This window comes from Lepisma saccharinum, chromosome 11 (genome assembly GCF_977018435.1).
Source record: "Lepisma saccharinum chromosome 11, izLepSacc3.1, whole genome shotgun sequence".
NCBI classification, from domain to species: Eukaryota; Metazoa; Arthropoda; class Insecta; order Zygentoma; family Lepismatidae; genus Lepisma; species Lepisma saccharinum.
Genome location: NC_139239.1, coordinates 4,292,061 through 4,364,149, shown reverse-complemented (window position 1 = coordinate 4,364,149; position 72,089 = coordinate 4,292,061). Strand labels below are relative to the sequence as shown.

At 39.4% G+C, this 72,089-nt stretch overlaps 1 protein-coding gene across 1 annotated transcript; it reads left to right on the top strand.

Annotated features, from left to right (window-relative positions):
* The first annotated feature begins 17,572 nt into the window (after positions 1 to 17,572).
* LOC145995124 (cilia- and flagella-associated protein 53-like) lies at positions 17,573 to 39,790 on the top strand. The gene is made up of 8 exons (XM_083131661.1): positions 17,573 to 17,802; positions 19,189 to 19,365; positions 27,884 to 28,046; positions 30,130 to 30,310; positions 32,729 to 32,907; positions 34,065 to 34,241; positions 36,918 to 37,130; positions 39,457 to 39,790. The coding sequence occupies exons 1-8, from the start codon at positions 17,630 to 17,632 to the stop codon at positions 39,610 to 39,612; spliced, it is 1,419 nt and encodes a 472-aa protein (XP_082987787.1). The 5' UTR covers positions 17,573 to 17,629; the 3' UTR covers positions 39,613 to 39,790.
* Positions 39,791 to 72,089: the final 32,299 nt, after the last annotated feature.

The following is a 72,089-nucleotide window of genomic DNA, read 5'->3' as shown; positions in this document are numbered from 1 at the left end:
TATTTAGCATTGATAAAATAACTTAAAATATAGAATTACAATTTTTTAGACAAAATACTAATTAAGAATAACTTGTTTAATGACAGATAAATATTTCTTGTAGGACATAGCAAAATCAATATTAACATTATTTTGTATTAGTACATTATGAGCTTTACATATTTGAACCATTACTGAATTCTGATGCACAATATTTTTAGAATTAACCAAAGAAAATGGCAAATAAGAACGCAACGTTCTAGGTTTAATTGTGAATCCTATCAACTGAAGACAATCTTGAGCATCAATTAAGTTATTTATAAATTTATAAATTAAAATATGTTTGGCTAGTTCTCTTCTTGATTGTAATGAAGAGAACCCAAATTCAGATAAAATAGTATTATAGGATATTCTTTCTAAATATGAAGATCTTTTAAATTTTTTGTAATATAAATATCTTACGAACTTATTCTGAACATTTTCAATTAAATCACGGTAGCATTGAAAATAAGGATCCCAGATGACACTAACATACTCTAACTTACTTCTTAATATCGAATTGTATATTGAAGCAATAGCTTGAATATTATTAATTTCTCTGGTAGTTCTAAATATAAAGCCTAAAATTCTAAATGCATCCGATACTAATGTTTGTACGTGCTCTCTGTAAGTAAGCCTTGAGTCGAGTAAAAGTCCCAAATCCTTTATAAGTTTAACTCTATTTAAAACTATTCCATTCATAGTATAGTTATGAGTATAAGATAAGTTATGTCTGCTAAACGTAATAGTTCTGCATTTACTTATATTAAAATCTAACTTATTGGTGACACTCCACTGAAAGCAATTGTTTATATCTTTCTGTAATTGCGCTAAATCACTTATATTTGTAATGGATTTAAATATTTTTAGGTCATCAGCATAAAGCAGATAATTAGAATTTTTTATAACAGAGGATAAATCATTAATAAATATTATAAAAAGTAAGGGACCCAAGTTTGAGCCTTGCGGAACACCAGATGTAACATTATATAAAGGGGATGATTCAAAATTGTAGGTGACATAGAATTTCCTATTTTTTAAATACGATGCTATTAATTTTAACAGTGGAAACGAAAAACCGAAATTTGCTAACTTATATATTAATATATCATGATCTAACTTATCAAAAGCTTTAGCAAAATCTGTATAAATAGTATCAACAGAGTAACCATTGTTAAATGAGTCTGCCAAAAATTGGGTAAATGAGATAAGATTAGTTAAGGTTGATCTTTTGGATATAAAACCATGCTGATGGTGAGTTATATACGGTTTAACATGATAACAAATTCTATTATATAAAATGTGTTCAAAAATTTTTGCTGGTGTTGAAATTAAAGATATAGGCCTATAATTGATGATTTCCTTGGCATTACCAGATTTTGGTATAGGAGTTACTTTACTTATTTTCCACCTATCGGGGAAAATTTGGGTGGTTATAATCAAATTAAATATGGTGCATAGAGGAAACAATAAGCAATCAGTACATCCTTTAAATATGTAAACGGGTATACTATCTGGACCACTAGCTTTCTTCGATTTCAGTTTTCTAATAGAAGTTTTACATTCAGATTCAGTAATACTATCTAATACCAACGGTTGATTTACTATCATAGGTACTTCACTAGGAATTGAGTAAGTTGGAATAGAATCATTAAAAACGCTCTTAAAGAATTGCGCAAAACCATTAGCTATATCTTTGTTATTGTCAAGTGATACTCCATTATAGGTTAAACTACACTGATTATTAGTTGATTTCTTTTTACCTTTAATATAACTCCAAAAAGACCTAGGATTATTTTTTATGGATTCTTCAGAATTCTTTATGTAAATCTTGTAAGCTTTGGTTATCATAGATTTTGATTTTCTGCGTAATTCAACAAATTTCTTCTGGTTATATTCTGACAATTTACGTCTATGTCTATAATACTCTTTATATTTAAGTAATCTTATAATATCCAGTGTAAACCAAGGCGGGTACGATTTTCTCTTATTACGCTTCCTTATGGGTACATTATTACCAATAATTTTATCTAAAATTTCATAAAAGTAGTCCAATGCTACGTTGGGATTCTTAAATAATGTTAAAGGATGCCAATCAGTTTGATTAAGATTTCTATATATATTGAAAAAATCGGCATTACGGTAATCATATGTATAAATAGAACGTGACTTAACATTATGAATAGTCTTGTCATAAAAGCGGTGGACTTGAAGTAATAAGGGAGGATGATGAGCATCAGGGCTTAGAAGAGGGAAGGAGTTACGATTAACCACGACATTGTTAGACAAGTTGGTCAGTACCAAATCCAACGTTTTTCCGTTGTTATTTTTTACATTATTTATACTTTGTAATTCCAGTAAACTTAAAAATCTAAATAATGTTAAGGAAAGAGGACAACCATTTTCTAAGTCGTAATTAGAATCTACAATTTCTGGAATATTAAAATCTCCTACAATAATCAAACCACAAGAATGTATATTACATAGCTCTTCCATTCTGGTAAAAAACATATTGTAAATTTGTAATTTAGTATTAGGTGGGAAATAAACTGTAACCACTATAATGGAAGAAACACTAGTTATTATCTTAACACAAACAATCTGAATATTTTCTATAGTTATTTCAATGTTCTTGGTCCTCAGAGTACTCTTTACTGCAATTAATGCGCCACCACCTCTTCTATGTAACCGATCTTGCCTAAATACAGCATAGCGAGTATCAATAAATTCACAGTTGTTAATAACATTGGAAAGCCAAGTTTCTGTAAAAACAATTACATCATAGTTTTCATTTAGAATACTTAGATATACATCATTAAGCTTAGTATTAATACCTCTTACATTTTGATAGTATAAATTCAATTCATTATGTGATTCATTATAATCCATGACTCAACTCACCATGATTACATAATATTTTGTATATCTGTTTCAGTTTTTATTACAAAAACTTGCCTGTCATTTGGGGTCTTTCTTAAACGAATAGAACCAGAATTATCAATCCAAAGATAGGCATAGTTTTTTTCTCTTTGTAATTTCCTAGCTTGGCCGAAGATAGTTTTTCTATATGGAGTAAGGCTATGATTAATATATATTGGCTGATTATTCGTAAACCCCAGATGATTTGTATTTAAATTTCTTTTTACCTTGCGTTTTTCAATCATATTATCCTTATCCACTCTTCTTACAAACTTTACAATTATACCCGGAGAATTATGATTGCTAGAACTCTTAAGCCTATGACATACGTCTATCATTTCCTCTTTAATTTCCAAATCAAGAGCCCTACCAACATCCATAACAGTTTGATAAACATTTTCGTTAGATTTTCCTGGAATACCAATAATTTCCAATGCATTCCTTCTGCTATATTGTTCCAATTCATCAAGTTGAACTTTAGTGTTTTTTAATTCTTGTTTCAACTCGGTATTCTCCTTTTTCAGTTCTTCGATGTGGGCGAGGCAGGCGTTGATTTTGTCCGACTGGGATTTTATTAGACTAGAATTATCATCCATTTTTACATGTAACATTTCTAATGATTTTCCAAGTTCAATTTCCGCACATATTGACAGGTGTTTTTTTAAATTTTCTTTTTGGAATTGAAATAACTTTGAGGGAGTGTTTCGAAACGAAATATAACATTTTGCCTTTACATATTATAAATTAGATTCTTTGAACAACAGCACCTTGCTTCTGTCAGTTTATTTGACGGGGTACAAGGTGTGCAACTTGAATCTGCCAATTCTGAGGGTATTGTAACCCCTGCAAAAATTTTGGGGGTACATTGCACCCTTGGATAGGGCATAGAACATAAACCCCACAGAAGATTACGCTGGTTGTGGGTCCAGACAATAAAGCTCATTTACCATAATCAAACGAGTTTCCAAGGTGTACCACGTGGAAATGAGGTTGATCCACCCCTATTATCATCCCAAAATCCCGCCTGTAGCCGCTAGGCCTGTAGCAATTTCATATCAATAAGTGAGAATTATGCATCGTTAGAAATTACCACAAAATTCACAATATTCTACTGCTATAATCTTCTATTTTACAAAAATGGAACGCAATCGTTTTTTATTTAAATTTGAATATTTTTACCATGCATAAAGATACATAACGATTATGCTTTACAGTTGCATGCCCCATAAATATATTTTTTAAACGGTATCATTAAAATTACATTAATTAGGGTGTATAATGGTCATAATTTTAAAACGGTAGTCAATTTTTTACAGTACATGCTGTCTCATGCAGTTTGTCTGATAACATTCTAGATCCCAATAATTACGGTACATTTTCATATTTTACAGACAATTTTGACACGAATCACGATGCTGTTTATTGGAGAGCAGAAGGTAAGTAGATATAACTAATATGTAGTAGCTTGTAAATATTTAGAATAAGATGACGTTAAAAGAAATTTCCCTAAAATACTTAATTAGATCGCTATTTATTTTATCTACCCGGAATGTTATTACCAGGAAAAATTGAAAATTATAGGACTTCTTTAAATACATTAAGGGTTTATCTAGCATTTCTACTGCCGTGATGAAAAGCTATATTTCATTATTAACATAACTATTATATCTCTTTAGATTAGTCTTGAGCAACTACCATGTAGTTGTCAAGGTTAGCGGACGTTCCGTGCTATGGGAACTTCCCGCCTGTACACTGCATCCAAAGGACAGTAATCAGCAGCGCAGAAAGGGGGGGGGGAGTGGCTTGCTTTGAGGAAAATATAATACAGTTGGGGAAGGCGCACTTCATTTCAGTTAACCATTTGCTGTTTCTTCTGACATGATTACGTCACACTGCGCTGTTACTCGCGAATTAGGTGACAAAAAGTTTTTCCACTGCACGAACGCGACAGATGAAGCCTCCTACTCTATGTCCCGGGAATATTTGCAGCAAGCGTAAGAAAACAAGTCTCTACGGAAGTAGTAACTCGTTAGAGTGAAAGTGAGTACACGGAGGGGAAAACGCGACTGCAACAACCAGCCGTTTAAGCAAAACGCACTACTTTTCTCCGAACGCTAACTTTAACCGCTTCCCTACCACTTGCTCCACGGATTACTGAGACAGAGTGTACATCACTCACTCCTTCCTTTTCGCCCCTCCTACAACGCTACAGCAGCGCTGCTCGCTCTGTAGTCTTCATGTGCATACGAGACCGCTCTTGCGCAAATACCACCGGTCTCCCCTATGGCGCAGTGATAAGCTAACGTCGTCGGCTTGTAATCAATAGGTTTCGGAATCGATACCCGCTGGAGGGCCATAGTGATTCGGATCGCAATGCTACGACGCGTCTCAGGTTCGAATCCCGGCGTGGCCTGTGCATGGGTGTTCTTTGTGAGTGTCCCCTCGTCAATTTCATCCCATCATCACTCATCCTCATCTTCGTGATTAGCCAAAAGTGGCAGAAAGGCGGAGTAAAATAAACCAAGTCAATAAAATTAACTAAAATCTCAAACACACCTTTTTCATGATGCATAGGTAAGTAAGCTCATTCCCAATAACAAACGCTGTCGCTATGTAATGATGAGGTTCCACATTTCATGGAGACACATTGGTTCATATTCCACTGTAAGGTCCGTCACAGTTAGCATAATTAAGCATAAAGTGGGCTAAAAACAAACTTTGGCGTGAGACTCAAGTAAGGAAAAAATCCAACAAACGTTGCTGCTGTAGTTTCCGCCAACTCCACCAGTCCTTCCTGCCATGGGTGCATCAAGGTCAAGTTTAACGGCTGGGGAAAGCAACCTAACAATCCACAGAATCTTAGAAGTAAAGTAGGCCGTGTTACTACGTGCTTACCCGAAGCTGAAAAATGAGTATGTTCCCTTCAAGGAAGAACAAGTGAAAGTATATGCAGAGAGGGTAAAAATGCTACAGTTTTAAAAAGGGAAAATTTTTAATTTTCGTAAAGGTAGGTTCGATTGTCACAACTTTCAAAAGGAAACACATCTTTATGTATGCCAGCTGAGGAAAAAAATCAACCTTGAATAAGTTCATGACGAATGAAATTTTTCTCGCGGGAAGATAAATGCAGCCGTTACAAATTATACCGGATGGCTGTGGTAAAGGTTCCCACACATTTTATTTCTTCTTCCAAAAAATGGGGTGAACAATAATGTTATATACATGTACTAATAATCAAAGTATCATTCATGGTCGCAGCTTCGATACCCGGTGAAGGCACATAGTGGTTCGGATATCACTTTAAACTGTAGGTGCGATTAGCCTTTCTGTGCATAAAGTGGACTTGAAACAAACATTCAAACTCAATCACAGTTATTCATTTTACAAATTTTAGATTTAAATACTAATGTTACTTCCCTTATTTATTAGCAAACATATAAAATATATCAAATTATTTACTCTTTGCTAATGATGATCTTAATGCAGTATATAATTAAATATGTTCTTGTTGATTTAGTGTTTTAAGTCCACTTTATGCACAGTAAAGCTAATCGGGACTGGACCTACAGATTAAAGTGGGATCTGAGCCACTACGTGGCTCCACCAGGTATCGAACCCGGGTCCCTTGATTATAAGGCGACGACGCTATCACTGCGCCACGGGGGAGGCCCCATATAATTAAACATGTTTCATTGTTTGATTAAATATATACCTCTAGTTTCGTTTAAACCACTTTTAACTTTAACCATTTTGAAAGTAATTTTAAAAGGATTAACAAATTTTAGAATTATATATTAGCCTGGCTCGGAAAAATTCTTCATGATTAGTTTCTTAACTTTCTTCTTGCATCCCAAGTGATTTTTATGACTGGATTTTACGTATGCAGAGGATGTCAGCAGCTTCTTTAGCGTTTTCTTTTAATTCACGAAGCTCTCATTGTGTAAGACAAAGAACATAAACCTTGCAATGGAAGAATATACTTTGAATCTAACGTTAATACATTACATATTCAATGATTACCATTGATGTAATTACTTTCAGTAGAGTTTCGACTAAAATGTTCACCTATCAAACCTACTTATGTACAATTTTGATTAAAATTTGTTCGTTCTAAGTATTCCGACGAAAGTTTGAAAAATCGCATTATTTATGACGTCAATGATATATGAAAAATGACGCTTTAGTACTAGCCAATGGGTATACTTCTACAGTCTGTGCATAAGCATGGCTACATGACTCTTGATTATTTTCAACGACGAGAGAGCAAATGGCCAGTTCTAATAATTTTGAAGATACGTTTGCACTTTGTAGATCTTATATTTTGGTGTCTTGAGTGATTCTGATTGATAATTTCAGTTTTTTTGCTGTAACGATTTCTACTGGAAAGTGTTGACGAACCAGTGCATGCGATTTTCTGTATGTGTGTGTCAGATAATTCCGTAAGTAACACTTATTTTATAAAACAGAGAATTTGTTTACATATAATAGCATTCTGTTCCCTTTTAATAATCCTGTTTAGGTAATTATGACTGGAGTTCGGTGTTTTCGGTGATTTAAAATATCCTAAAGCGTAAAGTACATGTAGCTGTGATTCTCTATTTCTTAAATAAACTTTAGACAAATCTTGTGAAAAAACAATATTTCGTTTCTCGTTTCAAGAAAATGCCGAGATGGTATAAGTTCAGAAATAGCTGTGTTTGTACTGAAATAAGAGAGATGGAATTCAGAACCTTGTTATCATATTTTAGAAGTTTGATTTGATTGGTTTGATTTGGTGTTTTAAGTCCACTTTATGCACTGCAAGGCTAATCGGGACTGGACCTACAGTTTAAAGTGGGATCCGAACCACTATGTGCCTCAACCGGGTATCGAACCCGGGACCCCTTGATTACAAGGCGATGACGCAATCACTGCGCCATCGGGGAGGCCCTAATATTTTAGAAATCGATTAAAATTATATCGTTTTATTAACGATAGCAACAAACAAGCAATTCTGCAGACATATAAGCACCAAAATGTTGGCCCCTTCCTAATTTGTGAGCCTCCATGATGGTGTAGTGGTAACGCTGTTTCCTCGAAATCAAGAGATCCTGCGTTCGTTACCGGTGGAGGCACATAATATGCTCTTTCTTACTCTGTGTCCCCGAACTGATTGATTTTGAAATGGAAATGATTACGTTGATAGTTGCTTATTTGAGTCTTAGATAAGCTTGGCGAAACTTATATAATTGATATGGATAGGAAAATTTTCGTACAAACTCCCCCACCCTCCAACTTCGAGCCGCTTGTAAAAAAAAAAAAAAAATTAAATTAACTAATCCTTCTGGAAATAATTAATAAATAACGAACTAATGTTTCTTCCTTTGCTACTACAACCGTTACCTGTTTCGTGATAGCGCCTTTGCTATTCAAGAGTGAAACCCAATAATAATAAAATAGAGAACATAATATATAAAGCGTTTTATTGTTTCCTTGAATGCTGGGAATCTGGTCATTAAGTACGTTTTCAATCAGAGTCAGAGCATGCGATTAGGATGAATCTTTCGTGTTTTAGCTGCTGTGCCAGCCATTGTCTGATAAGACGTTGCTTCCTCGAGCGTTATTCATTTGTTGTTGGTCAGTGCCATCTGCATGCTTGGTACACCGCTTCCTTGTTTGTACGTACTTCGGATGATACGCGTACAGATAGGCACGTGGTTGCCATATTTGATAAAGGTGTCCTTTTGTTTTGAGTCCTCTTTTGTTTCCTTTGACAAGAGAGGATGAGTTTTGTCTTTTTTGGTGAGTATGAGTAAGTTGTTTCATCGACAGTCAAACAAAAGACATTCGTTTAAAGGGTGAATGGACGAGAAAAGGGTAGGGATGGGCGCTTGCCCCTTCCGGTCGTTCCGCTAGCTAGCTACCTTTACCACCCATCTAACAAGCAAGAAAATATATACAACCTTTAACTCAAATATGCATTTTTGTATGGTATTTTGTAGTAGTGAATCTTCCCCAAAATATGCCCTCTCTCCTTCTGCCTTCCCAATCAATTTTGCATTGCGGTGGCTCAGTCGGTAACGCGTCTGACTACCATGCTCAAGGTCCCGGGTTCGATCCCCGGCCGGTTCAAATCCGGGAACTTTTCTAACGGTGGAAGCGGCCCCGGCGCCTACCCAGCGTCGAATAACATGGGTACCTGGGGGAAACCCTGGGGGGTAAAGGCGGTCAGGGGCGTGATGCTGATCACATCACCCCTACTCACGACCGGATCAAGAAAGTGTGGGGCGTTACCCCCACACCCCCTATACTCCTCATGGCGTGGTGCACAGGGGAACACTTTACTTTTTTTTTACTTTTACACTTTTTTTTTTTTCTTTTTTTTTGCGTCGCCTTTCCGCTATTTTCGGCTACTCGCAACGTTAAGGATGGGTTGATGATATTATTGAAGCGGCTCTGACAAAAACACATGCCCAGGCCGATTTTCGAACACAGGCGTCGTCACTATGCGTGTACTGTCAACACACGATTCAGGGATTGTACAGTAGTGAGCGTATCTAGCAAAGGGGTCACTGGCTCTTCTTACCTTCCTGGAGAAAAAGTGGCGACAAATTTTATTTGGTTCATTGCGCTTTTTATATTCGAAAGTAAAATAAATATTATTATTTTTTCAAATATTTTAAAATAAGGCATTGCTAAAGTTTCAAAGTATATATTCCACGCATTCTCTGTTTCCCTGTTAGGAAAGAAGTGCGCTTACTCTACCCCTGGAAAAAACTTTGCCCTCCCTTCCCCCCTCCCCTTGGAAAAAAACCTGGGTACTCCCGTGGGCGATATCAAGATATTCATCGGCCTCGTCTCGAAATTCGAGGAAAAAACGATGAAACCTGGATTGTGCAAAAGAAAAGTCCTACTTTTTTAAGTATAAAACGCAGAAGGTCATTTTTTAGGGGGAAACTTTTATTGTTGAAACGATTAATTAACAATCGAAAGGTGAGTAATTCATTTTTGTTTAGAGTACGTACTTGATGCCATAAATGGTTGCGTCGTCGCCTTGTAATCAATGGGTCCCGGGTTCGATACCCGGTGGAGGTACATAGTAGTTCGGATTCCACTTTAAACTGTAGGTCCAGTCCCGATTAGCCATTCTGTGCATAAAGTAGGTGCAGATTGTTTGAATTTCAATTTGTCGTGTAATTCAAGTTAGATGCTACTCCATCTAAAAATATTTACACACCGAATTGCGTGGAAAGTGAAATTCAATTTACCAGTTGAAGAGAAAAAAAATCATTCGACCTAAAGAAACTTATGACAAACAGATGGGATCACACCTATTACACAGGCAGTGAAAGTGTAACCTGTCGCATTGTTTAACCATTAAAAAAGTCAGTGGGTGTAAATTCCCGTTGAAAAGAAACAGGGTGTAACATCTCTCACTTGTATAATTTTTCGCTCTCTCGCCCTTGCATGAAAAAGAAATAACTCGCAAAGTACATTTTCCTAAGCGCGATGGAGAGCAGTGTCTTCGTAAACAACAACACTTCAACTGCATTTGCTACGAAGGGTAACGAAGGACAGAAAGGGGATTTGTTTTCGGATTGGAAGTTGAAGGTTAGGTTGCCGCTTTTGTGTTCCCGCACGCTCATGCATGGATACACGCATGAGAACATGCATGGTCGTTTATAAAAATAAGCAACTCTTGGAGGGTGGTGTGGGGCGCTTCCCACATAACGGAGATGTTTACTGCCAAATTTTTCAGTGATGGCGCCACCCATAGTTGTGTCCTTAGCAAATTTCGTTTGTTATTTTGTCGCCCTAAGTTTTACATTGGAGAACGATACAGTGGCTATTCGAACGTTATTTTCACAGAAGCAGAGAGTTTCTCGTCTATATTAATAATAAGAAGTCCTTGTTGGTATGCATATCAACATATTCATGTAGTAGAAACTTCAAGGTACAAGGTAGTTTTCATTTTAGTAGGAAGATGTTGAAGTTTATCCATGGACACGAACAAGCTGGATGAGACTAAACTCGTTGCAAGAATGCATGCAATTTAACAACAGATTAATTGTTAATAATAATAATAATCCAATAGCGCAACAGCGCAATATCGGGCCAAGACTTACCTACCGACTGCTGGCCTCCCTCCCACCCGAGCCACCAAGGGGGCGTGGAGATCTGCAGCCAGACTAGGGGGACGGGTGGTCAGCCCAACCGACCCCCAGCCGTTGTAGGACTTCGCGACGTGCATAGGAGAAAAGGAGGTAGAGAGTCACTCTTTCGTAGTGGAAGTGATGTTATCAATACCATGCTCCAGTCGTCTTACATCACAGGGCTGCCTCCATGTATTCGCTGAGTAGAGGCTAGGTGAGCCACAGAGACGCTATACGCATAGATATTGCCGGAAAAATTACTCTCTGGGATCATCCCTCCTGGATTCGAACACGAATCTCCCGCGTGACTATGACATGTTCTACCGACTGGACCCCGCGGCTCTATTATTACTAACAAAAATAAAAGTATGAGTGCAGAAGAGGAGTGCCTGAGAATTCTGCCTTTATTTGTTAATGGCTCCGACTAACAGTTGAGTTTTGCATAGCTAGTGAAGAGGAAGTTTTCCCTATGTTTGGTCTCTACGATATTGCAGTGCTGAAGGGTGTATGTTTCAAATGCCACTTTAAGCTGCAGGCCCACTCTCAATTAGATAGCCTCTCTGAGCATAAAAAGCGAAACATACCAAACCCTATTGCACGACAGCTCTTTGAGCCTGCCAAGCACTGGCGTACGCAGGATTTGTTTTCGGAAGGGGCTGGAATTGTAGATAGCTCCTTACTAGGGAAACACTATACACAATAATACTATATTTCGTATATAGTAAACATTCTACTCTGAAAAACGGCAATAGGGGTCAATTTTAACAGGCTTTTTTATTTACCACTATGGTTTTGCTGAGTTCTTTACTGTTGTTATTTGAAAATGTGGATTTTTCTCAAAATTTCTAAGCTTCCTCTCTGAGTACTCCAGTACTGCCAAACGGCCTTTTCCTTGGGTGAAAAATGGTCAGCACATTGATAACGGAGCCCGCCGATTTTTTTCGTAACTCCCAAATGGTCCTGGGTGATTTCCGAAAATTTGGTGGCTCACGCTAACCAGTTGGCTATGCGAGAGGCCTATCTGAGCGTAAAGTGGATTTGAAAAAAAACATTGAATTGTCGCGCAAATATTACAAATTACACTCACACACACACACAACACAATGCAGTTTTTATGGGGGAGTGCGCACCCAGGGAACAAAGAGTTGAGGGGCTGTGCTCCCCTGGCTATTACCTGGAACACTGTCCCCACTGACGTTCACACAGCAGCGATTGTCTCGAGTCAAGTCAGCAGGCACATCTGAAAGCTTTAGTAACCTTTTCAGGTTAGATAAATAACGCTATAATGTGGTACCACTCGGTAACATGCCAGGAAACCCTTGATAAGTCTACAACATCAGCATTTTTCAGAATAGGAAAGCACAGCAACAAAGGGCAATGATTGCCAACCGTTCTGCTGATAACGACAGATGAGCCAATAATGAACTTGCATAACGGAGTATTGGGTCCTTGCTGATGTCTGCAAGAACACTTTGCATTCAACCCAATTCACATTGTATTGCGACAAGGAGTCTAGTAATTGGGTTACTAAAGCAATTTCAGAGGATTCGGAAGTACATATTGCAATGGATGGAAGTGGTGGTAGTTTGTAACACGTTTTCACTCTTAATGCGAAGTAGTGGATTTCCTGCGTGGCGGTCAGACTGCGGCTCTAGTCACTAACTATTCGCGAATAAAATTACCACCTGAGCGCTAGTGTCGCTTCCAATATGGCCGCACTACGTAGGATAGATCTTTGTTTACATTCAGTAGTAGTACGTAATAGCAGCGTGTTGTCATTGCTGGTATGAAAGAAACGTTTAAATTACGCGTTATATTTAAATATTGCGAATGCGATGTGAATTCCAGGAACTATAACGAAGGTGAAGCTATGCTAAGAGCGAAGCATTTAATTATGATTATAAAAATTACACGGAAAACGCACACGAAACTAATGTATACGCACTTTTTTTTCAAAGCGGTGCTGCTTCATCTGCACTGCACCTCGGTTGTAACTGCCTAACTGAGGCTCTCAGAAATGATTTGAAAATAAAGCAATTCACCTGTATTGCAAAGCTTGGGAGGAAATAAATGAAAACATGCTGTTGAAGTTTGGCAGGCTGGTTTAATAACAACACCGGATAATGATAATAATAATAACAATAACAACAATTTCATTAAGACTATTTTCAGTCTTCACTGAAAATTAACATACTGAATGAAACAGCAACATTAGCATGTCAATTATGTTTTTCTGACTTACCTTTATGATTACGGACATTAATTAATTCTCAAACTATTTTCATCTTTGCACTTAATCGACTTGCACATGTTCCAAATTACATACATATACATTGTTTTCGAAAAAAATGTTATATTCATAAAGAACAATTTAAAACTTACTTTCATGGCAATAAAATCATCTTTCCGAAAGATACTTTCGGAAAATAGAGTGAACAGACTCGTACATTCGTCGTAATTTCATTGCCGCATTTCAGTTATGCCAATCTTGTCAATCAGTTGTTTCTCTGATTTATTTAAACGTTTCATTTTGTTGATTCCACTGGGTGGAAAACACAAGCTTTTCACTTGTCCTGAACCAAAAAACGATTTAGAGCAAAAAACTGAACAGCAAAAGCTACTTTTTCACATGATCACCATGATTTGAACGGCTTCAACACGGCGAAGTGCAGCGAGGTGTCCTACGTGGAGTGATTCCTGAAAATCTCACCAGATGGCATACTGGATAATTTTAATCCTCAGAAGGTTTACCTTAGTGGCAGGGACGGCGCCAGGGGTGAGCACGGGTGGGCAAGCGCCTTCCCAAAAATTCCTGTGCCCACCCGATTGCCCACCCAATCAAATTCAATAAGTACATATACTTGGAGATATATGAATAATTCGATAAATAACTGTATTCTGGTGTTCATAACATGTATATTTTACTTGTGAATATTATCTATGCTAGAAATAGTCACATATTATCAACCCATAAAAAGCCAATTTTGTCATTAGAAAGTGAAAGTAAATACTAGAGCTATTGAAACAAAAACTGTGATCAAATTAATACTTTCATGATTAAAAGCAGTTAGTAGGCTTAGGAGGCTCAAAATTATGCAGGGTATGATCAAGATTAGATCAGAATTTAGGTTGAACTTGAGGACTGCAGCTCCGGGCCTCCACATACGTGTATAAATCCCTGCCTGGGTATGGTTAAAATAATCTCTAAATAAACAAATAAAATCATCATCTTAGCGTTACTTCCTCCGGCAACACAATACATTATTTTGACTTTTTAATTATTATTATTAGAATAATTTAATAAAGAAGACTTAGATGGACAGGCCATGTGACACGAATGGCAGAGGAAAAAATGGTTTACAGGATTCTTGTTGGGAAACCTGATGGTAAGAGACCAGTAGAAAGGCCAAGACGAGGATGGAGGGATGACATTGAGATGGACCTAAAAGAAATCGGCAAGGATCGAAAAGATTGGACTGATCTTGCCCCGAATAGGGACAGATGGAAGGCTTCTGTTGCTGAAGCCATAAACCTTCGGGTTTAAGTATGCTAGAGAGTATAATATAGTTTTAATTAGCTCGGCATTAAAATTCCAGAAGTGTCCCTTTTTTATTTCATTACAATTTTTATATACTTGTTATCTTCAAATATCAATATGGTATGCGAAATATCAACTTTATATTTATTCTACTAATAAGAAGGAATCACAATAATCACTACAATACTGCAGTGAATAAATTTTAATAAACCAGTTATGTATGGAAAAAGCTACAGAATTGTTCATTTGCTAATGAGTTGCTTATCCTATTTAGAAATCCTCGTCCCACACATATATTTTGCCATATGAATCAGCCGAAAATGTCAACAGAATCTGTAGATGCAGCTGAAGTAAATAAAAAAAAGTTATGTCACGAAGTATCCAGAAGACGATTTTCTTAGTTTGTTTTTAAATCCACTTTTATGCTCAGATAGGCTAATCGGGACTAAACCTACAGTTTAACGTGGAACCAAAGTGCATTGTGCTTCCACCAGAGGAGGGCGGGAGTCGAACATAATGCGACAGCGTTATGCCTTTGGGGAAAAATATACAGAAAGAACTCGCACCAAACGTGGCATTTTATCACCACAGAAGATGCGTCCATTTTAGGAGGGTGGTTGCCTGAGACAAATATTTGAGACTTTCGGAAAACAACATCATGGTTCACGGAATTAGCTGCCTTGATCCACTAATGAAACGCTGTGCAATTGAATCTACCATCTCAACTTTCTAAGAGGTATGAACTAATGAAACTCCATTTTTGGAAGAGTAAGTTGTGGTTGATTTGTTATATTTAAAGTCATTTTTCTGCTAATTTTGATAATGACGACGATAAGGTTCAATGGTAATTAGATTTAAAGTTACGAAGGGGCGAAAACAAACACAAGCTGACACTCAAAATACAAACCCACATAAATTATTACTTTGACAGTGGTTCCAAGCGCCAGGGACTCGTTGCCTGAAAGAATCAAGTTTCCAGGGTGTGCTGCACAGGATGGACTTTGACATTCTAGTGTGTTCGAAATGGTCACGCCATGCAACCCAAATCATTATGAAAAATAGATGAATTATTACTGGCACGGTGCTCAACTTCGATGAATTCCATGTGTTCTAAATCATTTTGTTACTTCAAAAAATATGTTCATGTAACCAACCATACGTGTATTGCTTCTCCCGCATTAGTAACATGACAGTTCAGAAAATGAATAGCAACTTAGCTAATAATCTCTTCAATTCTGAACAGATTTTTCGGTCTTACATGTTTGTGAGTGATATTCTGTCAAAATAGCCTTTCATTAGCCTAGGAATACTTCATGGACAATGAACAAAGAATTTGATTTCCGTGTGTGTTTTAAATCATTCCTAATAAGACGTTCATTTTAATCCAAACATTCAGTGGCGGCGATTAGGAGGAGCGGGAAGTGGGGGATGCAGTTCTCCCGCCACATTTTGCCACTTTTTGCCCCCGCACTATGGCCTCTTTATGCTAACCCTTTTCTACCAAGAAAAAGTATATTGTCTTTGCCCCTGAAATGTTGGCACCCAATCGCCGCTACTACAAACATTCAGATAGATTTCTCAGTTGTACAAACCTTGTAACTAAGGAAAGTGACCCCCAAGGAGTAAGAAAACTCTTTCAGTTAAAAACTCATAGGATGAAATTACTATGCTCAGGAACATGCATTTAAATTACGAGAAACTTTACGATTGTCTACCATCGCACTTTCTATCATTGTCGCCGAATACATAAAATCAAGTATATGTTTTGTATTTGCAACACAAGCTTAAACCTAATTCACATTTATTTCACTGTATTAACATGCATGAAAGAATGTGATTAGAATGTATGGCTGGGGTATGGCTGCGCATGGGTAAACTCTTCCTTGTAATAATTGTGTCCATCAGAGACAAAGCGAAAGGAAATGGAACAACATGCGAGAATAGATTAGAAATTATAAACAGGAAAACAAGAAAAGGAAAGGGAAAAGAAGTAAGAGGAAAATCGGGAGTGTAAGAGAGAGGGCGATACATACGCCTTACATACACATATATACTATATATGGTCTTACATTTATACTGCCCACCCTAATCCATCAATAAGGAGCTTCTGCCCACCCGATCGAAAATTTCTGGCGCCGCCCCTGCTTAGTGGTCTCGTCTAGTTCGCTGACTCGCTGTACTTGTTGACGCTAGGTGCAGTGCAGGCGTATCCCGGTGTCAGGTTGGTGCAAGGAAATTACATTCAACCAAGTAGAGGAATAGCGGTGTTCAAGTTCAGAAGATTCAACAAATGCCTGTCTGCTGCTTTAAACGTTCATTTGATTAGTTAGCACTCGCCACGTGATCATACACCACTCGAAAATGTAGTGCAAACTATGAAGACACAAAATACATTACTTGGCACCAAATGAACGAAGTAGACGAGTCGGTGTTGCATCGTGTAACCAACTAGACGCGCGAGTGCAGAGAGAGTCAAGAAGTGCAGCGAACTAGACGGAGCTACTACGGCTCCTACCACTCTGTGGTCTGGCGTGTGCCGGAAGACCTTGGCAGTCATCACGTGTGTGTTTCCACCCACTAAGAGGAGCGCTGGAGACAGCACGTGCTCTGTTCTCTGCCAGTCAGAGCTCGCCGTTCTCTTTGGGAGGGAAATTTGAATACTTGGTTGCCACATTCACGGTGGAGGGAACGGGAAGGCAACCGACACTCATGGAGCAGATGTTTTAGATGGCGAAGGGGAAACATTTCTACGAGGGTTTGATATTATTTGCTTTCCCTTTCGAAGAACTCGTGCAACAGCCATGTTTGCACCAGACTACATATAATTTCTGGGCGGGAACTGTACCACGATAAACATTCTGGGCTATACATATAAATCGATTTACACTTATCATTAAGAAACACGTGACTAACATACGCATCAGAACCTCTTTTCTAGATGTAGTGACATGTAAACTCTTTTCAGATTGCGAGAAACGTAACGTCCCATCGGACAAGAGAGAGGCAGGAAGAGGAAAGAAAAATGGACCAAAAACTGCAGGAAATGGAGAAAGAGAGGAAATCCTTGCAGAAGGAATGTGTAAGACACAAGTTCGATGCCTCGAGCGATAAAAAACGTCTGCGCACGGTTATCCGTAGCCAAGTTGCAGCTGGTGTCGAGGGTTACGAAAGAAACCTTCAAAAGCGGCGACAAAGGTACGTGGCAAGCTTCTTCAAATTACTATAGCGGAACCACAAGCAAAAGAACCTGCACAGTACCGCATGTCCTGGGCATCGTACCGCATGTCCTGTGCATCGTACTCGCGCGTGGAGGGCAAGGGTAGAGTGGAGCAGGGTTTTCCTATTGACCGAGCTGAAGGGATGAAGAAGAAGATGCGCGAAGGCTTCTGGCCGTAAGTTCTTTTGTTTGTGGTCGCTCAATGATATAGTATCAGTGATGTGCCATAGACTATAAGGTTACGTCTACATGCGTTGTCTACACGTAATCTACGCGTAGATTATATTGGATTGTAGTTTACATAGACTACGTAGACAATCTAAGTGCATTAAAATTAATTTTCAAGAGTTTCATGAAAGGAAAGTGACATTTTCAACTATATTAGTTCCTAACGAAATGAAAAGAATCCTATTTACAACAAAATTTCTCTTCTCTTCTATTATCAACTATGGAAGAAGATAAATAGTATGCAAAAACAACAATAGATGGCAGTCGTGAGGCAAGAGTGGTCTTTTTCCCATAAAACACTAGACTATTTCCTATATTAGGTTTCTTCCTAGGTAAGAAATTGTTCTAATTTGGAAGAAAGAGTTTGGAAAGTTTTCCTTACACATCAGCAATTAATACGTAGTATAACTTTGTTTTACTTCCACGGCGTCCTTTGCTAAGTTATCTCCTTTCTCCATGTTGTTTACATAGATTACGTCATCTACGTGTATAAAATAGTCTACGTGTAGAATGTAGACTATCGTTGTTTACGCGTAGAGCGTAGACGCACATCACTGTATAGTACGCAAGATACAACTTTGCTGAGCCCCTGTGATTCGTTCTTTCCTTAGCGTAACTGCTAGTTGATTTTGGCGGGAGTAAGGAAGAATCACATATCTCTGATCTGATATCTGTAAGCTCTAATATCTACTGAATAGCTTACACACAGGTTACCGGAAAAATTAAAAACGTAAGTGTATCTACAATGTTATGCTTGTATGCTTCCATAACCGTTATTCTTTTTTAGAAGGTTGAATCAGATTTCTAGCAATTTGTATATCCACAAAAAGCAATTTTCAAATAAAACTACATTGCGAATAATTATTGACTCACCCTCGTATGATCCAAGCTGTGACTGCAGGTGTTTGAGCATCTTTAGCCTTCAGTTATGCATTTTCCGGGTTCGAACACTGGGACCCTTGCTACAAGGCGACAGATTACCACGGCATGACCGGATAGACCTGGTATTTCTGCAACGCACAGAGGTAAATACTTGCGTTAGTATCTTCTAAATTAGAAAAAAAACACGTGTGTGTGTCAAGTTCTTTAAATGGAGAAGTAATCTTTGTATATTTGCATGTGATATTTCCATGAAGGCTGAAGCTTCTCCTAGAATGTGACGACCAAGCTTACACGAGAGAAATAACGGAGACAGCGCAGAGAGCCGAGGAAGGCTTGAATGAGGAGATGAGGCGAAGAGCGGAGGAAATGAGAGCACAGAGAGAGGCTCAAAGGAAAGCCGTTGTTGAAGAGAAGCGGTTGCAGCAATATAGGTAAGCATACTAATAGCACATGTAATGCTACCTTAAATTGTAACCTACCTTCGGATCGACTTCTGTTACTTCCTATGATAGCCTGCATTCATTGCAATAATTAAATCTAAGTATTGATTCTATGTAATTAAAAGAAGTTAAATGGTTAATACGTAGAATTTAAATAATTATTTATATATCCGTGACTACCATGGATATTGAAAACAACAACTTATTTGCTAGAATTAGCCCAGAGCTCCAGGTTTTACTGATTAAAAATATACTGCATTCAAATAAAGATTATAATAATCCCTAGCGTAAAAAAACAACAACACATGATCCAATTTGATTAATCCAATTTGATTAATTCCATGATATGCTCTGTCTGAAATATTCATTCGAACGCTGGCCTAAACCAGCAATACTAGGAGGCAAGTGGGAACTGTATTTATTTACCTTATGGAACCCGAAGTTCATATTCCTTCCCCCCTATATTTATGCTGCTGCACAAATTTATTACAGGTGAAAAATGATGGTTAGATGGGATTGTTGAAGGGACACTCACAAAACAAGGTATTACCTTCTACAATGCACTGTTGAGAGGGCCAGAAATAAGGAAGAAATTCTAAGAAAAAGGCATTTTTTGGCAAGAATGTGTAAAATAGGCAATAAGCCTCAAAATAAGCATTTATAGGCACTGTAAATGGTGCGTTGCCAACATTGAAACAACAGAAAATACATTTCAAACAACAAAGATTATGTTTTAATACAAAATATTTCTTAGTTTTATGTCCACATCATATGCACAGGGTAATCGGACTGGACCTACAGTTTAAAGTCAAATCCGAACCACTATGCAATGTGCCTCAGCCGCAAATCGAACCCGGTACCCCTTGATTACAAGTTATCAACGTTACATTGAAAAATAGGCAGAAATCTACACTTTAGCGATGAAACAGCAAGTAACGAGCATCAACATTGCGATTACCTCAAAGGACACAAAATGACATAAAATAAATAAAATAGAGTTCTCTAATTGTAAAATCTGTAGCCTGAAAGAAACCGCAAACTCCCGCCAAAACAAAAAAGGTGCGCAAAATATAAGTGGGAAACACGTCACCGCAACAGCGTTCACATGTGTTTAACGAGCAATTACATTCACGAAACAAGGCAACGTGGAGTGTTTACTTTACAGAAACCTAATAATTGGACCCCTAGCTAACTTCAGGTCTTTCCATGCACGAGGTAAAATTCGACGGCCCTCGGCCGGGATCTCGAGCGGCGATGCATCCTAGCGGTGCGTGTCGTGTTGTGCGCAAGGCGAGGAAAGGGGAAAGTGACTTTCTTCACGCCTTGCGATGTCGGCACGTTCTAATATATCAGGCATCACGCTTTTTTGGCGCCTACTTTCTATGTCGAAACGACTCGTATGGCACGAGCGACAGGTAACTCTTTGAAACGGAAATCCTAGAGTGAAAATGATAAAGGAATGACGAAGCAGCGCCGAAAAGTGACGGTTAAAAAAAAAGTGAACTTTCGGAAGAAAGTAGGCTTTCGTGTAAGAAAGTATGCTGCAACAATGGAAGGGATCAACGTGTTTTTCTTTCTTCCAAGTGCATGTGTAATTTATTTGCAGTCCGTGCCTTCATTTGTTTTGTCATTGTTGCATTAAACTGTCTTTTTTTCCTGCACGCAAGTGCGACCAGGCAAAACATTCAGTGTATTATTTTTTTGAAGGGTTCCAAAACACACGTATATACATACAAGGTGTCGCCATAGATCATCGACAAACTTTCATAATCCGTAGAGGATGTTACAAAAATAGTTGCAGTTGCTATCACTTTGCTTCCAAAGGTAACGTTACAGTTAGTGTCACTTTTCCAGTGTGCGAATTAACGGGGAGATGTCGATGATACTCCCCTTCCTAGATTTTTTTTTATCCCAAGGGAAATAATTTTTATCCGTGCCAGGGATGTTTGTATCTTTCTCAAAGAAAATGGAATTGGAAGTTCGTATAGCATGCCATTTCTTAACTATGTAAAGCCGCGTCCACATAAGCGTAACAGAACACCGTTCCGTAACCGCGTAGCGTATCATGCGTTCGTATCTGGACGGTATTGAGTATCTTGCACGTGCAACCTGAGCCCGCAACGATTATGTTCGCTCCGTTCCATTACTTGTCGGTTTTTCCCCGTCGCATCAAAGGGCTCAGCGCGTTCAAGTTGCAGCAAGTCTGTACGTATACATAGAACAGAGACGCGTAACACTCATTCCGTGACAGTCGAAGAGAAACATGGAGTGGACCCAAGAAAGTACTCTAAATTTTATTGAGTTATACAGAGAGAAAGATACCTTATGGAATGCAAAACATCCCAGGCATTTCAATAAAATTTAAGACATGATGCGTGGGAGGAACTGGCGTCCGAATTGAACAAAACAGCCGAGGAGTGCCGCAAGAAAATGACTGCTTTACTTTCTGCACAACCATATTTAGTTCTACGTTTGTGTAATTGCGTTTCCCGCCAAGGTCTCTGTTTTCCTTTCTTCTTCAATGCGTAATGCAGGTAAATGTACGCTGCAGCGACTTCCATGTCCGTACACACTCAAGTGCTGGAACGCGGGAATGTTGAAGTTACGGACTCCGGTGCGGATTGCAAAAGTTTCATGCCGTAACATCGTCGCTTGCATTGCCCCGTATCAACCTTGATACGGTACGCGGTTACGGAACGGTGTTCTGTCCGTTAAGTCATTAAACATTTCCCTGCCGAAAAGGATGCAGTCTTGCGGATTATGGAAGAACACCATTCTGAAACGAATCAACCTCACCGCAGCATGCTTTTTTCCACATAAGTTTTTACGGCAGTGATGATATTTTACATATGTTAAAGTGTTTCCAAGAAGCGTGTAGCGTATCACGCCAAACAGGGGTTTTATACGGTAGGTAGGCTAGATGGCCGTTAAGTTTGAACCTGGCAATAGAAATTCGGTCAAGTTTTCGGTGCTACGTAGTTCGATGTGTGTGTTTTGGATTTTCTTATAATGTAAATGTAGTAAGTCTTTCTTGATTACTTGTAAATGATATCATGAGATTTAATGACCAAGGTTAGAAAAAATGAGGCGTTGCGGATACAAAGGGCGAACTCAACAAATATGTATTGTGAGGGAAGTGCGTTTCAAGTTGTCAGTCACAGTGCGAACTCCACAAAAAACTTTGGAAATCATTCATGAAACATTTCAATCTACTGCTACCAAGTTCCTGTGTAGTTCGCACTGTGACTGATAACTTGAAACGCACTTCCCTCACAATGCACGTTTGTTCAGTTCGCCCTGCGTATCCAAAACGCCTCAAATGTTCTAAGGTAACGCAAAGCAGTTGTTTAGTTTACTGACTGGTAACATACATACAAATTTGCATACCCACGAAAAGCTACTTCCCAAACTAAAATCACGAACACGCCACTGAGTTCCTCCCCCCCCCCCCCAAGAGGAAAAAGCTTAATTCGTACAGTGCACTTTTCTTCAAAAGTAAGGTGTTACCATAATTTTCACTCTGCATCAAAGTAAGGTAAATAAGTTACCGGAGCTTCGGCTGGCAGTCTCTGCGCTTCAACGTACATCGCTGTGTGCAGTGTTGCCACGTTCCCGAACAGCTTTACTCCGCTTAATAAAAATCTGTATAAAATCGGTTTCGCAATGTGAATTGACAATGATAATGCATTTTAAAAACGGATGCAAAGATCTTCAAAAGAAGACTAATTTTGTATTTGTAGGATTACCTAATACAAAGAAAACAGTTGTTTGGCAAAATTAAAAATAACGTTTTTTTGAAAACCTGAAAATTAATAATTGTGTTTAAAACCTTTCTGCCTACACACTACTAAAATGCCATAATGATCGGACAACCAATTTTTGATTCACAGAATTTCAAAGATAGCGATCGTTTGCAGAACTAAAAACAAACGGCTCTTTTTTGTTCTTATGACGATAAAAAATAGAAGACATACTCGAAAAAAAATGGCTAGCATAGATTAACGCAGAATTGAATAAACTAAATTTTGGTGTATCTCGTTTTCATTAGGTCCACTGGTTAATTTTTAATTGGAGTTCAAACTCGAGTATCTATATTAATCCAATGGTAGTGACGTGTCCACATACTACGAGTGTCATACGTAGAAATTTTGAGCGAAAATTGCAGGCTCGTCCAGCATGCGAACCCGGGCCTCTGCCATACCGTGCCAAAGTTAAAGTGAGGGAAAGAGATTTAGAAGGGGACAAAGAGAGAAGACAGAATCTTGGAGAGAGAGCGAGATTACGAGACCATGCTACAGCGTGAACACTATAGACTTCGCAGCAAGATCACGGGTGGTCACGGCACACGATTTTATCGGCTGTCCCTCCCCCTTCATTGAGAGCAGAAAACGAGATTTACGTCTGAACTTATTTGCGTGGAACAAATTGTTATTGACCACACAAGAATGCTTTACTGGGACGGGCGCTATTACCTCTTTGGAAGAAGTACGTAGCACACTACACTAGATCGTTGCATGTAGGAAGGAAGAGGGGACGAAACACACAAAAAATCCAATAAAAAAGAGAACTTGGAGCAGTAATTCTCCTGCCTGCTGCGCAAAAGTGGGTCAAGCGTGGCCGCCATGGCTCCGGAAGCCTGGATGGCTGCACCAACCCGTTCCGCACCTCCGCAAATTAAAGCGGATTTGAATGGAAGACAAAGGACGCGATGCAGCACCCGCGAAAGATAAAACACGAGCGATGACCTTGTGGATTCAGACGCTTCGAAACGGTCGTACTTCCCCACTTCTCTTCATTGATCGAAAAGTTAATGTTTACAAGTAACTGAGTTACATTAATTCATTCAAAAAGTATTTCTGTTACAGTTTACAGCCGTATTCGAAAAGTACAGTTACAGCTACTTCACTCAAAGAGTAACCGCTTTACAGATACATCACTCGAAAAGTAATCTTGTTACAGCTACTTCACTCGAAAAGTAACCCTTTACAGCTACTGCAAACGAAAAGTATCCCGGTTGCATACACTTCTCTCGAAAAGTAACCATTTTACAGCTACTTCACTCGAAAAGCAACTTGGCTACAGCTACTTCACTCGAAAAATAATCCTGTTGCAGATAGATACTACATTCGAAAAATTACTCAGATACAGCTAATTCACTCGAAAAGCAACCCTTTACAGCTACTGCAATTGAAACAATCGAAAAGTAGCCCGGTTACAGCAACTTCACTCGAAAAGTAACTCATTCGCAGTTACTTCACTGAAAAAGTGAGTAGAAACAATCAACATGGACATTACTTCACTTTACCTAAAAATTATTTAAATTACTTTTACATTTAGATTACTCTATGAGATGTAACTCGTGTAACACTTCCCCCGATGGCGCAGTGGTAGCGTCGTCGCCTTGTAATCAAGGTGGAAGCACAAGTGGTTCGGATCCCACTTTAAACTGTAGGTCCAGTCCCGATTAGCCTTACTGTGCATAAAGTGGACTTAAAACAACAAATCAATCAATCAATCAATCGTGTAACACTTCATGCATAATATGCAAGCAACCTGTTCATTTTTCATTAATTACCATTTAAAAATAAATTTACATAAAATTATAATCAACTTCATGTGTTTGAAAATGATAAAATATCGAGTTGAGAAAATTCAAAATAATCCAAAAAAAGTACGGAGTTGTTAATTTCTATACGCGGTTTTTTAAAAAGGCAACTGGATTACAGTTACTGATTTCGAAAAACTGGATTACAGTTAGAATAACTAGAAAAAAAGTATTGTCACTTGTTAGAAATAATCAAAATAAAAATCAATTTGCAGTTTTATTATTTTCCTACCAAGGTGCCCGCAGGATTTTTCTTAGGGGAGGGCACAGTAAGATTTCACATTTTGCCCCTCATTCATAGAAACGTATATTTACAGTTGTTTATTACTATTATTATTATTATTATTTTAAAAATCATAATATTCAATTTGAATTAAAAATACTTTGGTGTTGTTTACTTTACTTTTATCTTTTTTTTTTTTTGGTGTTGTTTACACGTTCAGACTTGAGTCCACTCGATTCGACTTGTTTCCTACCATAAAAATCTATAAATTGTTTATGATATGAATAGATAGATGTGTTTTTTGTACGATACACAGATATCAAACAGACACCACTTAATCTACTCTCCTTTACGCGTCGAAGGGTACTGTAAAAAAAATAGTAGTTCAAAATGAACGTGTGAATTGTCATGGTCAGTTTCCAATTTTTGCGAATTGGCGATTTCTTTTTCACTGCTGAACGTCCGGATTATAAATGTTCCCTTCCAACCACGAACCGGACATCCCCAGTCACGGCAGTCAACATGATTCTAATGTGTCTAGTAAAAATGTTATCTCGTTACTTTGTTGGACAGAACAGTCAATTGTTGTAACTTGCAGCCTGTAAATCACAGAAAATAATATTATTTGTAATTAAATATCGCTACAATTTCACCATTGGAACCTTTCCCAGATATGTCATGGGGGCAAGTCACCCTCTGCTCCCCCGCCCCTTGACGGCGCCATTGGTTCCTACAGAATATTGTATATGCAAAAACAACACGACAAGGGAAGAGACAATTGTGGAAAAGAAGAAAGAAGGATAAATTGAGTACATGATATGATATTTTATTTTCGTGAAAGTATGTAAAGTACCGACAATTGAAATAAATTCAACATTTGCAAAGTTAAGCTTGGTTGGCCCACGTTGCCTAGCACACTGCAACAATGTAGGCCTTCAGCCGTTTGCCAAGGCACACGACACACCGACTCGGTCCCCTCGAAAGACCAAGACCGGGCGTCGCTGCCTATCATTTCTCTTTCTGTTATAATATATGCCACGACTAGGCTCAGTTCCTGCGGGGCATGAGAGTCCGCATCCCAAAGTTCGGGTAAGGATCTGCTTTTAAATTAAATTTATGCTTACTTATCTAAGAACCTTAACTATAGAGTAGGTAACCTTCCTTACGCTTAAACGTCCATCGTGATCGCACCCGCATCCCACTGACCAGTGAGGATACGCATGCGAGTCGCGAGCGAAATCAGCATAAACAAAACTGACATCTTATGGATTGATAAAGCCTCCGCCTCACTGACCAGTGACGGCGGGACACCTCGTCAAACCAAAAGGAGGCCAGTTAATTTGTACTTATGAAACCAATTTACTATAAGGAAATACCTATTAACGATTACAAATTTATTTACAAATCCAAACATAGTTAAGTTAAAAGAAAAATATACAAACTTCTGATCAAAAGAAAACTACAAAGCCAAAATAAAATTTAGATCAATAACGACTTCCGTAACATAGACTGAAACTTGCTATAGAGTAAACATAAAACCCAGAAAGCTCTCTCTTATAGAACATGTCCATATCCCTTCATAGAACTAACACAGCTATAACTTGATTTCAATTAACGGGTGACAAATTATTACTAATGGTCGACAAAATTACTATTAACCAAAACAAAAGAAAAATTTGCATAACATCTTTCCGTAACTTCCTATTCGTGCTTCTGTCATATTTTCACATCTACATTATGTTCTCTAGAACTCATGAGGTAAACTACCACCTTCAGGGTCAACCTCCAAAAACATTCATAACAAAATATAAGGGGAGCCTTTCTCTACCCAATATCAAAGCCATATTTCTATAAAAAACATATACTCGACCGGTCACCTATTATAGCTGTTTCAAAATACATCTGATATAAACCTAAATAAGAGAAACCAATAAACTTTCCTTAACGTTCCGGCTACTCAGACTTTAAAACGGACATGAAACTATATAAGCTATGAGATTTAAAAGACACCCTCTGACCAGAGGTATGCTCTCGGATTAATGTAATAAAGAAAATAAACTTTTATTTAAATGAACCTCCTGACCAGGAGAATTCAGAATGATTTAGAATAAAAAATTAACTTGACGAGAAGGATGTATATCTTGAATTTATATCGGAGTCACACTGACCAGTGACAACTCCAGCCACTCCCCACACAACGCCCGTATTCTCCCAGCCCTGGACCTCGACAAGCGATTTAATCACCTAACGATTCCGGAATCTACTGATCAACTGATTATTTTGCCAGCGAAACGGCTGGTATTTATACTCGCGGGATTGCGCAATTCTATTTCCTGAACAAAAGATTTAGACATATGTAAAGTTATTTTTAGCTTCAACAATTACCCCGTTGATAAAGCATATTGAGAAACACAATGCAGCAAAACTTACAAAACGGCGCAGCGCCGAACGAAAAAGAACCCATTGTTGTTAAGAAAGAAAAAGAATGCAAGCTTCAACTTGCTTTGCGTTCTTTTTCGCTTGGCAGAAACTGCGTTACAAATTTTAACAAGGATAAAATATACATTAAAAAAAAATAGACTACAAAAGAATTTATACGAGGGCTATCGAAAAGTAATTTGAATAATAAAGAAATTTACCAAAAATTATCAATCGTTACACATTTTTATTCTCAATTTAAGAGACAAGTGTCCAGACCTTAGGGAAATCATCATGAAGAGGAACTTGCATGAAGTCGTTGAAGGAATGAAGTATCAAATGGCAGAGAAGGAAGCGAGAAGAAAGGAGCAGAAGGAAGAAGAGAAGATGTGGGAAGAAATCCTAAAGAAAAATGCAGATTATATGGTAATTTACTTACAAAAGATTCACACATCCCATTACTTACAAAATAAGGGTATACCCTACTTGTACTGCAGTCACCCACACTCCTGGGTTGTAAGGATACCATGAACTTTCAATACAATGATTACAACCCAGAACTGTCCGTGACTGTACAACCTTCGCTGATGATAATGTTGATTTCTAAGAGACTACACTATACGAGGGAACAATTATATTTAGATGATATTTTTATAACTTCATATATTTTGATACGGTCCTTTGTAGGAAGAGTATAGACATCCTTCATAATCTAATCGCACTAAAATTTAGGCACAATTTTTGAATCCGATAGTTTTGAACGCAATATATTCCTTTATTTGGTGTCATATTAGTTTTAATCACCAAAAACTTCACCAGAATAATTGTCCTTTATCAATTTCAGCCACACTACCCTGCCATCTATGTGTCATTGATTCATTGATTTAGTTTATTTTACTTCTTCCTGCAACTTTTGGCTAATTCAAAGATGAGGATGATGAGGTGGGGGGGGGGGCACTCACAAGGAACATCCATGTCCAGGCCGAGTTTCGAACCTGGAATCCCTGGCCTCGTTCCGCGTTGTTCTAACCACTAAGCCGCCACAGAGGTCAGCTCATCTATGTGTCAGATTACAACATAAAATTAAATTGACTACGGTATATTTCAGACCGAAGCGACAAGTGACAGGCGACTTGAGAGACATGTTGTTTGAGAAACTGATCATTAGAAATAAATGCATACTTCCAAACCGTAGCTGCACGTGCCGCTTATCACTTGTGCGTCACTCGGACTGGGACATTTTCACAATATAATGCATCATGTCGCCTCGCTCGGTTGTTCGCGCATGCGTGGTGAACGTTTTGCTTTAGACTGAACGTGTTCGTGTCGCATCGATGTGAATTCTCTGTGTCACTTGGGACTGAAATCTCCGTAAGACATTCTCAAGAATAGAAATTACTAATCCAAGAATGAAACTATACTTCGTCACTAAGAACTAACTTCGCTTTCATTCCACAACGCTAAACAATCGATTGACCCTTGATTCACACATGCGTATCACCCAACGACCTTCAACTTCATTGTTTGTAGATTCGCCCTCCATTCTGTCCAATGCACAGCACAGAAGCTCGAAGCTATGGGGATTCAATTCTAAGCGGCCAGAAAGTGGATGCACACGCTGTGATAGGAGAAAGTGGAGAAGTGATGTCTGCATCAATTAGTTGAGATTTGAAAGCAAGTTCATTCTTCTCCCAGACGTTGTGGTGAACAAATTGGCACAAGGTTAGATGTGTAAGTAGCGCAAGCGTGGGAAAATAGCCCGAAAAATGATCATTACAAATAATGATTTATTTTGGTGTATTAGTCATTGTGTGCCCCGTGTGTAAATTGATTGATTGGTTGATTTTTGTTATTTGGAGTCGCTATTCAGACACTTTTGGCTAATCGTGACGATGAGTGATGATATGATGCAATTGTTGAAGGGACACCCGGTATCTCTGAAGTCGTAACGTACGTGCTAACCACTCAGCTACGTGGTCACCAACTGATCTATCGAGCCAGCCCCGTTGAGCTACTCTTACATGTCCTGTGTGTGCCAAATTATGAAATAAAACTGCTTCACACAAAAAATTTAGTTACTATATACAATATTCCAACATCGGGTCACTGGCAGAGCGCGTATAACGGTCTACTATCTACCTTGCAATAATAATAATAATATTAATAATAATAATAATAATAATAATAATAATAATAATAATAATGAACTGGGAGCCGATGTTCCAGGGTTCAAATCTCGGCGTGTTCTTTGTGAGCGTCTGTTCATAAATTTCATCACCACTCATCCTTATTGTCGCCATTTACCAAAAGTAGAAGAAAAGCGACGCCAAATAACATAAATTTAAATACACATACATAAATATTGATGCATCACCAAATGTATTAGTCACATGATATTTATCCTGTAAAATGTAATTTAACATTTAAACATCCCACAAAATTGCATTGCGGAATTCACATGTTTCAGCATTGATATACAATGCCTAATCAAAATGTATTTCCCTTCCAGGCGACGAGGGAAGAACAGGAGAAGAGGGAACGCTTCCAGAAACAAGTGGAAATATCACAAATGATGTTGACGCAGAAGCTTGCCAAGGAAGCACAGGATAGAGAGTATAAAGCTTACATGGAATTGCAGGCAAAGCAACTTGAGGAGGATAGGGAGAAGATCAGGCAAGAGGAGTTGAGGGGTGAGTGGATCTAAAATAAATGTTGATATGTAGAATAATGAAGCAAGTAATTCTTGAGAACTTCATACGGTGCTTTCACAGTTACAATATCAACTTACAAACGTAAGAAGTACTATTACATGCAGATTAATACAATGTCTCGTTTTCGGTTCAGTATAGTATGCATCAAGGCCAAAAGATCGAAAAATAATTACGATCCAAGAAGGAGTGTATAGTTGACGCGTTTACTTGGTTAACGTGTAACATCTGAAGAGAGCTGCCGTCACGAACGTGGGTGGGGATAAACAGCGGGCGAGTAGATTTCGTCCAATCACACTCAACCATCAGCCAATGGGCGCAGCTGTCATTCTGCTCGTCTAGTCCACGTGGAGACTCAACCGTGCGGTGAATGTATTGTTGGAGCTGGTGGGCGTGCTCTGTCGACTCCAAAGCCAGCCGCTCGTTAACGTAGCTAGCGCGTCGACTATACGCAGTGGCGGCGATTACGGTACGCAGAGGGCAGTTGCTCCCCACTTTTTGCTTCTTGTCTACGAAGAAAAAGTAAGCTGTTCGCGCCTCCCCAATTTTGGCAACCAACTGCTACTGAGTGTATGTACGCCCGCGCGCACGCACGCACACACACACACACACACACACTACTTACTCATTACTTTAGAGGTGGATGCTTCGTTTCATCTTATGTTTGATTGATTGATTGATTTTGAGTTCTAAGTCCACTATCTGCACAGATGGCTAATCGCGACTGGACCTACAGTTTAAAGTGGGATCGGAACCACTATGTGTCTCCACCCGTTATCGAACTCGGGACATCTTAATTACAATGCGACGACGTTACCACTAAGCCATCGGTGAAGTTCATATTTCGTTGGCTAAAGGATCTTGCGTGTTCTTCAATAATTACCACCAGCAAATGAAAGCCGACCTATTGTACTGGATGAAAAGTGCCTAACATAGATCCCGATTGCAGAATTCGCCTTGAGCACGCAATTTGGTGACGAAAGATTGCGAACAACACCCGGTGCCTTGCAAAGACATTCCCGCCAGAGTTCCTTACTCCCGTTGACATTGATTTATTTCCGACCTGGATCTCACTTACAAGAACAGTAAGAATAAACGTTCTGCCGACATTTGAACTTGACCAATCCTTCTCCGTTTGTAGCGACAGAGCAGGAATTCCTGGGATTTGGAAAACTACAGCCTTAGATCCTCTTGATCACAGTGTGTTCGCGCTGAGACATTACTGATTACCCCTTAATTGTATTGGAAATTTCTTTACTGCTTCACTATTAAATTGTGAATGGCGACATTATATGCACTTCTTTGTGTGTATTTTGTGTTTTCTTATTATGTTGTTGAAGATTATTACAAGCGAGAAACGAAACTAGGAACATATGCTACTTGCTCTTCATCACTCGCACCCTCACTAGTCTTCCGGAGGGTGAGGGTGAAGGCTGTCCTCTTGAGGGTTGCCCTCTGGATAGTGAACACCTCTGCATATTGCAGAATCAGGATGTTCTCGTTGGTTTGGAATGCAGAGCTTACAAATTCCATTACTTGCCTTATCCGGTGGAAAGGTTCCAGCCTGGCAACAGGATCTAAATTGACAGGTACTGGAATTTGTACGATATATCTAAACAGCCCAACTGATCTGAGAAGACCAGAATGAATATTGGATATGAGCTCTTATTGGAGGTCGAAGCTTCCGCATTTAGACTAGGGTGAAGTAGCAAATGCACCTGGATTATGGAAGTGTCTCTTTATGATACTATGTTTGAACGAATCATATTATTAATCTCTCACTGCCCCTTCTTACATATTCACGCCGCAGCTTGGTGCTGATCATATCACCTCCACAAATGGCCGAGATCGGGAATGTGTGGGGCCATACTTCTACCCATATATCTTCACGACGTTGTGCAATGTGCACAACATGTATGTAATTCCTTGTTTAACATTCAAATCTATAATAATGCAGAACCCAGTCGATGTGGGTGTATATATTTATTTAAATCCAGTGAGAATGCCAATGAACATGGGAGCTAGTACCTCTGACAGGGGCAGAATCGAACGTGAGGGTGGGGAGGGGCATAATGAAAAAGTTTTCTATCTCATACAAATAGCGTCCAGGACAATTCTGCTAAATAACTGTTACATTTGCGAAACACACAAATATTAGTATTTTTCTTTGCTTCTCAGTTCCAGGAGGTTAACAAAATTACCATTAACTTGTATTTTTTAATAAACCTGAAAATTTAACTTCCTTCAAGTTACGCTTATGTGTATCTGCAACAGCGTCCACGTGACTCAGCACGGAGTGACGGGAAGCCTGTAGAGTTATGCCATTTGTCCTAAAATTATTAGGTGGAGAGTTGGAAGGATTTTGAGATCGTTTCATCCAATGCATTTGTTTTTTCCCAGCTCTTGAGAACAAGCAAATACGTCGTGAGGAAGAAGCAGAGACGCTGAGGCAGCAGGTAGCCTTGAGGGAGGGCTACCTCAAGAGGCAGGCGGAAACGGAGCGGTCGGCAGACAAGCAGATAATCGATTTAGCCAACGAGGAAATGAAGAAAGAAGCATCTGACACACACTCGAAAAAGGTATTTCGCTCTGTTTTCAATTTTTCAGTGCAAGGATTTGCAACCGCATTTTTTTTTTTTTTAAAAAAAAGTTTTCTTTGTGCCCTCCCGAAATCCCGGGAATGCAAGTCAAGGTCTGGGACATGAGAGATTATAATCATTATTTGTACCATGTAGTCCGGTTTTGCACAATGCATTGTGATTTATGACCTGGCCAGAATTTTAGGCGAAACGAGATTTCCCTTTCGCCAAATCCCATTTTGCCTAAACTGGTTAAAACGAAAATATTTCAAATGAGGGAAATTTAACGGTCTTTCAACAGCGAGATACATGGTCTTTTCTGTTATGGAAATTCATCCTTAGCTCTCCTTGTAGTCACACACCTGGTCCAGCGATTGATATAGCTAATAGAAAAAGGACAGATCACGTTAACTTTATTGAACTGAGGAAACAAGAACAAGCAGAAAATGAAGCGTCAATGAAGCTACTTGAAGTTGGCAATGTGGATAATCGTCAGAGATTGAAGTGGGAACTTGTTGACGATCGTCTCTACTTATTGAAGGATAGACTGATAGACTAAGAAATGGAGTCATATATTTATATTATTATGTTGATGCTGCATGACATGTACCCGTATTAGCGCCTAGCATACGACTAAGGCCAATGGCTGTTATATTGCCGTTTTGTCTTCTTTTGTAAATATGTTACTTGTGTGTATATTTTCCTTTGTCCTATAGAAAATATGACAAACGCCTCCTGCTGCTGGATTGTGTGACAATGTTCTTTGTTTTAGGAGCAACACCTGACTATTTGGTTCATGTGACTGTTCGTAATGAGCCCCCTAGCTCTACGCATATTCTGACTTGTTCGCTTAAAAAGAAAAGCTTTGAATGGCGCCATATGTTTGCTTCAGACCCTAGCGATACGGGCCTGCTGCCAATCCTCTGTACAATTTGATTTCTTTCCAGTATGTTTTATGGCCGCCTACACATCTGCCTTTATTTACTTGGTGCGTAAATATGAGTTCAATTTTTGCCTTAGAGGTATGACAATTGCACCTAAAATTACACTAAATGTACACAGGAAAGGGTTTTCGGCGAATGGGGTACGGACCAATCTCCCGTTTCGTACGCATAAACACAGATATCTTATTAATTTGCTTTTCATATTATTTGCAGGCTCAAATGAAGAAAGAAATTTCGATTTACCTTGAGACCTTAGAGAAAATGAGACAGGAAAGGGAGGAGGAGGAGAAAAGAGTGGAAGAAGTGATGAAGGAGTTGAGAAATATTCAGCTAAGAAAACAAGAAGAAATAAAGGAGAGGGAAAAAGAAGCGCGGAAGAAACTTCTTAATGTAAGTGTACATCCACTCTAATAACGTTAAAGTTACATCCTTTTTTTTAATTTCAGGGAATTTGATTGTGAACTAGTTACACTACAAAATGTTGACTGGTGGAATGATGGTCAAGTACAGCAAAAAATGAGCATGACTGTTTTTAAAGTTTCGATGACCATTACATAGTTACTTTAATTATAGATCTATTCTCTGTCCTCTGTAAGAACGAAGTCAGTGTAAATAAATACATGAGGCTTTTGTAAAATTCTATTGATTATTGCAATAGGATGCTGCGTGTAGGAATAAATAGTACATGTGATAATGCCATGTCAGTCAACGTTGCTGCTGTATTGAAGATGTGGGAACTTTCATAAGAAAGGAACTATTTCGCATAAGTCACGTGGTTTTATTTACGAGTACATTAACTTCTTGCAGTGGATCAAGGATATGAGTAGCAGCTTAGCTTCGTTTCGTTGCTGATGAAATTGTAGTTCAGTAATTGTCTGTTGAGAGGGCAGCACGAGATCACCTTCGACTCATGGCATCTAGCGGCTATGTGGTGAACTGCGTGCTAGCACAAGAGCAACTTCTTTCGTCTTGATTTACTGCGTTCCTCGCTGTGAAGCACAAGCACTGGGCAATAGCCGACAAGACAAAACACTGTGCAATAGCCGACAAGACAAAAGTTTCATTCTTACTATTTTATACGAGAAATGAAGGGAACCAACATGAGAATTCGCACGAAGTGGTCACCCACATTTTCTCCTTTAGAGTTCTAATCACAGAATGAACCCCTCTCGATAGAGGCCATGAGATTGTCTAGAAATTTTTGTTAAACGATCAGTCCGTTTTTGAAAAATGGTACAATAGAAATTGTAATAACGCTAATCAAACAACAAATATTATTATAGTGGCCGCGGTGGCTCAGTCGGTAACGCGTCTGACTACCATGCTGAAGGTCCCGGGTTCGATCCGGGAACTTTTCTAACGTTGGAAGCGGCCCCGGCGCCCACCCAGCGTCGAATAACATGGGTACCTGGGGGAAACCCTGGGGTGTAAAGGCGGTTAGGGCGTGGTGCTGATCACATCACCCCCACTCACGACCGGATCAAGAAAGTGTGGGGCGTTACCCCCACACCCCCTATACGCCTTCATGGCGTGGTGCTAAGCACAGGGGGACACTTTACCTTTATTACCTTTAATATTATTATAAAGTAATAATAAATTATTATGTCTACTCTCAATTTATTATTGGGTTATGTCTAAGGGGAAACTCTTGTACTGGAATCAACAGATGAGTGAATACTAAATTGCATAGTTATTCTCATGGGCGTCGGGAAGCAGGGGACAAGGGGGGGTCGTCCCTACCCTGGAAAATGAAAGTCAACCAAAAATTATGTATTTCACATAAAAAAAGTTCCTTTTAGCCACAATAAATTCAAATTTTTAGGGAACAACACTATTGTGGGGGGAAATGTGCCTTGTTTGCCCCCCTGGAAAAAAATATCTTCCTTGCTCCTCCCTGGAAAAATCCAGCACACGTCCAAGTTTATTCTACAAACTTTTATTGAAAAGGGATATCTTATTTATGAAGTCTTTGTGACCTACATAATAATATGTTTGTTATTTAAAAAATTCAAATAAGAGAGATAACTATCCCTCTAACATCACAAAACCCGAAGTATTGCCTCTTCAATCTGTCCCTATCCTGGGTAAGATCAGCCCCATCCTTACCAATTGCTTTAGGTTCTCTTCATTATGCTATTCCATCTTCGTCTGGCCCTTCCCACGGGGCTTTTACCATCAGGTTTCCTAACAAGGATCGTGTTACATGACATAAGTCTTCGTGATTTAATTATTCTAATGATATCGGGGGTAATTATACATTATGCATTTCAGTAAACCTTATCCACTCCCTTGTTTTTTCATGACTTTTAGGTTTAAATATCTTTCTTAAGATTTTATGTTCAAGAACTCTCAATTTATTTTCCTCTTGTAGTATAAAACTACTGGTGCAATTACTATTTTGTATATTTTAGTCATTAGATTGTATGTTATTAGTGGAGTCTCTAAGGGAGCTTTCAGACAAAAGCGACAAGCGACAGGGGCCCCTTCAGTTTACAACCAAGTATTCATCGCGAACAGACCAAGGCAACACGATGAACGCCATTGAGAAAACAGTCCAGTCCGAGCGACATAAAAGCGACACGTATTGCTTGTCGTCTGACGCTTCGTTCTGAAATCTTCCTAAGAGTGTACGTGGGTAAAATCTAATTTTAATTACCTCTTTAATATTGTTCTCATTTGTTACTATTAGGGAGAATTTACACCGAAACGACAAGCGACAGCTTGTGCAGCCTATTATGTCGCTACGGTGTAGCTGCTAATTGGCTCGTTCCTAAGCATGTGTCGCTTGTCGTTTCGGTCTGATATCTCCCTTATTCCCAAGTTCTATTTGGATATGGAGTTTTACAAATGCAAGAGGCATCCCCATTTGACAGCACGAAAGACAGGTTAATTTAATCTAAATTAGCGAATCAGAGTTGAAAGTTGTTAATCTGGAAAGAACGTCACGAGAGTGACACCTTTCTTGCGCGGTTCCTTCCCGTTCCTTGGAAAATGCAGAGCGTCTCGGAACAAGAGTCCTGGGACCAGATGCGTCGCGATGATTTATCTTGTCGCCTCCTTTCGCAGGAAGTCATCCGGGGTCGCCAACAGCAGCTGGAGGACAAGAAGCAGGCAGAGGTGGAGGAGATGGGAAGGCTGGCGGAGGAGAGGGAGCACATGGAGAGGCAGTGCGAGGAGTATGCACGGATGACGGAGGCGTACAAGAGACGGATGGTGACGGCTCGCAAGAGATACGGACAGGATCTTCTGAACCAGGCAGAATACAACAAGAAGCTCAGGGTAAGTGCTCAACCCTCTGAATGTACCAGCTTCAGTGGCCTGCCCAGGATTTTCGAAAGGAAAGGGGGGGGGAGGGTTAAGTATACTTTTTCTTGGTAGTCAGCCCTCATTTTGTCATATTTTCCTACCTTTGACGTTCTTTTTTTAAGGATACTAAGCCAAAGGAGGGGTTATAACCACCACCACCACCCCCTTGGGCACGCCACTGATTAGGTGGCTGGACATAATTAAAGTTAAAGTACTCAGAGTCCCGTGGAGCTCGTTCGAAGCATCGGATTACAGTGAATCTTGACGTATAGGCTATGGAGACCATATGGAAGTGAATGCTGATGAGAAAAATATTTCAAATTTTCACCACCAGGTGAAAAATGTGGCGCTGGAATAACAACAAGTAGAAATCGGGCATGCCAAACTATATTTTTAGTTTATGTCAGTACATAACTCTTCAATATGTGCGTTGTCAATGACCCAATTGGATGCGTAAGACAGTGTGATCAATAATTCAACGGCAAAATATTGTTCACTATGCACCAGATTTCACCGCCAAATTTCAACGTGGTGGTCTCCATATCCTCTATATCACGTTTCAGCAAAATCCTTTGCTTCGAATTGCCTCCAGAGGTCTCTGAGTGGTCACCTGGTACAAGGGTCTTTACCGTAACTACATGCGTTTCAAAAATGACCAGACATTTCTAAACGAGGGAACATTCAGCTACGAAACCCGTTTTTAATACAGTTTGGAACAGGAAAGTGACATTAATTATATTCGCTGGCGTAAGCAGGATTATTATTATTATTATTATTATTGTTATTATTATTATGACAGACCTGTAATTGTAAAGGTGAATAGAACATAGCTGTGTTCTAGAGGGGTGGGTGGGTTGGATTTAGTTCGTATATTTGGATATCTTCCCTCTTTTAATATTGCACTCAAAGACAAAAACGGTAATCGGGGTGGGGGGGGGGGTAATTTTAGAAGTGGGTGCATTTACAACTCTGTTTTTTGCAGAGTTGTTTACTGTTATCATTTGAAAATTTTGATATTCTCAAAATTTTGGAGGAGCTATAGCTCCCACACGTTTCCTATGTACAACAGTGATTATATTAGATACTTCAGAAAAAGAGTGCCCACTTTCCGCTCGCTTCTTTTGGTGAGGCCTTATTAAATCTCGTTACAAACGAAAGAAGCAATATTTATCTTAGACTGACGTTTCACTTTTACAGACCAAACCTCCTTACAATAATACATTCTCCTACTCACCGACCAACAATGATATTTTTAACAATTACTTAATGAATATCCTCTTTAATCACTTGTTGAACTGATAAGAACTAAAGAATTAAGAAAAGCTCTTAATGTTTTGCAATATTTCTCAGTTTAATCTGTTTTTTCCCCCTTCAAGTTATCTTTAATTTGGGATATTTCCCTCTGTAATTATTTTGCCGTCTCTAAAACTCACTATGTTATTCAGCAGTTCAAATTAACCTGCATTTACCAACATAAAATTGCTGTGTTACATCCAATGAATCATTCTGTTTTACCTCCATCTACATCCTGATGGTTTTGCGTGTCTGTTTACTAATTTTTGTAACATTTTTGAAAATCAGAGGAGAAAGCAGCATCATTCTTAATGACAAGTTTTAAATATTGTACTAATTATGATTTTAGAATGATGCTTCACTCTTACAAAGCCATATGCGAGGCATGTTCAATATCTAATCAGAATGTTCCACAGTTCAACAAAGTGGCTACATTTATGTCATCTTTCAATGTAGTCGATGGATTTCTTCCGGTTCCTGTCTGAACGTATTTACCAGATGTAAAGACTTGACGAGAAAGACCCTCCTTAAGATGTCAGAAGGGCCAATAATCACTAAAGACTAAGTTCGGAGAGTAAGGAGGATGTGGGATAATTCCACTGCTAAGTCAACACTGGCCAGCGTTCTGCATGCAGGAAACGAATCACTGATACCATCTCCAGTTTCGTTGTGACCGTGAGTGGTGTCAATTTTCTATACTACGGAGCTTCCGCCATTAACACAGGGATTTCACTTCCTATGCTACGGGGCTTCCGACGTTAATACAGGGATTTTACTTCCTGTGCCTACGGGGCTTCCGCCGTTATTACAGGGGTTTGAAGTAGAAAAGCATTCGAAGTTTCTTTTGACGGGCATATTATCAGATATTTTATCGAAAAATTCTCGTTATATATTGAACATGCCTTGCATAACTTCGGACGATACTAACTGTATAAACGACATCCATTATGAGTTATGCAGCTCGTTATAAACCGTAATATAATTGTAATTTCTTCCATATATTCAGGAAGATGCGATGAAGGAGTTGGATAGGCAATGGATGGCTGGGCTAATGGAGGAGGAAGATTACATCAAGCGCGTGAAAGAAACTCTCATGAATCCCCCTAGAGGGCAGCCAAATCCTTTCAGAGTACTGCTTCTAGACGATAACCAACCATCTTGAGCATTTTGGACCGAATAAGCAGATACTTTAATAAAACTATTTCTATGTTGTGACCAGTGACAATAACTTTACTTATTACGGTCTTATATATATGAAATTTTAGTACTCTGATATAATATGTAACAATGTATTTTTAATAACTTTGGATACTCAATAAATATATATTGAAGGACGATAATTTATTATGTAGAAGCCTGTATTTATGTCTAAGAAATTCCGACAAATACTGATTAATAAAGTTCGAAATTCTAAAAGAATTAACATAATTGGGAGCTCTTCTATATTTCAATGACTTTATTTCGAATTTGAGCACAAGTTATGTCGTACGAATGCTTTAACTTTCTGTCTATAAGCTTCCTTTTGCAGACTTCCGTGACAGAGTGGTTAGCACATCGAGTTATGACGCCAGGGGTTCCTGATTCGAATCCCGGGTTGGGCATGGGTGTTCTATGTTAGTGTTCCTTCATCAAATTATTAATTCTCCATCATATCACCATTCATCCTCATCTTCGCGATTAGCCAAAAGTTGCAGTAAAGCAAAGTAAAATAAACCAAATTAATCAATCTATAAGCTTTGTTTTTGGAAAATATCCGGTCTCTCCTACATTGTCTCGCTCGATAGCAATGCACATGAGATTCAATTTTCAGTTCTTCAACGTGGTTCAAAATTTCTCCGCTAGATGGCACTAATATCAACGTTGCTTGTCCCCATCTAGTGGCAAGCAATAGAACTACGTGCGTACACCTTCCACGTCGTATGGTTTCATAGCAGTGTAGCAAATAGGGAAAATGCTGAAGATCAAATGGGTGCGGGTAGTTATATCCTAAGACATGAAGGAATAATGAAAGCATTGAAATTTATGAATGAACAGTTACAAAGAACATCCATGCCCAGGCCCGAATTCGAAACCCGGACCCCTGGCGTGATAGCTCGGTGCGATAACCGCTACGTCACGGAGGTCGGCAATTTCATTGTCGTGTTTCAAATGGTTGCTGTATTATGTTTCAAGTAAAGATATGTATAATACGCGTACATATTGAGCAAAGTCATTAGCCTGCTCATATGCGACTACTTCCAGTGTGGCGACGAAGGGTTTAACCTGAATTTCAATTTAGGAAGTACATTTTTTAGAGATTCAGAGAACATTTAGCGCGAAAATAAAAACTTTTTCGAAAATTTTAAGTAGTGCCCTGAAAACTTCAGGGGTCTGTATGGATAAACCGACATGATGATCGAGCACTTCTTTGTCCTACCGGTCCCCAAACTAACAATCAAATTCTCTTTCAGTTCAAATATGCATTTTTCTATGTTATTAAGTGGCATGAAAAACGTGCTCACCTCCCAGGAAATATCCCCCTCCCTCTGCGTTCCAACTCATTTATCTTTCTGCCGCCGTTAGTGGATATGCATATTGGAAAATGTAAAGAATGAGGCACATCGTAGAGTTACGAAATAATACTGAAAGCATAATTTCAGAGAAAGATTCACTGTGGTTGATTGATTCATTTGCTTTATTTTACTTCTCCTTTCTGCCACTTTTGGCTAATCGCGAAGATAAGAATTAATGGTGATAAGATTAAATTGATGAAGGAACAACCACAAACATATAGGGAAGATACAAGAGCCCCACAGAGGCTGAATCCACACGCCAGAGCCTCGTTAGTCTGCAAGAATGCAGTCCAGGGTGTACTACGTATAAGAGAGGTTATTTGTGAGTTTTTAAAAACGGTTATTCCTTACACCCCGCATTCTGATCGAGTCATTTGAAGATTTTTCAATAATGAAGAGTTAGTTGCCGAAGGAAACGCTACCAAATCTCGTTGGAAATTTGTTACTTATATATGCTGTAAATGCATTCCCACATATTTTCGCTATTATTTCCTGATTGTAGTTCTGCAATCAGAGTTTATCGCTGATCTCATATGTTTAAGCGTGCTTGCAAAATGCGTCCACGGACGATTATAAGTTTCATTATCTTGTACACAACTATTTCACTGAACCAAACAAAAACAATCCTGACCCTATGTGGTGGTGTATCGTCTTGCTGAAGAATAGGAGAAACTCATATTAGGGCGTGACGTTGTAAACATCCTTTATAGACACCCTGTACTTTCAACAAAGAATAGACGTACGATTTAACCGGTGAAATAATGCAATAGGCGTAAGGGAAATTAATAATGGAGTTATACCATGGGATATCAAATTATGTACAAATGAATCTCACTGTAGTATTCTTCTGGCATCAAATAAAACAAAGCGAAAACGGTGGCTATCCCGTGACAGAAGAAACATTTGCAATTCTCAGAGTAATTGATGGGATAAATTACTACGAAATCAGACCTACGTTTTCGTGTATCGATCAATATAGAAAAAAAAGGAAAAATACATCAGCCAATTAAGGTCCATATTTCTTATGTGACAGTGACAATTTATTTCGTACAAAACCAACACAAAAATTGTAGGAAACGAATCGAAGAAGTTTGTAAAACATATTTGACTTGAAGGATTGGTGTAAAGAATAATTCCTCCATTATGACATTCTTTGTGGAGGGATGTGAGAAATGTTAGGGGAGTGGATTGCATGTGAATAAAGCACTAAATTATTATCGGATATTTTCCTTCAGTTAAAACAACATTGAAATTGACTAATATGTTATTTAACATGTTTCAAAATTTTAAAATTATTCATGAACACAACGTTATACCACACATGTATATTCTGTAATTTTCCTCAACTTGTTGTTTCTTCTATAAAGTAAAAAAGTAAAGTGCTCCCCTGTGCTTTGCACCAGGCCATGAAGGCGTATAGGGAGTGTGGAGTTAGGGCCCCACACTTTCTTGTTCTCGGTCGAGCTGGGGGTGATGTGTTCAACACCACGCCCCTGGCCGCCTTTACCCCCCAGAGTTTCCTCCAGGTACCCACTTTATACGACGCTAGGTGGGCGCCGGAGCCGCCCACCGGGGATCGAACTCGGGTCTCTCGCATGGTAGTCACACGCTCTAATGACTTTTTTATTTTTTTTATTTAAAAGGAAAGCCCCTATGCGGAAGATTATCCCATCATACTTCATTCACTCATATCATTTCTTTCATATTTCAATTTCAGGACTTTTTCAGGACAGACAAACATCCATGTTCGAAGAAGGATTCGAACGCGGGACCCGCGGCGTCGTAGCGCCATGTGCTAACCACTCCGCCACGGGGGCCGACTTTTTTTTAATTTTAAAGTGGAATCCGAACCACTATGTGCCTCCACCAGGTATCGAACCCAGGACCCCTTGATTACAAGGCGACGACGCTACCACTGCGCCATCTGGGAGGCATGACTGAGCTACCGTTGTTTCTTCTATGTGGTTGGTAATGTTTAAAATGTTCCTCAAGGGTCGTTTTAAGTCCCTTGATGGCGCACTGGTAGCGTCGTTGCCTTGCAATCAAGGAGTCCCGGGCTTGATTCCCGGTGGAGGCATATAATGTTTCGGCTCCCATTTTAAACTGTAAGTCCAGTCCCGATTAGCCTTAAAGTGGACTTAAAGTCAGGTTTAATTTCGTCAGGTTTTTTGTGGTTCAGTCATCATTTTTTAACTTACTGTTGAATATATGTTTATTGTTTTGAAATGTTAGTGGATGTTATTAGATTTTACAAGCAATTGTTAAAAAGATCAGCACTGGTATTGATGGAATGTAATACAATCTACTCTCCGTCTTACTGTGTATGTGTCATTTCTTTTTATCTTAAACCTCCCACTCCCTTACCCTCACTGTATTTGTTTCTCTCTGTTTCATTTTTTCGTTCTTAACTCTCCCTCTCTTCTCTCACTGTATTTTATATACCTTTCCTTTTCTTATCTTTCACAACAACTCTTCACCCCTTCTCTCTCACTTCCTCTCACTATCTTTTTCTCTCTATTTCATTTTCTTCTGTTGCACTCTTAACTCTTTCTCTCTTCTCTTTGTTTCTTTTCACTCTCTCTATCTTAACCCCCTCTCTTTCCTCTCACTACTTTTTGTTTCTCTCTATCTATCTTCCTCTCACTGTCTTTGTCTCTCATTGCTTCCTTTCTTTTCTTTCACTATCAACTCTCATTGTCTTTGTTTCTCTGTTTCTTTTTGTTCCATTTCGCTCCTAAACCCCTTCCTCTTCTCTCACGGTATTTGTTTTTTTGCTATTTCCTTTTCTTCTCTTTCGAATAGAACTCTTTGTCTCTCTCTTTCTTTCTCTCATCTTCTTTCTGGCTGTTTCTTTTTATTTCCTTTCCTACTCTTTTGCTCTTAACCCCCTCTATCTCTTCTCTATCCTTGTTTCTATGTCTCCATTTGGTTTTCTTCGATCTTAACTCTCCTCTCACTATCTTTGAGTCACTGTTTCCTTTTCTTCTCTTTCTCACTAAACTCTCTCTCACTCAATTACATTCTATTTATCTCTTCCCCTCTTCTTCACTCTGTTTAACTCACTATCCAGCCGAATCTTGCCATATAGCAGCTTCTGATATTTGTCGTTTACGGTTAAGCGACCAGCAAACAATAAAATTCCAAACCCTATTCGTGTACTCACAATACAATAAGTTATACCCAACAGCATTCCTTCAAACTGCCTTTCAGAATGGACTTTGGGTTGACATCTTTAAGTGACAGTTCCCACGTGTTTTATACGAGCAAACAGCTCTCTCCTACCATTCCTGCGATGCTGTAGCGCGGACAATTGTCCAAGTGCTATCGATTGATCATCCGATCCCGTTACAGTCGAAATGCTCGCAACAATGGACACTCGAAACATCAACAGAGCGTAAGAAATCGAATCAAGCTTGGAAACAAAACAGTCGCGATATTGTTGTAGCCGTTTCCTAGCTACAACACATCAAGCGTCGAATGCAATGACGTCTCCTTTTCTTGGTTGTGTTTGGCAAGTCTTGTTGTGGAAAATTAGCTTCAATTCGCATGCACATGCGCTAGAGGCACCTACACTCAATTGTGAGGGACGTTTGCAGCTAAAAAAGTTGGATTAATTTGACATTCAGGCTTCAGAATAATGACAAACCTCGCGTTCTGCGACAAGAAGTTTAAGGACGCTACAGAATACTTGTCATCAACACGCTGATGTTGGCTGATAGCAAAGGAGTTCTTTCTGGCAAGAATTCATCAATTCGAAGAAAACCGGTTATTTTTTTGAAACAAAATAAACTCTGTAAAATCTACAAATTCTCACACTTAAGTGCCCTCCTCTCTCTCTCCCCCCACCTCCTCTCTCTCTCTCTTCCACTCACTGTGTTTGTTTCTCTGTTTCATATTCTTCTCTATCGCACCTAACACCCTCTCTCTCTTCTCACTTTTCTTCAATCTCTGCTTTCCTTTTCTTCCCTTTCGCACCCAACTCTCGCTCCCTTCCACTTATTGTCTTTGTCTCTCCCGGATCCCTCTTCTTCCCTTACACACTCAACTCTCTTTCTCTCTCTCTCTCTTTCTCTCAAACTTCTCACTGCCTGTTTCTCTCTGTTTCCTTTTATTCTCTTTCGCATCAACTCTCTCACTTCCTCTCACTTTCTTTCTCTCTCTATTTTTCTATTGTTTTCTTTCGAGCTCAACTCTTTCTCTTCTTCTCATTGTCTTTGAATCTCAGCTTATCTTCTTTTTCGCACTCAATTTTCTCTTTTTCTCCCTTTATTCATCTCACTGTCTTTGTTTCTTCTCTTTCACTCTCAACTCTCTCATGTTTTGTTCTAATTCTATTTTAAATTCATAAAATATGAATACATGTTTATAAAGTATACTCCGCAATACTCAATACTCTGTAATGTCTCAAACACAAAGTGATTTGTGCAAAAATATTATGGTTACATACTAATTTCAAGGGTAATTATTGATAATGGGGAAAAGTATGATTATTAATACTGTACTTAAGATTTTCCGGAGCACAATTTTTCTTCATTCTTTTATGTAAACAAATTAGCATTCGGAGCTGGTATGGTTCAGTTGCTAGAATGTCTGACTGCCACGTGGGAGACCCGAGTTCGATCCAATCGAAACTTTGAATATTTAAGGCCTTGTTCCTGCATAACAGCGGCTTTTGTGTTCACCCAGCCTGTAACAAGTCGGTACCTGGGGACAATCCTGAGTGTAAAATACGTCCGCAATGTGGCGATGGTAATATCACCTCCAAAAATTACCGAGATCGTGAATGTGTGGGCGTGGGGTCCTATATCCACACCTCTTATATATCTTCATGGCACGGTGTAATGAAAGAAAAATATTCGTGTAAAGGTGGTAAAATTTAGCCTCAACTAAATTCATCGCCATATAAATAATTGTCAATAATGTACACAAATTTACGTGGAGTAGTTGGTTAGCGCACCGGATATGTAGAAAAATCAAAGGTCTGTCATCGATTTGATCCTCACCAAGGGCAAAAAGCAATTTGTTCACCTGAAGGCGAAAGAAGAGGTTCTCTCTCGAGTTTTTTTTTAGTCCACTTCATGTACAGATATGTTAATCGGGGCTAGACCTACAGTTTAAAGTAGGATCGAAACCACTGTGTGCCTCTATCGGATATCGAACCCAGGACCCCTTGATTACAAGTCGGCCACTTTACCACTACACCATCAGGGAGGCGAAGTGTTCTCTTGAAACGTAATGTTAGATAAGTATAGTTAAAAGACAATGGATAACGCTCAATTAATATTGCGTGCTAATGTAGAACCATTGTTCTAACATTCAGAGAATTGGCCTCCACGATGGCGCAGTGTAATCAACCCAGTGGAGACACATAGTGGTTCGGATCCCACTCTCTCTCAGTCCCGATTAGCCTTATTGTGCATACAGTGGTCTTAAAACACCTACTCAAGCAATCATTCAGAGAATTATTAATATTGTTGTTTAGTTCGGATACAAATTAAATAGAAGCAAAATAACGCTTGTCAGTCGGAAAGGTTAAGCACATGCAAAACAGAAAACGCATATTACCCCTTATCCCCTTAACTATCCGTTTTTTTTTATTCCGGTTTGCCTCATTCCCTCGTGGTTGACAAACTCGCACGCACTGTGATTACGTGACCCCTGGAGAAGAGTCCCTGTGGCCCTCCAATGGAACGCAGCGGAGCTGATATAATGACACCAGAGCGTATTTTTTCTCCTTTGCAATTGAGAGACGCCTGACAGCCCTGGGAGTTGGGAGAAAGAGGTTACAGAGGCGTAAAGGATGCTGACTGTTGCGTGCCTATACACCGGACCGCCTTGCGTTCTTATATAAAAGGGAGGAAAGCTCCAGGAAGCGGACTTTAATGAATGTGAAGGAGACTGCTGACTCGTCACTGCAAGGCTTTTTCCTCCTCTTCAGAGTTGAGTTTCCAAATAGTGGAGAAAAGAAAGGCAGGACCAGAGGGTCAAAGTATTGGTGTGGTGAGCATTGATCTGTTGCTTCTCACTGCCTTGCTTCCATGAGGAAGTCAAGTTCCGTACAGCATGCTCTTCCTAAACTGCTGTTAAAGCTACGCATACCTATATTCTGTGTGGAATGTGAGCAGCAAGGCAGCGCATAACCAAGGAGATGCGTAGAAAAGCAGTGCGCTACACTCACTTACCCTCTCATTGATTGATTTGGTGTTTTAAGTCCACTTTATGCACAGTAAGGCTAATCGGGTCTGGACCTACAGTTTAAAGTGGAATCTGAACCACTATGTACCTCCACCGGGTATCGAACCCGGGACCCCTTGATTACAAGGCAACGACGCTACCACTGCGCCATTGGGGAGGTCCTCCTCTCACAAGCCCTCTCGAGTCACTACTTGCCCAGACTTGTCTTCGTTGACTCGCTCCAGCCCCGTCTAGTTCGGTGCATTTTTTGACTCTCTCTGCACTCGCGTGTTTAGTTAGTTACACGGCGCAATACCGACTCGTGTACTTAGTTTATTTTGTGTCAACTAGTGTATTTGGTGTCTGCCCCGTTTGTACTACGTTCTGGAGCGGTGTAGTGTGTGGTGTATGACAGGCGCCATACTCGTAAGCCGGGCTTACACTACAGTTCTAGTAAACTGTGCCTAATTATGTGGCAAAGTTCGTCAACAGTTTGGAAGTTCAGCTCGGTTCGATATCAACGTTAGAGATCCTGTTTGTTAGATTGCAACACTTCATCAGCAGGCAGCACATGGGAACTTCCGCCTACTTTTGCGCACGGTGCCTGCACCGAAAGAAGCCTGTCTGGTAAGGAAGAGTGGGCCAAAAAGTTGAAGGCGTTAGCCCCAGCACGGAGGTTTACATCAGCGTTGCAAACCTCACGATTAAAAAAAAGTTATTTTCATGGACATCCGCACGATTTTTTCCACTGCAAGCAAGGTATTTATTTTTGCAGGGAGAGGGAGGCATACTTCTCCTCATAATAGAGGAACCTCTTCAAAAACACTCATTCACTTTGAAGTTATCATGTTCCTGCAATGACTTTCGAATAAGTAACATAATTTACTGTGACTGCAATAAAATTAGATATGTAAAATATATTCTTTTCTGGTTAATTTTCCAGGGGTCGTAACCCGCCCTCCCCCCCCCTTCCGGACGTCAATGTTGTTGCTTAAACTCTGAAATTATGCTATGGGCTGCTAAATTGTGCTATATATAATTAATATTCATCTATAACAATAATTATTTTCGGATGACTGTAGTAGTATACAAAATGACCATAAATTAGACCTTTGTAAAGAAAATAGGGTGCTAGGCTTACACTGTTGGAACGGTTACGCTTCGCCACTGGTGTATGGTCACGTGTTGCGTGCTAACTAATCAAATTAACGTTTAAAGCAGCAGACAGGCATTTGTTGAATCTTCTGAACTTCAACGCCGCTATTCGTCTACTTGGTTGAATGTAATTTCCTTGCACCAGACTAACACCGAAATACACCTGCATTACACTTAGTGTCAAAAAGTGATGCGAACTAGACGGGGCTGGAGAGAGTATTGAGTCCATACCATCATATGGTAAGTGCCCACTCTTTCCAAAGACATCTAAAGGTCATTCTCCCCTCCACGTATTACACCCTAGACTGCATTATGCAGACTTGCGAGGCTCTGGCGTCTAGTCTCACAGCCAGCATAATCCTCTGTATGGTGCTCGTGTTGTCATCTATACGTGCTACTGATTGTCCATTCGTCCATTTCATCTTATCACCATTCCATCCACCCCTTCGCGATTACCCTAAAGTGGCTGAAATGCGAAGTAAAATAAATCAGATCATTCATCTACGTCACATTTTGGTCAACGTTTAACCAATGATGGTTATGGATAACATTCAATTTGACGTCATCAACGCAGGGCAGTATGAGAAATTTAGTCGAAACAACACAGGCTCCGGTAAGCAACAGCAAGCATGCAGCAAAAGTAGGGTTACCAGACGTTCGGTTTTTCCCGGACATGTCCTACATTTTAGCCTTATGTCCGGCGTCCGGGAGGCATTTCAAAAATATCATAAATGTCCAACATTTTGAGCGTCACATAATATTAATGATGAAATTACGTGTTTCAGGTGAACAAAGAGAAATTATGCAAGTTACAAGTCTATGGACTGCGCTACCAAACTCAATAGTGGAATTTTTGTTCATTCATTGCCCAAAAAGAACATAAAAGTTTCTGGTAGAACAAAAAAGGAAGCAATTAATGAGCAAAGTTTTGAGGCCGCATTCTGATGATGTCACTGCTCAGTGTCTAAGTGGAATTTCTTGCCTTGGGGTTTATACTGATGGAACTACCCTAGATGAAACTTCTGAACCATTTCAAGTTATGGTAATTACTGAATATTTGTTTACCATTCCAGGTCATAATGAGAGAGTATTTTTATTACCAGCAGCAAAGCGAAGTCATAAGAGAAATATTTTTTTTCCAAAATGTCTCTAGAAAGTTTGGTACTGGGGTTCAGTATAATTTCACAGAGTTTGACTGTTCAGTGTCTCCTATATATATATTTTGATCAAATCTGAAACTGTAATACAAATTGGCTTCTCTGAGAAGTATCAGTTAAAACAAGTACTAAGAAGTGTATTGTGTAAAATTATATACAATTTTGGAAATTTTACATTTAAGGATTATTTTTTTTTTAAATCTGAAAATTGTAATTTTTAAATTACTTTCTAACATGTTCTGGAAATGTGTATTATGTATTGTGAATGTTTTGTGTCCTACATTTTGGGACTGTGCGTGTGTGAACATAGTCAGGTGTTTAACACTTTTGTGTGGATATAATAATAAAATTAACTTTTGGTCGAATAATGCGTTTGCGTGTGTGCGCGGACGTGCGCGTGTGTAACATACATAGATTAATTGTATTAATTGTGAAAGATCATCCTTCTATACAGTTTCTCGGCTGTTAGGGTGGCATTTCCAGAGCATAAAATGGGAATTTTCACGAAACGGAACGTTTTACTTTCGTTTACATGGTATTGTCTTTTTTCTTTTCTGGTTACTACAGTAACGAGATTAACGACTAGTGAAATGACGCGCTGATTAATTAAAATATTTGCATAAATTTCACATAAAATACATTGGGCACGAGTCTCCTGGGATTTTCTTAAAATTTAAACAGATGGAAATCGTGGATGGTAGTCAGTTCGCCTAGACATTATAAATAGTTTATTGGGCCTTACGTAGCCACGAAATTATTGGATATTGCAATATTTAGTGGGTTATGTAGCCACAAAACTATGGCCATAAAAATTGAATCAGAATTGGATAAAGATATTGTGCAGAATGATACTTCTGTCAAAACAATCGTAATCACAGACACGACAAAGAATAATAATTGACAAATAAAAATGTAAAAAACGAGAACCACAAGGCAGAAAATATGCAGGCAACATAGACGCCATAATACTCTGCTGAGCCCCTCGCAGCAATAACGCATCTCCATTTAGAGGTATGTGGTTGCTATAATATTTACTGTTAAAGAGAATTAACAATTTACTTCACACTGAAAAGGAGAATGTAATGAAATATCCAAATAATCAAAGGAACCGGAACGTCCAGTTGTCATTTGTGACGAGACGGAGAGGGAAGGTTCCAGATATTCCCGAACAGGAACGCCATTCCGGTCCGCTTCGGTTCATTTTGAGCCCTGGGTATTTCCCAATCCATGTTGAAATATGAATCGTATTTGAAGAGAAGTACTGTTTTCATGGCTAGTGTTATGTGAATTTTATTTTACTCTTTACATTCTGATAACTTATAATGCAAGTGATTGCTGTACGATCTCAAAGAATTTTCTCGCAAAAAAAGGAAAATTCAGGTTTTATGTTTATTATTCAGCGTATCCGTTCGCACTATCCGTATATTTGTGTAGAGTTTTCAACCCTGAGCTCCCTGTACAAGATGACAGCACTATGCTATCGGAAGCCCCCATTTCCACGAACATTTGGATTGTTACCTACCTTTACACAACGTTACTTGATAGCAAAGAATGTCCTTTTAGACACTCTTGTCACTTTTAAGGGACTAGGTAAAATGCACATGAACTACATTTTAGCACATAATCGTTATATTTGTGCACTGAATCACTGCCACAAAGTGTGAAAGTGCAATGTTTGTCAACTGTGTTTACAACACGCTCCGAAAACTTTGCCGGAAACATGGCGGCGGGTGTGATTTAGCTCAATGAATTGTGGGAAAATTGCAAATTGAATATCGTCCATTACAAACCTTTGTGTTTATCTCAAGTCTAAATCTGAATACTGACTTCCTGGGACCACTGTTTGTGTGTTTAAGACCGAATGTTTTAGGGTATACTATGACACGCACCTTCTGCCTTTAGGGCTTTATGTTAGTCTTGTTATAACCCTTTTATCGGACTTCTCAGAGGCTTCTAAAGGTTAGTAGGAGCAAGCCCTTGCAAGGTCTGTGGTGTAGGATTTATTTTTAATTATCACCTATGTAGGTTTGAAATTAAAGATCATTAAGACCTTTTTCTCGAAGATTTATTTAAACTGCTGATGTTATACAAACACTTTTTCAAACAGGCAATTCACCCGGTATAACTTGTAGGCCTAAACCTATTAGTTATACCGAAGTTTATAACCCTGGTCTTTTGATGATGCAGGAGAACACCTTATTCAGAGTTGGGTTTGTAGAATATCCGCCAAAATGGAGTACAAGTACTCCAGCCAATCCGAAGATTGAAGCAAGATATTCCCCAACGTCCCTTGAACCATCAACCTTTCGGCAACCAGGAGAATGTCCCGCAGACTCACAAAAATCTAGCTCTTTTATATCATATTGTTGTTTACAATTTACCATGGTTATTACATAGTTGTTTAATATTTCTATAGTTTCATCATTTTCCCCTGATTTAAGTTCAACAATTCATTACATTAACAATAACACATTTTTAAAGAAAAGATTCCAACATAGATTAATATAATACAGATTGAATAGTTTAGTGCCTGAAAAAGCATGTGTTGACAGGGGCGACACAACTATATGAAACCCTTTGCTTTGATTGGTTGATTTGTTTCATTTCGCTTTTCTGCCACTTTTGGTTGATCGTAAAATGAGTATGAATGATGATAAGATTAAATTAATGAAGGGAAAATCACAAATACACATGACATGCCCTACAGAGGATTATACTTGTTGAGAGTCCACCTCCTCGCCCTTATACGAGCATTGAATTCTTTCGCAGTTCTCAGTTTGGTTTAATATGCAAGTTAGGAAGCTGCGGCGATCGAACGGATGTGTGAAAAAGCCATATTTTTCATTTGGAACAAAAAAGAACTAAAGTCTGATGAATAATAGCAGCACAAAGGGTCCTGCCGAGTGAGAGCTCGACTTAAAATAAAAGATTCGTAATTTGAAGCAATTCTCTCCCGGCGTCATTTAATGAGAAAGCATCTTTTCGGTTAAGCGTTTAATATCCCATTATCCTGGTCTGCAAGTGACAGTGGTGGCTGTATTCAGTCGTCACCCACTAATTCAGGGAGAGAGTTTCGAGGGAGTGGAGCTAAAAAACCGACCATCCACCCCCACCTCCGTTTCCATGATTCATTCGCTTCCAGTTTTTTTTTACGATTCATCCCTTCTTGCGGAGCGCGCTCTGGGTGAATAAAAAAGTTTGCCAATTACGTCAAGAACACATCCACAGTATGAGTAATTCACTAAGTGGAGACAGTGCTTGGGGTAGCGACCTCCGAGAGAATGCTTCTTCCACAATGTCGGGTTTCTGCAAGGGAGCTATTTGTAAAATAAAATGGCGGTTTATGATTTGTAGCCGTTTTGGAGTACGCATTCTGTGTATCGTATCTTCAACCCTTTCGGAACCCTCTCCTCCTCTTGTAATCACGTTAGTTACTTCCTGATGAAAGACTAGAGTAATGGGTCTTTTCTGGGCCCCCTCTGTTAGGCAAAAGCGTCGGCAATAAAGCGACGGGTTCCTGTTTCGTTTCTTGATGCAGTTTGGCTACAGTATAGTCGTTTAAAACCAGTTTCAACTTCTTGACTTGTAGCAGTCATAAGCTTTATGGGGGTGTAAGGGGTGACCTTTCCGATGACACCCAAATACCTAATATCAACCTCCCTTCCACGTAGTACATGTACCGTATTTTGCAGACTAGCGAGGCTCTGGCGTCTATACCCGCAGCCAGCATAATCCTCTGTGGGGTTCGTGTTGGTTCTCCCTTCATCCATCTATTATCACCTTTCATCCTCATGTTTGCGATTAGCCAAAAGTGGCAGAAAAGTGAATTTAATCAACTAAATCAATCAATGATGATGTTTTCTTAATAACCCTGCTTTAGTGTTACTAAAGCATACATCAGCATTGTTGGTGACATTTAAGTGCATATCTAGACACATTAGCACCACAGAAGATCGTATTTACACAAAGGAGGTTTCAGTGCTTTTGAAAGCAGAGCCTTTGAGTGCAGAACCGAACATAGAACATTAGTTTCATCACCCCCCTCTCTTTCCCGCTTCATTTTAATCGCTCTGCATGCTACAAATCTCACTATAGTCAGGAAACCCGTTACTCAAGTCTTAAGCCGGCTTTGGACGAAAGCATATATTTTTGCTAGCATAAATGCTATGTTTATGCTTCCAAAAATCTTATAGGAGATGGTACATTACACGGAAGCATTTCATGTAACTTTTCGGCTAGGTTTTGCAATTACAATGTATAACATATACGGCATGGAAGGCACGTCGAGTTACACCATCTATGCTGAGTGCACGGTGTTTACATTTGAAACAATAAACATGTTATTCCATACGTCTACAGTAAACGTTGTAAAGTATGTATTTAAGCAGCGCCATTGTTTTGTACCTAATAACGTCGCTTCTGATTGGTTATGCTACGAAAGATGCTGCGGAAATAAGGATCTATCCTATCCTTGAGAAATGTCATGGCAACTGAAATGCCATAAAATTTCTCTCTTTTGGTCATGGCGTAAATGTTAAGAAAAATGCTAAGGAAAATGCTTTCGTCTAAAGCGAGCTTTAAGTAATGCAAGAACGGGACTACATGGAGGGGGAAAAGCGACTACAGCTTCCAGCCTTTGCAGCAGCGTGTAATCCTTCGCTCCGCCCACTCCCTTTCTTCATTTCTCTACCGATATGAGTGTCCCTGCTCCAAAGATTCCCGGTATAGAGTATAGTGTAGTTATACTTCTTGTAATGAACGAATGATTTAATTGGATTTAAGAAGGAAGTTTTTCACTCATATTTTATTTTCATATTAGGGGCCTATCCGTATTTTTTTTAGTTAAGCGGCTTATACCCGTATTGTGAGACAGGCAAAAACAGCGGATATGCCCAAACAATACAAATCAAATGATTAGTGATTAGTAAGGCTAGAATTTTTATGACATAAAAATCACCAAAATATGCAAAATAAAATATGCTCTTACGATCTAAAATTGTACAAAATATGCACTATAATTTGAAAAATATGCCCCTATAACTGGACTGTTTTAAACTTCATTATCTAATTGCTGAGATATTTTCACATTTGTACTATTTTTAGATCACTTTATGGGCCCTGAGTTACAATTCACAATGAATACTTTCTGCAAATTTTCAAATGAAAATGAAAAAGATTTAGCTTCAGTGAAAAAAAAATCCTCGAGTGAACCTGGGAATAAGGATGAATCCACTTCGAAAATGACTGTATTTCCTTGAAGAAGCGAAAATATGCTGAATATGACCTAAAATCCATTAAAATATGCTCTATCACGCAGAAATGGTTAAATATGCCAAAATATGCCCTTAAGAAGCACCTTAATTTAATTAATTTCTTCATAATATGAATTTCTATATATTTAGGGAACACATCGCACTTAGCAAAATAAATACATGCTATGACATGGAGATTCACTACAGTAGAATGTAGAATGCAGTCGAATTTACTACGTCCAGAGTTGACTCTGCGTTCAATTTGGATCACATAGCTGTAAACAGGATGCTTGAAGGACGCAGAGTTGTAGAAAGGATATGAGAAGGAAATTTAGAAAAGTGAAAATAAACGGAAAATTGGTCTTGAAGCGATGGTTGGTTAGGAAATTACTCAGCCTACAAAAAAGAGCAAAAACTTTCTGCAAGAACTTAACGAAAAAAGAAAAATATGGAACCAGGAAATTGAATCGAAGAAGATGGAAGTGAAACTTACAAAATGTAAACATTGAGGCAAACGTGGGCGGGTGGAGAGGGAACATACCCTAAAAAGCGAGTCTAAATGAGAGCAGATACGAAAAAAGTAAGAAGGGTGGAGAAGTAATGAGAGAATTTGCGAAAATAAAATCGATACGTAAAAAACGGGGAGCAAAAGAAGCTTTTTCGCGTTAAGGAGGCAGCAGGAGGTACTTTTCCATCACTGACGCTCGACGAAAAGACGAAGCATAATTCCCACTTTACTTTTATTTCCATAACCGCCTGGGGTACCTTGTGGGGATTTGGGAAGACGGGTGGGGGGATAAACCCAGATCTTTAAGTGCTTCCCTCAGAAGTAGATACAAACCGTACGGGTCCATGTGGGACCATTTCGGAGCGAATACGGCGAGAAGCGATGTAGGAAAAAGGGGGGGGAGGTTTGAAACGTTTCCAACCAGTCCGCAGAAATCCGGCTTTGTATTACTCATGAGGGATTAAAATCCAGCGACGCCTTCAAATTTTACGATTACGCTTATGGCGTAAAGTACTCTGAAGAAGGCTGTTCTCATTATCACAGTTTCATGACGTAACGATCGTGGCTGATAACAGAGCAAGGATCATGATCGCTCTCATAGCTTGCTTTTCTACGTTGAAGGGAGTCTTCTTGTATAAAACTTAGCTTCCGGTTACAACACCACATGAAGGAAAGCCCAGCTGCGTATTGGGGTTATATTATTTAACCTTGAAATATTATTAATAACTATCTGATTGCCCGGCGTTTCCCGGGTATTTATTTATCCCAATCTTCTAATAGACAAGAAAATAATGAATTCTGACTATAGTGTAAAATGAACTTGGAGTTGAACGGCATTGGGAGTGTCACTATTCATCTTAGCGACTCAGAAAACTATGGATTCCATATATTGGTCATTTTCGATTATTTTTACATGTCACCCTCTTCCCACCCCCTCCCCTAGGGGTGCCAGGGGTGTCTTACACCTACAATATTTCTTTCCATATTGCAAGTGTTACGTGTACCAAGTTTGGTTGAAATTGCTCCAGGCGTTCGAGAGTTATGCCGGAACAAATACACACACACACACACACACACACATACATACATCCATTTTTATAAAGGGTGATCCAGAAAGGACGCCCGATAGTAATTGGCGATCATCACTTTAATTATGCGAATAATTGCAAGCTACAAAGACAGAGGTGTGACCCAGACATGGGAGTTTGACGCAAGATATGTCAATCAGGTGTTGAATGGCACATCATTTATCACTTTAGGTTTTGAATATCACGTCACTCAGGTGGGCAGCACCGTTCTCGGAGCACTCATGCAGCCGAGCCACGAAGTTACGCCGCAATGTATTCTCCAGCATTGCAACAGGAATTGCAGCGATTTCATGGCGGATGTTAACCTCCAGTTCCTGGATCGTTGCTGGACGGATTTCGTAGACTTGGGACTTCAAGTATCCCCACAAGAAAAAATTGCTGCCGTTAGATCCGACGAACGTGCCGGCCAAGCCATGTCGGGAGATGAAGCGGCTCGGAAAGAGGTCGCGCAATTTGGCCATGGAAACTTGAGTTGTGTGTGCCGTTGCACCGTCCTGTTGGAACCATTTGATCTGAGGAAGGCGTTGGAGAAAGTCTTGCATGGTCACATAGCGCTCTCAATTGACAGTACACGTTGCACTAGTGGCATCTCGAATGAAGTATGGTCCAATGATTACTGATCCTACCCCACACAGTTAACTTTGGATTGTGCAACTCACGCTGATGCAATCGCCGCGGGTTTTCTTTACCCCAGAAACGACAATTTAGTTTGTTGACTAACCAGGACAGCAAAACGTGCGCCTCGTCAGACATCAGGAGGTTGTCGGCAATGCGTGGATCTTGTGCCCACATGTTGATAAACGTGTCACAAAACTGAACACGTGCCACTTTGTCAGCTGGGGTCATTGCTTGCACTACTTGCACCTTCTACGCTCACGTATGCAAATCCAAGTGTAAAATGCGATGCAAACTGCCATACGTCACATGCAGTGCTTGCAATCTGCAGCGCACTGATCTTCGTGGACTTCTCTGGATGTCGGCCCGTACACGGTTGTTGTTTTCCTGTGTCCTTACGGCTCGGGGACGGCCAGGAGACGTGCTGTTTCGTACTGAACCCTCCTCGTGCCACTTCGCTACCCAGCGCCGAATGGTGTCGCTGTCCGGTGCGTCTCCGCTTTTTGGGTTGCTACACTGGACTTGCTTTCAATAAACAGCTCTACCGCGCGAACACGGTCTTGCACATTCCACTTCTCCATCGCAACTTATTCTCCCACTATTCGTGCACACTCTTCACTGCCGCCGGCGCACGCCGACTAGTGTTGGCTTTGCAGTAGCCAATCGCAATCGGGCGTCCCACCTTGTATAATGTAAAATAGATAGATAACCCGTGGTGCATCAGCCCTTGAGGGACAAGGCCTACCTACCGACTGCCGGCCTCAGTCCCACCTGCTGAAGTGGAAGATAACGAAACCAGTTACGAGGAGACCTGTGGTCAGCACGACGAACACCCAGTCGTTGTTTTAGGTTTCCATGACCGGGTTACCCTTCTCATTCGTAGCTCCCCAATAATCTCACGATGGTGGGTTGTCACCGACCCCATACACTAGCTTAAAACTCAGGAGAAAAGTTGTTACGCTTTACCCCGGGAGACTCGAACCAGAGGGCGTCCTGTATCTCAAACCAAAAGCGCCTGACGCCTTAGACAGTACGGCCACAGTGCGAGACAACCTTCAAATATTACTTATTTTTATTTTTATAAAAACACATGGATGTATGAATGAATTAAAATTTTTCGGTGCATCAGCACATGACCATTTTGCATCTTTCAAAGTATACGGGGAAACATCCTGTTATCTAATATCCTTAAATGAAAGTTAAAAATGGGGTGTAAAGGACCCCTTGAGACAAACACAACACATTGAAATTGTAAGGATACACTAAAAAACTTATTCAGACACAGCGGAAAAGGCCTGATCTTCTCAAAAAGATAAAAACGTTACTTAAAACACTGTCATCGTCTCCCCACATGAATGATGAATTGTTGGAAAGATTGAAACTATCTCTGAGGAAATTTAATTCGCGCCTTTCGAAAAGGATGTGCCGAGCACTTATATTAAAGCAACGTTACAGGCACGGTACAACGGAGGGTCGATCCCTTTCAGCAAAAGACGATGTGTGAGACGACTGTGGCCGATACGAAGTCGATTTAAAATTACCTCTATGGGGGGACATTACGTACGAGGAATGTCATGCACCAATGGTGGGCTTTATAATGTAAAGATTGTTACCCGTCATCTCATCCAAATCTTCCTGCCAAATGTCCAAGAGGGAAGAAATGGGACACATCGTGAAGGTCCCTGGCTGGCTGAAGGTGTACCAGAGCATCGCTGCTTCGTTACCTTTGCTGCTCAAATATAGATCTTTCAGGAACGTAATACCACGAATGAACCCAGAGTAATAGCTTGGGGAGGTAGAGGGACAAAGAGTACGCCGAACGAGCAAAATAGATGAATTCTCTGGACGAGGTAAACACATGTATTTTATAATTACCTAGAGATAGTATATGTATGCATTGTGTTAACAATGATATGATATACAAGGTGCCGAGTAAGAACCAACAATGTATGAAGAGGTGTTTTGAAAATAAAAACTGCCAGAATCTGGTAGTATGTCTTTTGTTTGTACTTTTGTTCTTTTGTTATTTTATCTGTCACTTTAATGAGGATGAGGATGAGTGATGATTAGATTAAATTGATGTCTTGACAGTCATATGCCCAGGCTGGGATTTGAACCCTGGAACTTCGGTGGTGGGTTCAAAAGTGGGTCATTTTACGCGCTATGCCATCGATTCAGCTCTATTGCCAAACTGGTTTCGGTCTCAATATAGAGGGAATCGTATTGTAACGTCACGGACAATTCCGGCTTGTAACTACATCAATGATTTTCAATGGTAGTCTTACAACCTGGAAGTGTCCGTGACAGTACAATCAAAAGCAAAAGTATGTCGTAAAAAGTTAGAAAAACCAGTATCTGCAATCTTGTGTTTTGAGTTTATAGTCTTCTAATAAGACAGACATATCTCGCCCAACAATTACACCGTCGATATGATAAGCATTAGTATGTGTGTTAAGGACTAAGGTGAAAATAATAATATTGAATATTTGATAACGTACCCATTCTATGATGACAGTGAGTTGCACAGGGTGAGAATTGATGAGGTTTGTATCCAACATAACCTGAAAATGTTTAAAGAGTTCAATACATGAATTAATGAGCTATTTCGTTTTCTTAGATTAGGTATTTTTTTGGCTCATATCTTTCCTGTCGTGATTTTGGAAAAATTTTAACTGTGTGTGTGTAATCCAACATACAAAAGGCGTTTCCTCACATTCAACAGAATGACAGAGATAGGAGAGAGAGAGAGAGAAGGAGAAGAAGGAAAGATAAGAGAAAGAGAGTTAATGGGAGAGGAGAGAAAGAAGCCAGAGACAAAACAGAGAAGACGAAGAAGAGAAATAGAGGAGTAAAAATGAAAAAAAGAGAGGGATGCGAGAGAAGATAGAAGCGAGGGAAAGAAAAGAAAGCGAGGAGTAACCATGAAGATCCAGATACAAGAGAAAGAGAGGAGGGGAGAAAGAGGATAGAAACAAAAGAAAGTAGAAAGTACAGCAGTGAGAATGAAAAAAGAAAATAGAAGAGATATGGGAGAAAGAGAGACTGGGACAGTGAGGAATGAGAGGCAGAGATAGAGAGGAAATAGAGGAGTAGAAAAGAGGAGAGAGACAAAACAGAGAATAGGAAAAGAGAGAGGAGTGAGTAATAAGAGAGATCGGAGGGAGAGTAGGAGAAAAAGAATAGAGAGAGAAAACAGAGAAAAGGAAAGAGAGAGGAGTTAGAATGAAGTAAGATCAGTAAAAAAGGAGGAGAGCCAAAAGAGAGAAGAAGAGAAAGGGAAGTGAGAATGAAGAGAGAGAGAGAGAGATGAAAGAAAGAAATAAGATAAAAGGAATTAAAGAATAACAAGAGTTGAGAGAGAGAGAGAGAGAGAGAGAGAGAGAGAGAATGAGAGAGAGAGAGAGGTCAGAGAAAGAGAGGCGAAAGAGGAGAGAGAGAGTGGAGAGACATTCGAGGGAAAGACAGAAATAGGGGAAGAAAGAGAAAAAATTCTTTAAAATCCTGCTACAATTCCAAAATATGAATAATTAAATAACGTTATTTCTTAATAATTCTGAAGGTCGTGGATATAATGAGAACAATAACGGTGCAAATTCTGCTTTTCACCTCCTCTCGTCTATGTTGTGTCCGGTCTATATGTCTAGCCTAGCATTACTTATTAGTGATGTATCATATTTTTGTTATTTAAGCTTGCTTTCTTGCCACTTTGGTTTACTTTTTTAAATTTTGATTTTAAAATTTTTGCTGCCTCAACACTTAGGCTATTTTGCACCCGTCACATTATACGGGGTCCAGCCCCTTATCGTCACAAATAAAAACTCTAACGTTGCATAACTAAAATCTTAAAATATTCTGACATAGGATAAAAGCTAAGACTGCAAATGGGCACCCAGCACACACAAGGACAAAAAAACAGGACGGCACACAGAATTATACTGGCCACAGGGCCAGTCGCCAGAACCTCGTTTGTCTGCAAAATGCAGTCCAGGGTGTACTACGTGGAAGCGAGGTTGACAGTTGGATTCGTAACTTGGATTCGAACTCAGAACCTTTGAAGGCGGGCCCCAATCATGATAGGCGGATCCCATTCATGTGAACGGGAGCAAATACAATAAATGTCGCTCACAACGTAATTAATGCCATTATCGCGAAGGTGCATATATAATCGTGAGCGTTGGAAAGAAGTCCACTTCCTTCGAGTTAAAATATGGCCGCGTTAATGGCGGTCTGTCATTGCTCTTTGGATCTCTTCCTTCCTCGGCCGCAGATAATTGTCGGCTCCCTCTGTGACAAAGTGCTCCTTAGATGAGATACGTTCTTCCAGGTGTTACGTGCACAATGGGTAAAATGTGTAAGTGGCCATAAGTCAGGCCATATCGCAGATGACCACGTGTGATAAAGTGGAGCGGAATAAATTCTCTTGGCGTTCTCACCTTTGCCGTATCTTTACCCAACCGCCACTGGACCTGGGCGGCAATGCTTCGGCACAAAGTGAGGCGCTATTTCATTTTCTCCGGATGGATTGGAATTGCTCCGTGAATTGAGACCTGCGAAGGATTTCGTGACTTCCTGAAGACAGAGGAATGGTGATTTTTCATTGGTCGTTTCCTTTCGTGCTCTCGGTTATGGTTCTGTTGTTGATTGTGTTAGCTCAACGTGTAACCAACCGCAAAGATGTATGTGAGGAAACACACAAAAGCTGAAGTAAAGTCAATGAAAGGAGAGAAAACATAATACAGAAAATAGGAAAGACATAGAAGCAGAGTCAATGATGGGAAAGAAACATAAATTACGAAATAAGGAAAGACATAGAAGCAGAGGAAAGTTTAATGAAGGACATGAAACGAGAAGAGAATAGTGAAATAAGGAAAGACATAAATGTAGAATCAGAGGAAAAAATAATGAACTGAAAGAAGCAAGGGTATAATACTGAAATAAAGACAGAGATGGAAGTAGGGAAAAAATCAACGAAGGGAAACAAACGAGAAGATAATGCTGAAACATGGTTGCAGAGGAAAAGTCAATGAAGGAGAAGAAATAAGAAGGAAATATATAGAAGTAGAGCAAGAGTCAATGAAGGGAAGGAAAAGAAAATATGTAAACACATAGAACCAGAGGAAGAGTAGATGAAAGGAACGAAACAAAAATATGGAAATAATAAAAGACATAGAAGTAGAAAAAAAAGTCAACTTAGGGAAAGAACATAGAGGATAGTATTGAAATAAGGAAAACTATAGAAGCAGAAAGAAGCACTTAAGGGGAAGAAACAAAAAGCAATTCGGAAATAGGCAGAGACATAGAATAAAAATTAACGAAGGGAAGTAAAAAGAGAATAATAGTGAAATAAAGAAGGAAATAGAATCAAACGATAATCAATTAAGGAAAATAAAGACCAATACTAAAATAGTAAATTAAATAGAAGAAGAAGGAAAAAGACGGAAAGGATAATAATGAAATAAGAAAATATATCAGAAGCGGAAGAATAGTTAAATAAAGTAAGAAGAAAATAATCCTGAAAGAACATTTTGCCACAATTATGAAGCAAAAAGTATTTTTAAAACTGACAGAAGGGCATCCAAAGAGATAAAGATAACTTTGAAGTTAAGGAAATATTAAATGATCTGACGGAAGCGCAACAGATCATGGTGTGATAAGGAGCGAAATATGATAAAATAACTCACTAAAACAGAAAATATAATGCATTTTCAAGCATCTAAAAAAGTAAGAGGTTAAAGGTTATTAAAAATATGGGATATGAAAAGTTTACACATAGTTTTGTATGACCGTAGGAAAAAGGTAATACATAACATTAGTATTATAAGAAAATAGAAGGCCTTCAAACATTCTCATACGACTGATAATATTGGCAAGTTGAGTTCGAATTACAATGGTGATTGTACGTTGGAAAAGTGGCGGTGCACAAAATGTACTTTAACACTAAGTTTGGCACTCATTGTGACAAAGCCGTACTCAATTTTATCTAACTCCTATGAGATCGAGAACTGCTACTAATATTATCAAGAAAGCTTTTGTGAGCTAACACGCCGAAAGTTGGGCGCTCTGTCAACGTTGTAAAGAGCCTTCAGGCAATAATTCAGAACACGTCCTGAGCTTACAATCTTAAGTTGTCAACGCAAACTACTTGAATGTACTTAAGCGAGACGCAGGTTGACAACAGCAACAGTTACGTCTTATTGGGTTTCTATGTGGCACAGGAACCTCGGTGTGGCACTCTCAAAAGACCCGGGGAATAATAGGAGAGTGGAGGAGGGTGAGAGGAATATCTTCTCGTGGGAATATTACGATGAGAGTCCCTTTGAAGAGACAAGAGTTGCTGCGGCAAAGACAGGTTTATTGAAACCTGGTTTCCAAGCGAGGCTAAACGCCCTACCAGCACATTTATGTTTTCCGGTTTTGGTTGCTTCCTTAGAGGAGGTAAAATCTTTAGTTCCTATTAAGTGGGTTCTACACCACCCTAGCGGATTGTGGGCACAAAGAAAGTTGCATGGTAAGATTAGAAGATTAATAAGATAACATTTTACTTAACAATATGTAGGCAAAGTTACTGTGTGCATATTCATATTAAATTTTGGAACCCGATAATCTGTAAAATTACGATCTAATTACTTACTCTGAATACAGGGTGGTCCAAAAGGAACATTACAAATTTGTAAGTGTTTAAAAATGTATTCGAAAACGTTACACGTTACAGAACTGGCTGTGGTGTCATTTTGTATGATGGACTTCGGTGAGGTAGTATGGTGGTGCGCCATCTTGTTGGAAGTGGATGCGGTCAAAACACACAGCGATTTCGCACTTGACCTGTAAAAGAAACAATTTTTAATTGAACTGCCGGAATTCGGTAATATTCCACAACACTACTGAATCGTGATGTATTTTCTTAAAAATGACACCACCACCAGTACTGTAACGTTTCTGAATATGTTTTATGCACTTCCAAAGTTGTAAGGTCTATTTTGGACCACCCTGTAGTTGTATTACTAAAATATGCAGCATGATTAAAATATGAAAACCTAAATAATTAAATGAACCAATGGTGCCGAGTTCGGAGGTAAGATTGATAAACACGTATACTTACTCTCCTTCTCTTTCTATATACATAAAAGGTAAACTTCAAGCCATCCACGCATACTGCGACATACCACACATACATGAACTTGGCAAATTGTTGAAGTCATTTGGTCACCACACCTCACAAAGATCCTGTGTCTTAATCCCCCCAGGGTTGCTGAATGTATAATTTTTAAAAAGGCTGGGCGAAATCCAGAGTCACTCCATCCAAGGACATTATCACCTCAAATCACCCATTCTGGATCTCTCGCGTGGTAGTCAGACGTCTATCGACTGGACGACCGCTCTTCAATCTTCTCCTCCCCTGTTTAATCAGAGCGCGCCGACCTTCGTGGCTGAGTGGTTAGTACAACGCGCTACGACTCCAAGGGTCCCGGGTTCGAATTCCGACCTGGGCATGGGTTTGCTTTGTGAGTGTCCCTTCATCAATTTCATCATATCATCACTCATCTTTATCGTCGCGATCAGCCAAAAGTGGCGGAAAAAGCGAGGCTAAATAACAAAAATCAGACAAATCAGTATATCAAAGGGAGAAACCCCAATAAGTGTGTGTGTGTGTGAAGAGAGAGAGAGAGAAAGAGAGAGAGAGAGAGAGAGAGAGAGAGAGAGAAAAGCAGAGGAGAGAATACAAACAGGTAAAAACCAAAGGTAGAAAGTAGCCAAATGGACAAAACGTACTTATTTAACTGGCCAAAGTACCAAATACCATAATTACCGACCCATTTAACTATAGCCTAGCAGTCCATTAGGAATTTAAAAGAAGCACTGGGATTTCTTTAAAATATATACTATTTCGCCTCATGATCCCCACAGCAAACCTACATACGTTTTGTTATTGAACACGAAGCACAGTAGGTTAATCGGGACAAGGCCTATAGTTAAAAGTGAGTTTCGAACCACTATGTGCCTCCATCGGGTATCGAACCCAGATCTCGTTGATTACAGGTAACGACGTTACCAATGCTCCATGAGGTTCCGAAACATACACTTTAAACTGTCTCGATTAGCTCATCCGAGCATACAGCGAACCTAAAACAACTTTGGCAAAACACAAACAAGCATTCAACAATAGGGGAGAGCCGTACGTAAACAAAGGCTCGTGGAGCCATTTTCCAAGCGAGGGAAGAAGACAGCGCTATGCAATTATATCCACGCAACTGCCACGATTACGTCAGACCCTGGGAACGAGTGTCATGTGTTACCAATTATGGAGAGCCGGCTCCTGGCATATTGGTTTAATTTGCCTTAATTACCATCTTCAGAACGTGGAAGTTACGGATGAGGATAATTAGATTCACGGAGCCCAAGTGCATTGCTTTTTAAGTCGTGCTGTGTGGAAAAATTAATGATTTTGTTGGGCTTCTCGAGACGATGACTTGGAAACGGCCAATAAGGATTTTCTGATGCGCGATTATCAGTGTCCTCCAAGAGAAACTTGCCTGTCTTAATTGTGTTTCGATTTTGACGTTGCGAGAGTTGCATCGTGTCGTGATCCATATTAACGTCGTCAGTGTTTTGCAAGGGACGCTTGTCCACGTGGATTGTATAAAGCTTGATGCCCACTGAGACGCGGCAACAGAACTTAACATACCAGTTTCCGACGCCTCAGTGGGCGATAATCTTTAAGATAACCTGTGGACTTCTGGCACGGAGATTCCCGCATCGGTTCCGTGCGTTTCTCTGTAGTGGGCGTTACACTATTGGATTTCAATAGAAGCAGACAACAGAAATTCTGTTGCTTTTTGTTGCCGCGTCTCGGTGGGCGTTAAGCTCAAATGGCGCACATTGAGAAAAGCGATCCATGACAATCTACACTCCATTTATACTTGCTTTATTTTTTCGTCGCATTTCTGGAACTTTTGGCTAATCGCGACAATGAGGATGACTGATGATTGAATGATTTGATTTTGATTTGACTTGATTTAATTTACTTCGCTTTTCTAAAACTTTTGCCTAATCGCGAAGATGATGATGGGTGATGATATGATGAAAGTGATTAAGAGAATCTCACGAAGAACACCCACACCCAGGCCGGGATTCGAGCCCGGGATCCCCTGACGTCGCAGCGCAATGCGCTAACCACTGCTTCACGAATAGAGATTAATCCCTAAAATGCAAGCGTACGGTCCAGGTGACAAAAATACGGTCCATTTATGATTTGTTGAGAGGTTGGCAATACTGCTTTGTAGTTCGCTGTTAAAAGTTACAAACAAAGAAATATGAGATGAATTAGAAAGAGTAGCTTAACTAAGAGAAGACAATGAAAGGAAAGAAGAAGAGAAAAGCAAGAAAGGAAGCGAGAAGTTATAAACCACGGGAGGAGAAAGCTACAAATACGTACCATTAATTTTCCCCCAACTAAAGAAATCTCCGCCAACGCTTCCCGCACTTTGAATTTCTCCCGGGGACAGGGCGGGGAAATTAAAATACGAAAAGAAACCGCCTTATTATGGCAGATAACAACGCCTGCAACTTCCTCCTCCGTCGGATTACAAGGAAAAGGTGGAATTAGTTCCTTCGCAGTTGCATGACACTCCTCCATTTTAGCGGAGGGTGTGACGAGGCAACATCCAGCCACGTTTCGCGTGGGTCTAATCGATCCGGAGTCTCGATCTTCACACCTAGCTGGCGGAGGTTCTTGTCAGATCAATCTCCCCCCCTCCTCGACCCCCCCCTTGTCCCCCGAGCTAGATTTGTAGTTGGCTTTCAAAGGCGGGAACCGAAGTATTTGGATCTCGAGTAAAAGTTTCAAGTGCAGCCTCATTGAGGTACCGGTGCACGGATATAAATTATTTTTGTATTCTCTTCAAGTTTCCGAGGCGCATTTTGTATTCTGTGAACCGAAGAGCTCCGTGGAACAATGTAATGACGTTCAGCTTGAATTAAAATTCGATAACGAAGCACATCATCCAATCAAGCTTAATTATGAGGAAATTTCCATGTACTATTCAGAGGCTCCGTGGTGCAATAGGCTGTCGAACTTTATACCGCAGGCTTTACGAGCTACGACGCTAGGGATCGTGGGTTAGAATCTGGATATTTGTATTTGTCCTGATGAAACTGGAAGAGCAGCATGAGTAAATGAAGTAAGAAAAGGTCGGAAGGGCGTCTGACTGCCACACAGGAGACCCAGGTTCGATTCCTGGGGCGAACGACTTCTGGTGGGATGTTTTCCCGCAATGTCTTCAGCAATGAGGTTCCTCCAGCCCGGAATAAATTGTTACATGGAGCCAATCTTTAGAGAAGGGGGTAAAGGTATCAGGAGCGTTGTGCTGATCACATCATCCACATGTGTCTTCACGACATGTTGCAATGTGCAAGGGTTGGTTTACCTTCAAATTTTACCATATGCTATTTCATTTCATTTTACTTTTTTGTACAAATTTTGTCGGTCTCGGTGATCAAATTGTTAGTGTAACTGTTACAAAATCTAACACCCTGAGTTCAAAACCTAGGAAGAACATGAGAATAATTAATTACTTTGGTATTTTTTCTGATCTATTTTTATATTTCGGTTATTATACGTCGTTTTTCTATCATCTGGATAAGGATGAATGATGAACTGACGAAAGGGACAATGGAGTAAACACAAAGATGCATCAGTGTCTTAACCAGGGTTTGAACCTATGACCTCTGGCCTTGTAACGCATTATGTTAACCACTCCGTAAATGAGGTCGGCTTTTACTCTGCACTTAATTTGTTTTATTTCACTTTGCTTTTCTACCACATTTGTGTATTCGCGAAAATGGAAAATATGCGTGGACAGAACACAACACGAGCCCCACAGAGGAGTTACGACAGAGTCTCGTTAGCCTGCAACAATGCAGTGCAGGGTGTATATATTCCACGTGTACGTTTGGTAGTGTCCAGGGGCGGGTGGTACTTACGTAATGTGAAATGTACAGTAGTGCACTTAACCGATATTTTCCTGTTGATTCCATATCCGTACGCAAAAAATACCTTTTTAATATAGGCGCCCCGTCAACCAAACCTATTGCAGCGATTGACTCTCAATCTCGTCTACGTGTTCGAATCCTTCCCTGGGCAATGGTGTTTCTTTGCTGACTAGTTAAGTTGTTGTTCTTAACTCCACTTTATGCACAGATGAGCTAATCGGGACTGAACCTACAGTTTAAAGTGGAATCCGAACCATCGAGCCCGGGAACCCGTGAATACAAGGCGACGACGTTACCAATACGGATGGCCAAAATCCGGATAAAATTTTATCCGGATATCGGATAATTTCTACCCGGATTTCAAATTCTGATATCGGCATGTAAGGACTAACGGGGTATCCGAATTGTCTGGATATCCAAATTATCCGATATCCGGATTATCGGAAATGTCCAGATATCTTAATGTGTGCATTATGGGCTATCCAAATATTCTTCGTCATGTTCGTATTTCACTCTATGCATTTTCTACAAATCCTTCATCCAATCTGTACTATCCGGATATCCGAAGTATATGGATATTCGGATTATCAGGATATCCGAATTATTCGGATTATCATGACATTCGAATTATCCGGATGTTAGGATATCCGGATTATCTGTTGCATCCGAAATGGATATCGGATAATTTGAAATCCAGATATCCGTTATCCGGACTTTGTGACCATCCGTAGTTAACATTACGGCATTGGGGAGGCCCGGTGCTTCTTTGTGAAAGCGCCATAAAAGCAAATACGAAAACACAATATTTTCACTGAAATACCAAGCCACTAAATACCCTGAAAATCAAAACCGCTTAATTAGTTTCCAGGCTGACGACTGAACCGGCCACCCACAGTAAACCAAGTACTTGACCTGACAGTAATCGGCTTGATTAATCGAACTTGAAACTTTCGATTCCCAACTCATGAGCGCCGGTGCTCCAGAAATTGAATCATGGCGGCTTTGTTCCTTTTGACCCCTAAGCCACTAATCAACAGAGAAGCTTAATGCAAGTTAGAAGCACAGACGGAATCTTTAGTCGAGAATGAACGGCAATCCCGTTGACTTCTGCCCTTTAGAGAGTCTTAACAGAGTTCTACTGGTCTAATTTGGACACCCTTCTGAGTATAGTCTATGCTGTTAGGATATATTAAGTCAGTTGGGCACTGAACTAGATTTTCAACTTTAACGCCTTTTTATTTTTCTAAATAGAACATGCTCTATTTCTTAATTAGCTTCTCCACTCGATGTTGGGTGATTTCCTTTATCCTTGTGCACCGTTATGGAAGGTTGAAATGCGTTTTGTTTTATTTTGAAGTCCACTTTATAAACAGATATGCTTATCGGGACTGGACCTACAGTTTAAAATGGAATCCGAACAACTAACAAGTCCAAATAAGGTTAATGTTCTTAACGGTCATAGGCGTAACTTGGATAGGGTGAGTGGGGGCACTCTCCCACACCAAAATTTTCAGGTTTATTAACATTTTCAACTTAAGGGTATTAACCCGTTGGGACATGGAGGGTAAATTAATATAGAATAATTTTGTGATTTTGCTAATGTGGCAGTTATTTCGAAAATGAATTCTGGGCGCTATATTTGTAGGATGGAAAACTTTTAGATTCTGTAGCCTCAAGTTACGCCCCTGAACATAATTGTTTCAGTACAACAGCAGAGATCATCCCTTTACGTTCCGCTCCACCTTTCAATGATGTGGTGTGTTTGACATAGATGCCGGTCATCTTCAATTACATTAGACATTGGTCTTACAATAGACTTACAGGGGTCCCGAGTTCGAATCCCGGCCCGAGCATGGATGTTTGTGAATGTCGATTTATCAATTTCATCATATCATCATTCATCGACATCTTCGCAAATTAGCCAAAAGTTTTGATTGATTGATTGATTGATTTGGTGTTTTAAGTCCACTTTATGCACAGTAAGGCTAATCGGGACTGGACCTACAGTTTAAAGTAGGATCCAAACAACTATGTGCCTCCACCGGGAATCGAACTATATCTGGAAGAAAACATGTGTTCAAGACACTATTAAATAATTTATTTTGCAAGTTTTAATTTGGTTGCCTCATTTCTTTTACCTTTCGGTTAACTAGGATGATGAAAATTAACTAACAAGAATGTAGAACATGCACAGATCTACGGCCTAATCAGGATTTGATCCTACGACCATTGACGCATTTACGGTGTGCTTATTCTCTTTTCCATTTAATCTCATCCTCATCGTTGCGAATAATACAAAAAATATAGAAGAGTGAAGTAAAATAAAATAAATACAAATACTAAATAAAGACGTAACCTTTGTAAGTAAGGTATACGTATTTCTATCAAGAGAATTATAAAGTAAAGAGTATAAAGAAATCTGAGGAATATAATTTTAACCCTTTGGCTTCGCACACTACATATCATATTCTATATCATTATATATAAATATTGTAATATTGTAACACACTACACCATCGGGAGGCGTGGGGACAAGCTTACCCATGCTGCTAACTCATTTTTAGTCGGAAAATATAAAACTGTTATACACTCAGGGCTTGCTGGGCGTAGGGCACTAAATACAAAAGGTAAGGCTCAGAAAATTATAAACAGAACTATATAAATTGAATTGAATGATTTAATGATCAAGGTACGGCACGAGATTAAAAAGACAGAAACTATTACAAGGCATAGAGTGACTAAACAATAAATTACCTTACCAATTATCCATTTAACATTACTGTTCTTAATTTACTCGCTGCCCAAGAGATGGAGCGAAGTTCAGTTTCTGTACATTTTCCTTCAGAACGCCAAACAGTGATACTACAAGCAAATTTCAACACTCTTAAGTTCAATTGCAAAGGGGCTAACAGATGCCACTAGTTTACAATTGACTTGATTAACACGTTAATCTGAACAGTATTATTAGCATCTACCCACACACTAGGAGCTTGAATTTAATTACACCTTAGTTGACTTTTGACTGAACGTATACTTTCTTAAAACTTCGCGCGCCAGTGAAACAAATAAGAACACGCCCCTACTATATTAATATTAAATAATTAAAAACGGGTGATAAAGTAGCGGTTCGACAAGACAACTCTGTCCCGAAAAGGAACGGGGACAGGCATCGAACCCGGAAAGATAGAGACCTAACAAAGCGACAAGTCTCGGCCGAAGGCCGGCATCAGACGATGGAAGGTTTTGGGGAGAGGAGAGTCTCTCAGGTTCTCCTCTAGTCGCTGTCAACTCACCAATTCAAGGTACATAGAGATTAGATAAAGCCTTCCGAAGATTGCCGATCTTGCACGAACGCGTGACGTCACCGGAGAAGCAGTGAGCTCGGCTGAAGCAGACGGCTCCTAGGATTTATATGGGAGATTCAGAGAGCGAAAGTATATTATTACTTTTAGGAGGGGGGAAAATATTAATTGTCATCCTCCAAGATGGTATTGAGACATCCTTTTAATGATTAGTAACATAATTGAAAACGCGCTAGTTTTAAAAGGGGGCAAAGTACAAGTGAAAAAATGTATTTTGAAAATCCATATACCTGAAACTTTCTGGCCGATGCGCTACAAAGAAAGTTGCGTGTTCTCCTTTAGAATTTCGTCATTTTACAAATCGTAATATAATTTTAACAAAAACGTGGCATGCTAAAGAAGAATTAAAGAGTTTTAAAAAATAATTGATTAATAGACTTAGTTTATTTTACTTCGCTTATCTGTCGCATATGGCAAATCGCAAAGATTAGGACGCGTGATGGTATGATGAAATTGATGAAAGGAAAGTAGACCCATGTCCCGGCGGGGATTCGAACCTTGGGGCCCTTGGCATCGTAAAGCGTTGTGTTAACTACTTCGCCACGAAGGTCAGCATTACAAGTAAATAAACAGCAAATGACAATCATATGGCATCTATGTTTTAATGTGCGAGGAGGTTATTGAAGTATCAATTAATTACTACAAGACATTGTGATGAAAATTATAAATATATCTGAAATATCGAGAGTTGACCTTGCAGTCTCTAAATGTACTGTTAGGGTTATGCAATCATGTTTATTATTCCGTTACATACGACACAAAAATGCATATTTTGGCTAAAAGAGCA

Coding starts and splice junctions, on each gene's coding strand:
- LOC145995124 (XM_083131661.1), top strand. CDS start 17,630: ATGGACCAAAAACTGCAGGAAATGGAGAAAGAGAGGAAATCCTTGCAG. Junction 32,908..34,064: donor CTGACACACACTCGAAAAAG/GTATTTCGCTCT, acceptor TATTATTTGCAG/GCTCAAATGAAGAAAGAAAT. Junction 37,131..39,456: donor AATACAACAAGAAGCTCAGG/GTAAGTGCTCAA, acceptor CCATATATTCAG/GAAGATGCGATGAAGGAGTT.